At 34.7% G+C, this 72,089-nt stretch overlaps 1 protein-coding gene across 1 annotated transcript; it reads left to right on the forward strand.

The window, feature by feature from the left end:
• The first annotated feature begins 2,110 nt into the window (after positions 1-2,110).
• Positions 2,111-32,378, forward strand: LOC143861405 (uncharacterized). Its single transcript, XM_077372330.1, has 7 exons — positions 2,111-2,267; positions 22,035-23,126; positions 23,234-23,340; positions 23,480-25,189; positions 25,280-26,721; positions 26,815-27,257; positions 32,113-32,378. The coding sequence occupies exons 1-7, from the start codon at positions 2,111-2,113 to the stop codon at positions 32,376-32,378; spliced, it is 5,217 nt and encodes a 1,738-aa protein (XP_077228445.1).
• Positions 32,379-72,089: the final 39,711 nt, after the last annotated feature.

Here is a 72,089-nt window from a genome sequence, read left to right on the forward strand (position 1 = left end):
TTTAGTTGATGAAGGATGGAGATTGAAATTTTAGAAACTTTATAATCTTTTAGACATAGGCGACCTTAGAGACGGTGTCAAAGGGCTTTTAGCCATGTTTTGGGATGATGATGAGATAATATTGAATCTTAGATTTAGTTGAGGAAGGATGGAGATTGAAAATATAGAAAATTTCTTATTTTAGAAACTTCATAGAATATCAATTTTTAGACATATGAAACCCTAGAAATGATGTCAACGAGCTTTTAACCAAGTTTTGTGATGAAAATGAGAGGGAATTGAATCTTAGATTTAGTTGATGAAGGATGGAGATTGAAAAAATAGAAAGTTTGTTATTTTAGTAACTTTATAAAATATCCATCTTTATTAAAACATTTATCCCAAAACTTGGCTAAAAGCTCCTTGACAGCATCTCTAGGGTTTCCTACTTCTAAAAGATGTATGTTTTATAATGTTTCTAAAATCGGAAACTTTCTATTTTTTCAATTCTCATCTTCATCCTAAAACTTGGCAAAAGGCTCCTTGACACCATCTACAAGGTTTCTTATATCTAAAAGATTGATGTTTTATAAAGTTTCAAAAATAAGAAACTTTTTATTTTTTCTCCATCCTTCATCAACTAAATCTAAAACTCAATACCATCGCTAACTCATCCCAAAACTTGGCTCAGTGGTCCTTGACACCATTTTTAGGGTTTACTAAGTGTAAAAGATTGATGTTTTACAAAGTTTCTAATATAAGAAACTTTCAATTTTTTCAATATCCATCATTCAACAAATAAATCTAAGATTGAATACCGTCTCATTCTTAACCTAAAACTTTGCTAAAAGATTCAAAACTTTGCTAAAAGGTGCGTCCCGAACCGGAAGAAGAGGTGTTCCCCAACAAACATTTCTTCAGTAAACAAGGCAAGGAACGTTATGAAGCCTTCATAGATCGAGTTGTCATCTCAGGACGAAAGGTTATTTTTCAAGATTTTAACAAATTTGATCTTCTATCACTTTTTGAATTCCAAGGTTGGTCATTCTTTCTAGTCTATAGCGCTGCAGTCTATCTTGAAATATGTATTTTTATGCCAATTTGAAAATTTCCTATGAAGGAGTAGTGATGAATACCCATCTTCAAGAAGACAAATTTGGGTTAAATTTGAAAATTTTCTGTGCTTGGCTTGACATACTTAATGCAGGAAATAAGATCTTCTTTTGGGGGAAAGACAAAATAGAAAATCACTTTTCAAGAGAAGACGTATATGCGACATTAGGTGTTGCTCCTCCAAAGGATAAGTTAAACATCAAGGCTAGCACAATGAATGATGCAGCTAGAGTGGTTCATAAGGTTGTAGCATACAATATCACCCCTAGAGCACGAAATTTTGATGCAGTGAAGGCCTTTGAAGCCCTCATAATCCATTGCATTATGAAAAAGATCCAATTACATTTAGGCTTCATCATGTTGGGGTATATGGATGAGGCAGTCAAAAGAGGACAGGGTGGCCTACCGTATGGGATGCAAATTACTAAACTCCTAAGGCTTCATAAGATGAATCTAGAAAAAGTCTTCTAAACAAACCCTGATCCTCCACTCAACCACTCCACCATTACCCTTATGAGAAGTCCTATACCTGGAGCAAGTGGACCTAGTGTGGTTGGACAGGATGATATTGATGAGGCCGTGGATGAAGCTGAATGAGTGACCCTGACGCTGCGGCAGAGTAGAACACATGCGCAAGTACAGGCTCAGCAGCGCCAAGCTCCCACCACTAGCTCATATGAAGCTCTAGCTAGAGACATTGCATCCTTGAGGACCGGCAAGGACACTCTCACAACTGGTTTTGATACACTCTCCATTGCTTTTACGACTGCAGAGAGCCAGAGAGCCTCTGATCATGAGAGTCTTATGCAGTTTATGGCGAGGCAGCATAGGGAGATAATGCAGGCGTATCAGAGGAGTCAGTCCACCAGATACTACACCTCCCGGTCTCCACCCCATGACCATCATCCTCCTCCTCCTCAGGATTGACAGATGACCAGCACCTTCTCGACAGTAGCTGCAGGTGATCTCATCTTTTAGCTACTTGATCATATTTGTTGATTCCTTCTTCTCGCTCAGTATGGGCTTTCAGACATTATGTTTATTTTCTTCATGGATGATGGTTATGCCTGATGTGGCCTTTTGTTTTGGTTTGCACATGCCCAGTATGGGCTTTATGATATGTGGATGGGTATGCCTTGTGAGGCATGATTATGGATGTATAGGATATCTGCCCAGTAAGGGGCTTTTTATATTTTTATTTTTTGTTCATGATGTGAAGAGGGTGTGTCTCTTCCATCATTCATTCATGTATATGGGATCTATTCCTGTCTCATCTTTATATATACATGAGTTCTTTTGGTTGCCATAGATATGTACTCATTTTATTGTTTACTCTTTTGGTATCCATGTTTTTATTAGACTGTAGTTGTTTCAACTTTATAATCCTATGTCTAATAATCATCCATTCTAATTCAAAGTGTACTTCTCATTTAAATAGAGTAAAAATTGAAATGGGTAAGGTGATTAAAAATCATGGGCTTATGTACTAGAGACAATTACATTTAGATTAATCGCACATAATCAGGGGGAGCTTTTCACTTACAAATGTATAATCATTTAGTGTCAAACAAACTTAAACTCAAAAGTTATGTTATAGTTCTGAGCATGTTGATGCTCAGGAAGAGACTTCTCTGCCCTTTGACAAGAAATCCCCATTAAAATACAACTTGTAAACTTAAATGATTAAGTCATAGATCTGAGCATATCTTTGCTTAGGTAGATACTTATCTACCTTCAAAAGTTGGAAATGAAGTCCAAGTGTTTAAAATCATTCACCTTGCATCATTGTACCTTGTCATGCCCTCTAACACAGGTTTCACCTAGGGCCTATGACAAATTCATAGGGGAAGAACTCCATGGTTATATATTCATGATTATATATACCAATGTGATGTGCTCACATGGTTTACTGCCCCTATTGTTATGCTTAACTTGCAAATCATTTGATCACAAAAACAAAACAAAAATAAAAAAAATGGCTTATCATGCATTTCACTTTTATTTTCTCTTTGATAACCATTCTTAGTGCTTCAATGACATATCATATACAAGGTACATAGCTTAGAAAGCTATTATTCATCTTGACACCCCACTTGTACTTTCACTTGTTTATTCCTACCTTTTTCCTGTTGCCAAAAGGGGGAGAATTTTAGGAATTGATTAGTTAGTCCAATTGTATTTGCACCATATGTTTTACAGTTATTAATTATATTTGTGTATATAGTGAGAAGGAGCTATGCTCCATTGTGTATATCATATTCATGTTTAATATCCATTATCATGATATCTCCTACCTCCCTAATCAATTTGTTTGTCATCATAAAAAAGGGGGTGAATGTAAGCCCAAGTGTGCGCATGGGTTCAATCATTCACCTTACCTTCTGGTTTTGATACTAGCAAACACATATTGATTCGCATTGTCAGATTAATGTGTTGCTTTGAGATGTTGTGCTCTACACAGGAATTTGATATGCTATATCGCCATTACACAACTCAACACAACACAAGACTTGTGGATCAAGGATCAAAGGAACCAAGAGCTTGCACCTACTTCGGAGTCATCCTCATTTGAAGATGCTCAAGTAAAGAAACTCATCATGAAGATCCCACAAGTTCCTAAGCAAGTGTCCAGAAGAAGCTTGGAGTTGAACAAGTCATTGGTGACACCTCATGCACCTCACAACATGCAGTAAAGATTGGACGATGTCACAAGAGCCAAGACAAGGTTAAAATGTTCACTCAAGCCGAATAAGTCCAAGAAAGTGCAAAGGAGCGAAGACATTCTAAGAAGACTCAAGGTTCTTATTTTTAGAATGTATTTGGAGTCCTCTTGATTTTATATAAAATGCACTTTCAAAAGGTTTTCAAAATGGTTTTTATACATAACATTTTACTTCTTTGAAAACCATCAACACACTCAAAAATAAGTTTGAAAATCTTGGACTAAAGCCAAAAGACCATAGCCCAAAAGCCCATGGATTTTAAAGTTAAAATGGAATTTCACTCAAGGCCGGTCGACCGGGCTATGCCAGGCGACCGCGGGATGGAACCAGGAAATCCAGGTTATCTCTAAATTTATCGGGCCGGTCGACCGCAGATACATTTTTGTTCAAAACAAAAACAATCCAATATGGTGTGGGCGGTCGACCTCCATGGGTCCGGTCGACCGCGATAGTGTTTTGAGCAAAAATTAAATTCAAACAGTAAGCCCTCGCCGGGCGACCGCCATTGGGCCGGTCGACCGCGTCGGTATGAATTTTGAATTTCAAATTAAGAGCCCGATAAGGGCGGGCTACCGCCGTGCCTCGGTTGACCACCGCGACTGGGAAATAGATCCGTTGGGGCTTTCGCAGGTTGACTTTTTCAACCCTGTAAATTACAGTTTTACCCCCAAACGGTCATATTTCCTTGTAGGCTATATATACACTATCCAAACCTTTCTACATAACCTTTGTCAAGATAAAATCCCATCTTCTTGAGCCAAAACTTTTATATGAAAGGTTAAACCTCTTGGAATTTGTATTTTCACATTCTATCAAGAGGATCTCCATAGGCTTTACATTTGTATGTATTCTTTGGAGAGTTTGTGAGCTTACAACTTTATAATCCACCTATCAAGAGGCATTGAGAATTTCTTTCTTTTTATTTCTTCATTCTATGTTTGAGGGTCTCCGATTTGGCCCGTAAAGAAAGGTAAATCAAGTGTACGAGGAAGGTGTCCTTGGAAAGGCTTCGTGCAGAAAAGGGTGTAATCCCTTTGAAGAAAGAGTTGGTGTAAGGCTTTGAGATTTGCCCTTTGAAGAATCTTAGCGGTTAGTGAAGAATCCTAAGGAAGAAAACTTGGAAGAGTGGCTTAGGTCAAGTTGTGATCGAACCACTATAAATCTTGTACCTTGTGGATGCTTTCTTCTTCTCCTTCTCATTTGCACATTGTGGTGATTGGTAATCTCTAACCCAACTTGTATCTATGTTTTAATCAAACAAGGGTTAGTGAATGCATGCTTAAAGTAACACCCAAACCCTAACTCTTAATATTTCTATTAACTGATCAAGGGTTAAACATGTTAAGGCTTAATTGGTAAATTGATTTTAGGAATCCAATTAATTAAGCCCCAAATTTTTAATTAGCCAATTCACCCCCCTCTTGGGTTGTCACCTTGTATTTCAGGAACTTTCTATTTTTCAATCTCCTTCCCTCACCAACTTAATCTACTATTCAATACCATCTCATCGTTATCCCGAAACTTGGCTAAAAGTACCTTAACACCATCTCTAGGGTTTCTTATGTCTAAAAGATTTAGGTTTTTAAAAGTTTTGAAAATAAGAAACTTTCTAATTTTTCAATCACCATCCTTCATCAACTAAATCTAAGATTCAGTACCTCTACTTCTCATCCAAAAACTTGGCTTAAAGCTCGTTGACATCATTTCTAGGATTTCCTATGTCTAAAAGATGGATGTTTTACAAAGTTTCTAAAATAAGAAACTTTCTATTCTTTCAATCTCCGTCCTTAATCAACTAAATCTAAGATTCAATATCATCTCATCCTCATCCCAAAACACGGCTAAAAGCTCATTGACACCGTCTCTAGGTTCTCCTATGTCTAAAAGAAGGATGTTTATAAAGTTTCTAAAATAAGAAACTTTCTATTTTTTCAATTCCCATACTTTATCAACTAAATCTAAGATTTAATACCCTCTCATTCTCATCCCAAAACTTGGCTAAAAGCTCGTTGACAACATCTCTAAAGTTTCATAAGTCTAAAAGATGGATGTTTTATAAAGTTTCTATAATAAGAAACTTTCTATTTTTTCCATCTCTATCCTTTATCAACTACATCTAAAATTTCATACAATCTCATCCTCATCTCAAAATATGGGTAAAAGCCACCATCTCTAGGGTTTCCTATGTCTAAAAGATGGATTTTTATAAATTTTCTAAAATAAGAAACTTTCTATTTTTTCAATCTCCATACTTAATCAACTAAATCGACGATTCAATGTCTTCTCATTCTTATCCCAAAACTTGGCTAAAAGCTCATTGACATAATCTCTAGAGTTTTCTATGTCTAAAAGATTGATGTTTTATAAAGTGTCTAAAAGTAGAAACTTTCTATTTTTTCAATTCACATCCTTCATCAACTAAATCTAAGATTCAGTATCATCTCATCGTTATCCAAAACAGGGTTAAAAGCTCATTGACACCGTGTCTAGGGTCTCCTATCTCTAAAAGATGGATGTTTTATAAAGTTTCTAAAATAAGAAACTTTCTATTTTTTCAATCTTCATCATTAATCAACTAAATATAAGATTCAATACCATCTCATCCTCATCTCAAAACTTAGCTAAAAGCTCCTTCACACCATCTGTAGGGTTTCCTCTGTCTAAAAGATTGATGTCTTATACAACTTCTAAAATAAGAAACTTTTTTTTTTCATTCTCACCCCTTAATCAATTAAATCTAATATTCAATATCATCTCATTCGCATCTCAAAACTTAGCTAAAACCTCACTGACACCATCTCTACGGTTTCCTAAGTACAAAATATGGTGTTTTCTAAAGTTCCTAAAATATGAAACTTTCTATTTTTCAATATCCATCATTCACCAACTAAATCTACGATTCAATAACATCTCATCCTCACCCCAAAACTTGGCTAAAAGCTAATCGACCCCATCTTTAGGGTTTCTTATGTCTAAAAGATAAATGTCTTATAAAGTTTCTAAAATAAGAAACTTTCTATTTTTTCCATCTCTAAACTTTATCAACTAAATCTAAGATTCAATGCCATCTCATCCTCATCTCAAAACTTGGGTAAAAGCATCTTGTCACAATCTCTAGGATTTTCTATGTCTAAAAGATGGATTTTTATAAAGTTTCTAAAATAAGAAACTTTCTATTTTTCATTCTCTATAGTTAATCAACTAAATTTATGATTCAGTACCCTCTCATTCTTATCCCAAAACTTGGATAAAAGCTCATTGACATAATCTCAAGGGTTTCCTATCTCTAAATGATGGTTGTTTTATAAAGTTTCTAAAATAAGAAACTTTCTATTTTTCAATATCCTTCCGTCATCAAGTAAATCTGAGATTCAATACTCTCCCATTCTCATCCCAAAACTTGGCTAAAATCCCCTTGACACCGTCTTTAGGGTCACATATGTCTAAAAGATGGATGTTTTATAAGGTTCTAAAATATTAAAAACTTTCTATTTTTTCAATCTCCACCCTTCATCAACTAAATCAAAGATTCACTATCATCTCATCCGCATCTCAAAACTTAGCTAAAAGCTCTTTGACCCCATCTGTAGGGTTTCCAATGTCTAAAAGATGGATGTTTTACAAAGTTTCTAAAATAAGAAACTTTCTATTTTTACCTCTCCATCCCATCATCATCCCAAAACTTGGCTAAAAGCACCTTGACACCATCTCTAGGGTTTCATTTGTCTAAAAGATGGATGTTTTATAAGTTTATAAAATAAGAAACTTTCTATTATTTCAATCTCCATCCTTCATCAACTAAATCAAAGATTCAATATCATCTCATCCTCGTCTCAAAACATAGCTAAAAGCTAATTGACACCATCTCTGAGATTTAGTTGATATGGGGTTTCCTATGTCTAAAAGATTGTCGTTTTATAAAGTTTCTAAAATAAGAAACTTTCTATTTTTTCAATCTCCATCCATCGTCAACTAAATCTAAGATTCATTACCATCTCATCGTCATCCCAAAACTTGGTTAATAGCTCATTGACACTATCTCTAGGGTTTCCTATGTCTAAAAGATGGATTTTTATAAATTTTCTAAAATAAGAAACTTTCTATTTTTTCAATCTCCAAACTTAATCAACTAAATCTATGATTCAGTATCTTCTCATTCTTATCCCAAAACTTGGTTAAAAGCTCGTTGACATCATCACTAGGGTTTCATATGTCTAAAAGCTGATGTTTTATAAAGTTTCTAAAAGAAGAAACTTTCTATTTTTTCAATTCTCATCTTTCATCAACGAAATCTAAGACTCTGTATGATCTCATCATTTTTCCAAAACATGGTTAAAAGCTTCTTCACACCGAGTCTAGGGTCTCCTATCTTTAAAAGTGGGAAGATTTATAAAGTTTCTAAATTAGGAAACTTTCTATTTTTTCTATCTTCATCATTTGTCAACTAAATATAAGATTCAATACCAACTCATCAACATCTCAAAACTTAGTTAAAAGCTCCCTCACACCATCTGTAGGGTTTCATATGTCTAAAAGATTGATGTCTTATACAGTTTTTAAAATAAGAAACTTTTTTTTTCAATCTCACTCCTTAATCAACTAAATCTAAGATTCAATATCATCACACTCACATCTCAAAACATAGCTAAAACCTCCTTCACACCATCTCTAAGATTTCTTATGTCTAAAAGATGGATGTTTTTTAAAGTTTCTAAAATATGAAACCTTCTATTTTTCAATATCCATCATTCACCAACTAAATCTACGATTAAATACCATCTCATCCTCATCCCAAAACTTGGCTAAAAGCCACTTGACATCATCTCTATGGTTTCATGTCTAAAAGATTGATGTTTTATAAAGTTTCTAAAAAATAAACTTTCTATTTTTCAATCCCCTTCCATCACCAACTAAATCAACGATTCAATACCATCTCATCCCATCCCAAAACTTCGCTAAAAGCACCTTGACTCCATCTCTAGGATTTTTATGTCTAAAAGATTGATATTTTATGAAGTTTCTAAAATAAGAAACTTTCTATTTTTTCAATCTTCATCATTTATCAACTAAATCTAAGATTCAATACCATCTCATCCTCATCTCAAAACTGAGCTAAAAGCCCCTTGACCCAATCTAATGGGTTTCCTATGTCTAAAAGATGGATGTCTTATAAAGTTTCTAAAATAAGAGACTTTCTATTTTTTCCATCATCATCCTTTATCAACTAAATCTAAGATTAAATACCACTTCATCCTTATCTGAAAACTTGGGTAAAAGCTCCTTGTCACCATCTCTAGGATTTCCTATGTCTAAAAGATGAATTTTTATAAAGTTTCTAAAATAAGAAACTTTCTATTTTTCAATCTCTATACTTAATCAACTAAATCTTTGATTCAGTACTCTGTCATTCTAATCCCAAAACTTGGCTAAAACCTCGTTGACATCATCTCTAGGGTTTCCTATGTCTAAAAGAATGATGTTTTATAAAGTTTCTAAAATAAGAAACTTTCGATTTTTCAATCGCTATCCGTCATCAACTAAATCTGAAATTCAATACTCTCTCATTCTCATCCCAAAATTTGGCTAAAATCTCCTTGACACCATCTATACTTTTTCTAAAAGATGGATGTTTTATAAGCTTCTAAAATAAGAAACTTTCTATTTTTTCAATCTCTATCCTTCATCAACTAAATCAAAGATTCAATATCATCTCATCCTCATCTCAAAACTTAGCTAAAAGCACTTTCACACCATCGCTACGGTTTTCTTTGTCTAAAAGATGGATGTTTTATAAAGTTTGTAAGATAAGAAACTTTCTATTTTTCAATCTCCATCCTTCACCAACTAAATCTACGATTGAGTACCATCTCATCCTCATCCCAAAACTTGGTTAAGAGCACCTTGACACCTTCTCTAGGGTTTCGTATGTCTAAAAGATGGATATTTTATAAGTTTCTGAAATAAAATTTTTTCTATTATTTCAATCACCTTCATCAACTAAATCAAAGATTCAATATCATCACATCCTCATATCAAAACATAGCTAAAAGCTCCTTGACACCATCTCTAAGATTTAGTTTATATGGGATTTCCTATGTCTAAAAGAGTGTTGTTTTATAAAGTTTCTAATATAAGAAACATTCTATTTTCTCAATCGCAATCATTGATCAACTAAATCTAAAATACAAAACCATCTAATCCCCATCTCAAAACTTAGCTAAAAGCACATTGACACCATCTATAGGGTTTTCTAGGTCTATAAGATAGATCTTTTAGAAAGTTTCTAAAATAAGAAACTTTATATTTTTCAATCTCCATCTGTCGTAAACTAAATCTAAGATTCAATACCATCTCTTCCTCATCCCAAAACTTGGTTAAAAGCTCCTTCATCACACCATCTCTAGGGTTTCTTATATCTAAAAGTTGGATTTTTTATAAAGTTTCTATAATAAGAAACTTTCTATTTTTTCAATCTCTATCATTCATCAGCTAAATCTAAGATTCAATATCATCTTATCCTCATCCCAAAATATGGCTAAAAGCTCTTTCACACCATCTCTAGGGTCTCTTATGTCTAAAAGATGGATGTTTTACAAGGTTTTTAAAATCAGAGACTTTCTAATTTTTCAATCTCTATCCTTCATCAACTAAATCTAAGATTCAATCCCCTCTCATCCTCATCTTAAAACATAGCTAAAAGCTCATTAACGCCATCTCTACGATTTACTAAGTCTAAAAGATTGATGTTTTATAAAATTTCTAAAATAAGAAACTTTCTATTTTTTCATTCTCCATCCTTCATCAACTAAATCTAAGATTTAATATCATTTCATCCTCATCTCAAAACTCGCTAAGAGCTCCTTAATTCCATCTCTAGGGTTTCTTATGTCTAAAAGATGGATGTTTTATAAAGTTTTTAATGTAAGAAACATTTTTTTTCAATCTTTATCTTTAACCGACTAAATCTAAGCCCTCTCATTATCATCTTAAAACTTGGCTAAAAGCTCTTTTACACCATCACTATGGTTTCCTATGTCTAAAAGATGGATGTTTTATAAAGTTTATATAATAAGAAACTTTTTATTTTTTCGATCTCCTTCATTCGTCAACTAAATCTAAGATTCAATATCATCTTATCCTCATTCCAAAACATGGTTAAAAGCTCATTTACACCATATCTAAGGTGTCTTATGCTTAAAAGATGGATGTTTTATAAAGTTTCTAAAATGAGAATTTTTTTTTTACAATCTCCGTCATTCAGTAATTAAATCCAAGATTCAATACCATCGCATCCTCATATCAAAACTTGGCTAAAAGCTCCGTCACACTATCTCTAGGGTTTTATATGTCATAAAGATAGATATTCTAAATAATTTCCAAAATAAGAAACTTTTTATTTTTTCAATCTCCATCCCTCATCAACTAAATCTAAGATTCAATATTATCTCATCCTCATCTTAAAACTTGGATAAAGCTCCTTCACACCATCTCTAAGGTTTATTAAGTCTAAAAGATTGATGTTTTATAATGTTTCTAAAATAAGAAACTTTCTATGTTTTCAATCTCCATCATCCATCAACTAAATCTACGATTCAATACCATCTCATCCCCATCTCAAAACTTGGCTAAAAGCTCCTTGACAACATCTCTAGGATTTTTTATGTCTAAAAGATGGATGTTTCATAAAGCTTCTAAAAACAGAAACTTTCTATTTTTAATATCTCCATCCTTTATCAACTAAATCTAAGATTCAATACCATCTCACCCTAGTCTCAAAACTTGGCTAAAAGTTCATTGACATGATCTCTAGGGTTTCTTATGTCTAAAAGATTGATGTTTTAAAAAGTTTCTAAAATAAGAAACTTTCTATTTTTTCAATCTCCATCCTTCATCAACTAAATCTAAGATTCAAAACCAACTCATCATCATCCCAAACTTGCCTAAGAGCTCCATGACACCATCTCTAGGGTCTCCTATGTAAAAAAGGTGGATGTTTTATAAACTTTCTAAAATAAGAAACTTTTTATTTTTTTAATCTCCATCATTCATCAACTAAACCTAAGATTTGAAACCATCTCATCGTCATCCCAAAACTTGGCTAAAAGCTCCTTGACACCATCTCTAGGGTCTCCTGTGTTTAAAAGATGGATGTTTTTACAATCTCCATCCTTCATCAACTTAATCTAAGATTCAATACCATTGCATCCTCATCTCAAAACTTGGGTAAAAGCTCCTTGACACTATCACTAGGTTTTTATATGTCTAAAAGATAGACATTTTATAAAAAATTTAAAATAAGAAACTTCTTATTTTTTCAATCTCCATCCTTCATCAACTAAATCTAAGATGCAATATCATCTCATCCTCATCTTAAAACTTGGATAAAAGCTCCCTTACACCTTCTCTAGGGTTTAATAAGTCTAAAAGAATGATATTTTATAAAATTTCTAAAATAAGAAACTTTCTATTGTTTCAATCTCAATCCTTCATCAACTAAATCTAAGATTTAATACCATCTCATCATCATCTCAAAACTTAACTAAAAGCTCCTTGACACCATCTCTAGGGTTTCCTATGTCTAAAAGATGGATGTTTTATAAAGTTTGTAAAATAACAAATTTTCTATTTTTTCAATCTCCATCCTTTATCAACTAAATCTAAGATTTAATATCATCTCATCGGCATTTCAAAACCTGGGTAATAACAACTTTACACCATATCTAGGGTTTATAAAGTCTACAAAATTATTGTTTTATAAAGTTTCTAAAATAACGAACTTTCTATTTTTTCAATCTTTATCCGTCATCAACTAAATGTAAGATTCAATACTCTCTCATTCTCATCCCAAAACATGGTTAAAAGATCCTTGACACCATCTCTAGGGTTTCCTATGTCTGAAGGATGTATGTTTTATAAAGTTCCTAAAATAAGAAACTTTATATTTTTTCAATCTCCACCTTCCTCAACTGAATATAAGATTCATTACCTTCTCATCATCACCCCAAAACTTGACTAAAAGCTCATTGACACCATCTCTAGGGTCTCCTTTGTCTAAAAGTTTGATGTTTCATAAACTTTTTAATATAAACTTCTATTCTTTCCATGTCCATCCTTCATCAACTAAATCTAAGATTAAATATCATCTCATCCTAATCCCAAAACATGGTTAAAAGCTCCTTAACACCATCTCTAGGTTCTCCTATGTTTAAAAGATGGATGTTTTATATAGTTTTTAAAATAAGAAACTTTCTATTTTTTCAATCTTCATCCTTTATCAACTAAATTTAAGATTCCATACCATCTCATCATTTTATCAAAACTTGGCTAAAAGCTCATTCGCACATTCTCTAGGGTTTCCTATGTCTAAATGGTTGATATTTTATAAAGTTTATAAACTAACTGACTTTATATTTTTTCAATCTCCATCCTTCATCAACTAAATCTAAGATTCAATTTCATCTCATCCTTATCCCAAAATTTGGCTAAAAGCTCTTAGACACAATCTCTAGGGTTTCTTTTGTCTAAAAGATGGATGTCTTATAAAGTTTCTAAAATAAGAAACTTTCTATTTTTTTCAATCTCTATCCTTAATCAACTAAATCTAAGATTTAATATCATCTCATCCTCATCTCAAAATTTGGCTGAAAGCTCCTTGACACCATCTCAAGGGATTCCTATGTCTAAAAGATTACTGTTTTATAAAGTTTCTAAAATAGGAAACTTTCTATTTTTTCAATCTCCATCCTTTATAAACTAAATCTAAGATTCAATATCAACTTATCCTCTTCCTAAACCATGGCTAAACACACAATGACGCATTATCAGGGTCTCTTATGTCTAAAAGATGGATATTTTATAAAGTTTCTAAAATCTAAAATAAGAAACTTTCTATTTCTCAATTTCCATCCTTTATCAACAAATTCTAAAATTCAATATCATCTCATCCTCATCTCAAAACATTGTAAAAACCTCCTCGATACCATCACTAGGGTTCCCTATGTCTTAAAGATTGATGTTTTAGAAAGTTACTAAAATAAGAAATTTTCTATTTTTTAAATCTCCAAGTTTAATCAACTAAATCTAAGATACAATATCCTCTCATCATCATCTAAAAAATCAACTAAATCTAAGATACAATACCCTCTCATCATCATCTCAAAACTTGGCTCAAAGCTCATTCACACCATATCTAGGGTTTACTAAGTCTAAAAGATTGATTTTTTATAAATATTCTAAAATCAGAAACTTTCTATTTTTTCAATCACTATCCTTAATCAACTAAATCTAAGATTCAATACCATCTAATCCTCATCTCAAAACATGGCTAAAAGCTCGTTGACATCATCTCTAGGGTTTTCTATGTTTAAAAGATGGATGTTTTATATAGTTTCTAAATTCAGAAACTTTCTTCTTTTACAATCCCCATCATTCATCAACTAAATCTATTATTTAATACCATCGCATCCTCATCTCAAAACTTAGCTAAAAGCTCCTTCACACTAACTCTACGATTTTTATTGTCAAAAAGATAGATATTTTAAAAAAATTCTACAAGAAGAAACTTTCTATTTTTTCAATCTCCATCCTTCATACACTAAATCTAAGATTCAACACCATCTCATCATCATCTTAAAACTTGGCTAAAAGCTCCTTCACACCATCTCTTGGGTTTACTAAGTCTAAAAGATTGATAATTTATAAAGTTTTTAAAAAAAGAAACTTTATATTTTTTCAATCTCCATCCCTCATCAACTATATCTAAGATTCAATACCAACACGTTCACATCCCAAAAGTTAGCTAAAGGCTTGTTGACATCATCTCTAGGGTTTCCTATGTCTAAAAGATGGATGTTTTATAAAGTTTCTAAAATATGAAACTTTTAATTTTTTCAATCTCCATCCTTAATCAACTAAATCTAAGATTCAATTTCATCTCATCCCCATCCCAAAACTTGGCAAAAACCTCCTAGACACTATCTCTAAGATTTTCTATGTCTAAAAGATGGGTGTCTTATAAAGTTTCAAAATTAAGAAACTTTTTATTTTCTCAATTTCCATCATGCGTCAACTATATCTAAGATTCAATATCATCTCATACTCATTTCAAAACTTGGTTAAAAGCTCCTTGACAGCATCTCTAGGGTTTTCTATGTTTAAAAGATGAATCTTTTGTAAAGTTTCTAAAATAAGAAGCTTTCTATTTCTTCAATCTCCATCTTTCATCAACTAAATCTAAGATTAAATTTCATCTTATCCTCATCCCAAAACTTGCCTAAAAGCTCTTTGACACTATCTTTAGGGTATCCTATGTCTAAAAGATGGATGTCTGAAAAAGTTTATAAATTAAGAAACTTTTTATTTTTTTAATCTCCATCATGCGTCAACTAAATCTAAGTTTCAAATTCATCTCATCCTCATCTCAAAACTTGGCTAAAAGCTACTTGAAAGCATCTGTAGGGTTTTCTATATCTAATAGATTTATGTTTTATAAAGTTTCTAAAATCAGAAACTTTCTATTTTTTCAATTCTCATCCTCAACCTAAAACTTGGCTAAAAGCTCATTGACACCATCTACAGGGTTTCCTATGTCTAAAAGATGAAGGTTTTATAAAGTTTCTAAAATCAGAAACTTTCTGTTTTTTCTTTCTCCATCCTTCATCAACTAAATTTAAGATTCATTACCATCGCATCCTCATCTCAAAACATGCCAAAAAGCTCATTCACACAATCTTTAGGGCTTCATCAACTAAATCAAAGATTCAATACCATTGCTAACTCATCCCAAAACTTGGCTCAAAGCATCTTGACACCATTTCTTGGGTTTACTAAGTGTAAAAGATTGATATTTTACAAAGTTTCTAAAATAAGAAACTTTCTATTTTCAATCTCCATCATTTAACAAGTAAATCTAAGATTCATTATTCTCTCATTCTCATCCCAAAACTTTGCTAAAAGCTCGTTGGCATCATCTCTAGGGTTTCCTATGTCTAAAAGATTGATGTTTTATAAAGTTTCTAAAATGAGAAACTTTCATTCTTTTCAATCTCCATCCTTCATCCACTAAATATAAGATTTAATACCCTATCATTCTCATCCCAAAACATGGCTCGCTTGTTGACATCATCTCTATGGTTTCAATACCATACAAGATGGTTGTTTTATAAAGTTTCTAAAATAAGAAACTTTTTATTTTATCAATCTCTATCTTTCATCAATTAAATCTAAGATTCAATACCATCTCATCATCATCCCAAAACTTAGCAAAAAGAACATTGACACTATCTCTAGGGTCTCCTATGTCTAAAAGATGAATGTTTCATAAAGTAAAGAAACTTTCTATTTTTCAACCTCCATCCTTCATCAATAAAATCTAAGATTCAATACCATCTCATCATCATCCCAAAAGTTGGCTAAAAGCTCATTGACACCATCTCCTAGGGTTTCATGTGTCTAAAAGATAGATTTTTTTATAAAGTTTCAAAAATAAGAAACATTTTATTTTTTTGCCATCCTTCATCAACTAAATTTAAGATTCAATACCATCGCTAACTCATCCCAAAACTTGGCTCAAAGCTCCTTGACACCATCTCTAGGGTTTCCTATGTCTAAAATAAGAAACTTTCTATTTTTTCAATCTCTATTTTTCATCAACTAAATTTAAGATTCAAAATCATCTTATTTTCATCCCAAAACATGGCTTAAAGCTCCTTGACACCATCTTTGGGGTCTCATATGTCTAAAAGATGTATGTTTTATAAAGTTTCTAAAATAAGAAACTTTCTATTTTTTCAATTCTAATCCTTAACCTAAAACTTGGCTAAAAGCACCTTGACACAATCTATAGGGTTTCCTATGTCTAAAAGATTAATATTTTATAAAGTTTCTAAAATAAAAAACTTTCTGTTTTTTCTTTCTCCATCATTCTTCAACTAAATTTAAGATTTATTACCATCGCATCCTCTTCTCAAAACATAGCAAAAAGCTCTTTGACACAATCTCTAGGGTTTCATATGTCTAAAAGATAGATGTTTTACAAAGTTCCTAAAATAAGAAACTTTTTTTTCTCCACATCCTTCTTCAACTAAATCTAAGATTCAATACCATCGCTAACTCATCCCAAAATTTGGCTCAGAGCTCCTTGTCACCATTTCTAGGGTTTACTAAGTGTAAATGATTGATGTTTTACGAAGTTTCTAAAATAAGAAACTTTCTATTTTTTCAATCTCCATCATTCATCAAGTAAATCTAAGATTCAAAATCCCCTCATTCTCATCCCAAAACTTGGATAAAAGCTAGTTGACATCATCTCTAGGGTTTCCTATGTCTAAAAGATTGATATTTTATAAAGTTTCAAAAATCAGATACTTTCTGTCTTTTCAATCTCCATCCATCATCCACTAAATCTAAGATTCAATAATACCCTCTCATTCCCATCCCAAAACATGGCTAAAAGCTGGTTGACATCGTCTCTAGGGTTTCAATACCATAAAAGATGGATGTTTCATAAAGTTTCAAAAATAAGAAACTTTCTATTTTGTGAATCTCTATCCTTCATCAACTAAATCTAAGATTCAATTTGATTTCATCATCATCCTAAAACTTGGCCAAAAGCACATTAACACCATCTCTAGGGTCTTCTATGTCTAAAAGATGGATGTTTTATAAAGTTTTTTCAATCTTAATCCTTTATCAACTAATTCTAAGATTCAATACCAGCTCATCCTAATCTCAAAACTTGGCTAAAAGCACCTTAACACCATTTCTAGGGTTTCCTATGTCTAAAAAATTGATGTTTTACAAAGTTTCTAAAATAAGTAACTTTTTATTTTTCAATCTTCATCCTTAATCAACAAAATCTAAGATGTTAAACCATCTCATCATCATCCCAAAACTAGGCTAAAAGCTCTTTGACACCATCTTTAGGGTCTCATATGTCTAAAAGATGGATATTTTATAAAGTTTCTAATATAAGAAACTTACTATTTTTTCATTCTCCTCCTCCAACAACTAAACCTAAGATTCAATACCATCTCATCATATTCTCAAAACTTGGCAAAAAGCTCATTCACACCATCTCTAGGGTTTCATATGACTAAAAGATGGATGTTTTATAAAGTTTCTATGATTAGAAATTTTCTGTTTTTTAATCTCCATCCTTCATCAACAAAATTTAAGATTCAATACATTCTCATCCTAGGATCAAAACTTGGCTAAAAGCTCCTTCACACTATCTCCTAGGGTTTCATATGTCTAAAAGATAGATTTTTTATAAAGTTTCTAAAATTAGTAACTTTTTATTTTTTCGCCATCCTTCATCAACTAAATTTAAGATTCAATACCATCGCTAACTCATCCCAAAACTTGGCTCAAAGTTCCTTTACAACATCTCTAGGATTTCCTATGTCTAAAAGGTGGATGTTTTATAAAGTTTCTAAAATAAGAAACTTTATATTTTTTCAATCTCCATTTTTCATCACCTAAATCTAAGAACCAAAATCTTCTTATCATCATCCCATACATGGCTAAAAGCTCATTGACACCATCTATAGGGTTTCATATGTTTAAAAGGTGGATGTTTTATAAAGTTTCTAAAACAAAAAAACTTTCTATTTTTTTAATCTCCCTCTTTTATCAACTAAATCTAAGATTCATTGCCCCCTCATTCTCATCTCAGAACGTGGCTAAAAGCTCGTTGACGTCATCTGTAGAGTTTCAATACTATAAAAGATAAATCTAAAAGCCCCTTGACAACATCTCTAGGGTTTAGTAAGTCTAAAAGATTGATGTTTTATAAAGTTTCTACAATACGAAACTTTCTATTTTTTCAATCTTCATTCTTTATCAACTAAATCTAAGATTCAATACCCTCTCATTCTCAACTCAAAACTTAGCTAAAATCTCCTTGACTTCATCTCTAGGGTTTCCTATGTCTAAAAGATGGATGTTTTGTAAAGTTTCAAAAATAAGAAACTTTCTATTTTTCAATCTCCGTCATTAATCAACTAAATCTAAGATTCAATTTCATCTCATCCTCATCTCAAAACTTGGCTAAAAGCTCTTTGACACCATCTCTAGGGTTTCGTACGTCTAAAAGATGGATGTCTTCGAAAGTTTCTAAATTAAGAAACTTTCTATTTTTTCAATCTCCTTCCTCCGTTACCTAAATCTAAGTGTCAATATCATCTCATTTTGATCTCAAAACTTGGTTAAAAGCTCCTTGACACCATCTTCTTAGGTTTTCTATGTCCAAAAGATGAATGTTTTGTAAAGTTTCTAAAATAAGAAACTTTCTATTTCTTCAATCTCAATCTTTCATCAAGTAAATCTAAGACTAAATTTCATCTTATTCTCATCCCAAAACTTGGCTAAACGCTCCTTGACACTATATCCAGGATTTCCCATGTCTAAACGATGGATATGTTATAAACTTTCAAAATTAAGAAACTTTCTATTTTTTCAATCTCCATCATGCGTCAACTAAATCTAAGATTCAATATCATCTCAAAACTTGGCTAAAAGCTCATTGACAGTATCACTAGGGTTTTCTATTTCTAAAAGATGTATGTTTTCTAATGTTTCTAAAATAGAAACTTTCTGTTTTTTCAATTCACATTCTCATCCTAAAACTTGGCTAAAAGCTCCTTAACACCATCTATAAGGTTTCCTATGTCTAAAAAATTGATATTTTTTAAAGTTTCTAAAATCAGAAACATTTTATTTTTTCATTCTCTATCCTTCATCAACTAAAATTAAGATTCATTACAACCGCATCCTCATCTCAAAACTTGGCTAAAGCTCCTTGACACAATCTCTAGGGTTTCATATCTCTAAAAGATAGATGTTTTATAAAGTTTCTAAAATAAGAAACTTTTTATTTTTTCTCCATCCTTCATCAACTAAATCTAAGACTCAATACCATCGCTAACTCATCCCAAAACTTGGCTCAGCGCTCCTTAACACCATTTCTAAGGTTTACTAAGTGTAAAAGATTGATGTTTTACAAAGTTTCTAAAATAAGAAACTTTCATCTCAAAACTTGGATAAATGCTCCTTGACAGCATCTGTAGGGTTTTCTATGTCTAAAAGATGTATGTTTTTTAAAGTTTCCAAAATAAAAGACTTTCTGTTTGTTCAATTCTCATCCTCAACCTAAAACTTGTCTAAAAACTCCTTGACATCATTTATAGGGTTTCCTATGTCTAAAAGATGAATGTTTTATAAAGTTTCTAAAATCACAAACTTTATATGTTTTCATTCTTCATCGTTCATCAACTAAATTTAAGATTCATTACCATCACATCCTCAACTCAAAACTTGGTTAAAATCTCCTTGACTCAATTTCTAGGGTTTCATATGTATAAAAGATAGTTATTTTTTTAAAGTTCTTAAAGTAAGAAACATTTAATTTTCTCCCCATCCGTCATCAATTAAATCTAAGATTCAATACCATCACTAACTCATTCCAAAACTTGGCTCAGTTCTCCTTGACACCATTTGTAGGGTTTACTAAGTGTAATAGATTGATGTTTACAAAGTTTCTAAAATAAGAAACTTTCTATTTTGTCAATCTCCATCATTCAACAAGTAAATCTAAGATTCAATACCGTCTCATTCTTATCCCACAACATGGCTAAAAGCTCTTTGACACCATCTCTATGGTTTACTATGTCTAAAATATTGATGATTTATGAACTTTCTAAAATAAGAAACTTTTTATTTTTTCATTCTCCATCCTTCATCAACTAAATCTAAGATTCAATACCATCTAATTCTCATCTCAAAACATGGCTAAAAGCCATTTGACATCATCTCTAGGGTTTACTAAGTGTTCAAAATTGTTGTTTTATAAAGTTTCTAAAATAAGAAACTTTTTATTGTTTCAATCTTCATCATTCAGCAATTAAATCTAAGATTCAGTACCCTCTCACTCTCATCTCAAAACTTTGCTCAAAGCTCATTGACAACATCTCTAGGGTTTCATTTGTCTAAAAGATGGATATTTTATAAAGTTTCTAAAATAATAAACTTTCTATTTTTTATTCTCTCAATCATTTATCAACTAAATCTAAGATTCAATACTCTCTCATTCTCTTCCCAAAACTTGGCTAAAAGCAACTTGACATCATCTCTAGGGTTTCAATAGCATAAAAATTGGTCCTTCATCAACTAAATCTATGATTAAATACCATCTCATCCTCATCCCAAAACTTGTCTAAAAGCGCCTTGACACTATCTAAGGGTCTCTTTTGCCTAAAAGATGGATGTTTTATAAAGGTTCTAAAATAAGAAATTTCCTATTTTTTCAATATCCATCCTTCATCAACTAATTCTAAGATTCAATCGCATCCCCTCCTCATCACAAAACTTGGCTAAAAGCTCCATAACACAATCTCAAGCGTTTCCTATATCTAAAAGATGGATATTTTATAAAGTTTGAAAAATAAAAAACTTTTTTTATTTTTTGAATTTCCATCATTCATCAACTAAATGAAAGATTCAATATCATCTAATCCTCATCTCAAAACTTGTGTAAAAGCACATTGACACAATCTCTATGGTTTACTAAGTGCAAAAGATTGATGTTTTATAAAGTTTCTAAAAGAAGAAACTTTTTTATTTTTTCAATCTCCATCCTTCAGCAACTAAATCTAAGATTCAGTACTCTCTCATTCTCATCACAAAACTTGGTTAAAAGCTCTTTGACACCATCTATAGAGTTTCCTATGTCTAAAAGATGGATGTTTTATAAAGTTACTAAAATCAGAAACTTTCTATTTTTTCAATCTCCATCCTTGATCAACTAAATCTAAGATTCAATACCATCTAATCCTCATCTCAAAACTTGGCTAAAAGCTCATTGACACCATCTAGAGGGTTTCCTATGTCTAAAAGATGGATCTTTTACAAAGTTTCTAAAATAAGAAATTTTCTATTTTTTTAATCTCCTTCCTTTATCAACTAAATGTAAGGTTCAATACAAACTCATCCTCATCTCAAAACTTCGCTAAAAGTTCCTGAACAACATCTCGAGGATTTCCTATGTCTAAAAGATGGATGTTTCATAAAGTTTCTAAAATAAGAAACTTTCTATTTTTTCAATCTCCATCCTTAATCAACAAAATCTAAGATTCAATATCCTCTAATCCTCATCTCAAAACTTGGCTAAAAGCTCTTCCACAACATCTCTAGGGTGGCCAGTGTTTCATGCCCTGGCCACAGTGCAGTCAACTTCAGATGCAGAGAACAAGAGGCTTTCTTGTCCTCAAAGTAGCTCCCGTCAAAATGTAGCTGGTAAGGGTTTGATTGATTCAGTGTTTCCTGCCTTGGCCACAGTGCAGTCAACATCAGATGCAGAGATCACAAGGCTGCCTTGTCCTCCAAGCAACTTTCCCATCCAAGCTGAAAATTCAAAATTTGAATTTGAAAGTTCCCGCCCAAAACGTTTGGATGCTTGGAGTTCTCTATTTCAGAGAAAAGATATTCAGAGCATCTCCAATCTAAAGTTTTTCAACAAGGAAGAAGCTACTGAAAAATCTGGGTTTGATTTTGAGGACGAAGAACTTGAGGAAAACAATCGTAAATGGCAGAATTGTCTGGTAGGTTACCTGTTAGGAAGAAGGCCTTATTTTGTTTCCTTAAAAGAACATCTACACAACATTTGGAAGATGAAAGGAGAATTTCAGATGTTCAATCTCCATAGCGGTTTCTTCTTATTTCAGTTCAACAATTCGGAGGATTGTGAAACAATCATGGAAGGAGGTAACTACAGCTTCGGCGGTCGCCCTTTGGTTCTAAGGAGATGGACTCCTGATCTAGCGCTTGAAAAGTTATCTCTATCTACTGTCCCCGTTTGGATCAGATTCCCTGGTCTGAATCTTCGTTTTTGGTCTGCTCATTGCTTGGGCAAAATTGGACGCAAAATTGGTAACCCATTGTACATGGACTCCCAGACCACCGGGTCCACTCGTTTGAGCTACGCCAGAATATGTGTTGAGGTTGAAGCGGGAATGGAGCTCCCTGACCAGATAGAAATTACAACCTCTCTTGGCACCACCTATCAGAAAGTTGAGTATGAATGGCGTCCTCCTTCATGCAAAGAATGTGTAACCTTCAATCACTCGAGCTCCTCTTGCCCAAAAAAAGTGGCTGTAAAGCCCCAAAAACAGGAGTGGAGGCAGGTCTCTAAGATCATTACCCATGCTGCTAACTCTCAGGTTACTTCTGCTGATCCTTCACCGGAAGTTTCCCCAATGAACCCAAACAAAGACGCTGGGATCCCTCATGAACCAGAAAAGAAAGCCCTAGTCAATGGTAAGGAAGCCCCCTGCAGACAGTTACCTCTTCTCCAGCAAATCTTCAAGATAAAAATCTACATATCTATTGTCCTCCCTCATCTATTCCTATAAATAACATTGAAGTCTCTAATCCTTATGAACTCCTCCAAGACGTGGATGTTGAGTCCATTTTAGAATCTGCAGACCCCTCATCCACTGCAATGCACCCATCCCCCTCCTCGCTTTCTTATGTCAAACCTAGCAGCGTGGAACATTAGGGGGATTGGCTCCCATACCAAAAGGGGGGATATCCAAAAGTTAATTCAAACTCATAATCTTCCCATTTTTTGTCTTCTGGAAACTAAAGTTTTTGAACCTATGCTTACTCAGTGTATTCAAGACCTCAATGAAAACTGGAATGTTCATACGAACTACCATCATTCTGCTAGAGGTAGAATTTGGATCATCTGGGACCCTCTCCAACTTCATGTAAATATTCTTGCAGACTCTGCCCAATTTGTTCATGTTGATGTCCACAACCTCCAATCTCAAGATCATTTTCTCCTCACTGTCGTTTACGCTAGAAACAAAGGCCATGAAAGGCATTCCCTGTGGGAGGACCTTGTCGAGCTCTCTCAAAATATTGACACTCCTTGGATTGTGATCGGGGACTTCAACACAACAAGATTCACTGAAGAAAGACTCGGAGGAGCTGGTCCGGTCCACTCTGATTTGAATGACTTCAATCAATGCATTGATGAGTGCTCCCTTGCTGATCTAAAATCGGTGGGGCAACTCCTTTCCTGGCACAACAATGTTCAAGACAGTGAAATTAAATGGAGGCGCTTGGATCGGGCCCTTGTTAATATTGAATGGTTATGTGAATTTCCCTCCTCTTTTGCGGATTATAAAGCTCCCTGGTTATCCGATCATTCCCCAATCGTTGTCCAGCTCAAGCCTCATACCGGTGAAGGTAAAAAGTCTTTTAAATTCATAAATGCCTGGCTCGATGAACCCTCTTTATTTGAAATTGTGGAAAGAGCTTGGAGTAAGAAAGTCCATGGAAATCCCATGTTCATCCTGGTTCAGAAGCTTAGAGAGGCTAAATTTAACATAAAAGAGTGGAATGCAAATGTTTTTGGCCGCATTGACATTGAGGCCCCTATTCTCAGACAAAATCTAGAGACAACCCAAATTGCTCTGGCGACAAATCCCGCGAATACAAATCTCAGAATGGAGGCTAATCTAGCCAAGCTGAACTACTCTGCAATAGCCCAAAAGGAGGAGGCTCTATACAGACAAAAATCGAGAATCCAGTGGTTAAATCTGGGTGATTCCAACACTAAATTCTTTCATTCTGCTCTCAAATCAAGGCGAAATCAGAATTCTATTCAAGGGCTGCAAGATGTTGATGGGGAGATCACTACTGACCAAAGCAAAATTTTTGATATATTGGTGGAATTCTTCCAGTCTCTGCTGAACTCCCAAACCAATAGTGTCACTCCAAATGACCAAATTCCCAATCCAAGATACAAGTTAAGCTCAGAAGAGTCCTCTCATCTCTCTAAACCATTTTCCTCCGAAGAAATTAAGGCTGCTGTCTTCTCTCAGAATGGTAACAAGGCTCCGGGCCCCGATGGTTTCAATGGTGAGTTCTTCAAAAAAATTTGGTACCTTATAGGCAAAGACACTGAAAGAGCTATACAGCATTTTTTCAAATCAGGAAAGCTTCTCCCTGAGGTAAACACCACTTTCATTGCCTTGATCCCCAAAAGCCCTGATGCCTCCTCCCATGAAAAGTTTCGTCCCATCTCTTTATGTAATTTCCTCTATAAAACAATCACAAAGCTGTTAGCTAACCGATTAAAACCTTTAATGGACAGAATCATTAGCCCAACCCAATCTGCTTTCGTCAAAGGAAGACTCATTCAAGACAATATCCTCCTTTCTCATGACCTTTGCCATAACTTTCACAAGAAATCAAACCTCAAAGCCATGTGTGTTAAGATGGACCTTAGAAAGGCCTTCGATAGTGTAAGATGGGATTCCCTCATTGAATTCATGGCCCGAATTGGTTTCAACGACATTTGGTGCCGATGGGTATATCAGTGTATATCTACGCCTTCCTTCTCTGTCCTCTTAAACGGCTCCCCTAGAGGCTTTTTCTGATCCTCTAATGGTCTCCGGCAGGGAGACCCCCTATCTCCCCTGCTATTCTGTTTCGTTATGGAGATGCTCTCCTGCATCATTTTTACTGAAGTTGCTGAAGGAAACCTCCCCACTCCTTTTAAAAAAGTAGATATCTCTATTACTCACCTATTTTTTGCAGATGATGTAATGTTCTTTGTCGAGGCCTCAGCCGCCGCTGCCAGAGGTTTACTCTCTTGTACCAAAAAATTCAAATCCTGCTCGGGCCTGGACGTAAACCTTTCTAAATTAGAATGTTTCTTCACTGGTATTTCTGATGAGCAAAAAAGGGAGATTACCAGAATTTTAAATATGGAGGAAGGGTCTCTTCCAATTAGATACTTGGGTCTTCCTCTTGTTACATCAAGACTTACTTCTGCGGATTGCAAGCCCCTCACTGAGAGAGTCAGGAAAAAGATTAACTCTTGGTCCAACAAATTTCTATCTCGGGCTGGCAGGGTTGAACTGGTGAACTCAGTGCTCAACTCCTTCCAGCTTTACTGGTCCTCGGCCTTCCACATTCCTGCTGAAACTTTGAATTATGTGGAGAAGATTTTAAGAGATTTTATATGGTCTGGTTGCCGTCTCCAGCGCAGATATCACCCTATTGCTTGGCGCTCACTTTGTCTCCCTAAGATTGAAGGAGGTATTGGTATCCGGAGACTTGCGGATGTCAATCGCACCTTCCAAATGAAGCATGTGTGGAACCTTCTGCAAAACAGAGATACTCCCTGGAACCACTGGTTTCACGGAAAATATGTAAGAAACAGAAACTTCTGGTTAATAAAAATGCCAAGCAGGCCTTCGTGGGCAGTGAGAAGTGTATTCAAAGCTCGTGAATCTCTTAAAAAATCCATTTGCTATTCTATTGGAGATGGAGCTCATGTTAATTTCTGGCATCAACCATGGCTCCCTTCGGGAATCATAAGCTCTCTATCTTCCCTTGGGACCATCATAAACCATATCCCAAATAATGCTACTGTTATGGAAGTGTTCCAAAGAGGTTACTGGCCAGATATTCAAAATGAACCTCATCTAAAAGAGTTGAAGAACATTATCTCAACTGCAATTCTCACCCCCAATAGCTCTGATAAGCTGATCTGGAAAGAAACAAATGATGGGACTTTTACAGTGAAAAGTGCCTGGAACTCTCTTCGCCCTCACCTCCCAAAGGTAGACTGGTTTTCTTCAATTTGGTTCCAGGGCAGCATTCCTAGACACAGATTCATTTCTTGGCAAGCGATCCAAAACAAGCTGTCAACAAAGGACAGACTCCATTTCCTCTCTTCCTCCACTGATTCCCGCTGTCCTCTATGTAAATCTGAACGGGAAACGAGAGATCATCTATTCTTCTTTTGTTCCTACTCGGCCTGGGTCTGGCGCTGCATTCTTTGGAAGATCTCTGACAGAAAGAAACAACTCCCCTCCCTTGTTGCAGAAGAGAAGTGAATTCGGCAGAAATTTAAAGGAAACTCGCAAGCTTCTCTCACTGCAAAGATTGCTTTCTCTGCTTCCATCTACTTCATTTGGCTTGAAAGAAACCAAAGACTGTTTGAAGGTAAGTCTTCTCACAAACAAGATATACTCAGTAGCATTCTTCTGTCCACACGCATCAGAGTTTTGCACCTCAAGCCTCAAGATAATTTGAGCGATCTTGCGATCAAGATCGCCTCGAATTTTAATCTCCCTCTATTTCAGAAAGACAAGCCCACCAAATTTTGTAGATGGATACCGCCGTATGGATCCCATCAGAAGCTGAATTGTGATGCGTCCCTTTCCTCTGATGGAGGATCTGTTGGGGGCCTTATCCGAAACAGTGTTGGTGATTCCCTTGGATGTTACTCTCTTTGCGTCTCGCCTGCTGCCATTCATGAGCTAGAAATTGAGGCCGTTCTTCATGGAGTAATCCTTGCCAAGAAGCTCAAATCTAAACACATTTGGATCGAATCTGACTCTGTTCATGCTGTGCGTGTCATCAAAGGTATTCAAAATGTAAGCCCAATGGTTTTCACCTTGGCATTCCCATCTTGTTTTGATGATTCCAATACACAAGTGATCTTTTATCACTAATGTGTTTGAATGTCTAAGTTGTAGATTATGATAAAGTAAGATCAAGGATGCTTGGATTGAAGGCCAAGAAGCTCACATTGGACCACCAATTGGAAGGCCAAAGTCATCAAGCAAGAAGTCATGAAGACTTGAAGACATGAAGAAATTCATATTGAAGACCATTTTTTGTCTTTTAGAATGTATTTGATCCAAACCTAGATTAGGCTTTTAGAGGCATAATTAAGTTAATCTCACACACCCTAAATAAACAAGTGATTGTATTTGTGGAGTTCCAACACCTTGGAACCCTTATAGCAATCCCATCATGGTTGAGAATTGGAAGCCCAAAACAGAATTGAAAATCTGCTCTGCATAGGCTTCTCGGAACTCCGAGAGTTTTTCTCGGAACTCCGAGAATTATTCTCGGAACTCCGAGAAATGGTCCAGTAGATCATTTTCCAACTTCTGTGTGTATTCTCGGAACTCCGACATTTATTCTCGGAACTCCGAGAATTCTCGGAACTCCGAGAACACTCCAACGGTCTGAAAAAGAGCCGTTTGGAATTTTGCTGGAATTACCTCAATGCCATTGAACGGTCATATTTTGGTTTTCCTATAAATATGGGTTTTCTAAACATACAAACCATCAATCCTAACACTCTAAAACTTCATTTGAATATCCAAGAGTGAATCAAACTTCAATTGTGCCTCTCATCACCATCTTTAGGATTTGGATCATAGGCTCAAATTTGTACATCCATTTTGTAACCCTTGTGAGGGATTTTTCATTTCTTTCTTTCAACCTTCGAGTGTTGTATTCGGGCGAGTATTTGGAGAAGCGAAGCCCATTCTCCGTGGTGAGGATAGCCACCAAGGTTAAAGCTATTGGGGTGAGGATAGCCACCAAAGTTAAAGCTATTGTAATTGGCATTCGATCTTCGCCAAGGTTAAGAAGATCAAATAGTGAAGCCATCAACGGGTTTGGTTGGTGGAGTGGAGTAAGCCTCAGATTTGAGGACCGAACCACTTTAAATCTCGGGTGCACTCTTTCTATCTCTTTGCTCTTTTATTTGCATTGCACCATTAGATTTAACTTGTATGCTTGAATATTGATTCTTGATCTCTTAATCTTAAAATCGGTTTAAAAGTTTAAAATTGGTAGATTCTATTTCTTAAACAACCATATTCTCCCTCCTCATTGAGTTGCCAATCTAGTATAACTTGGGACCCCCCAACATCGGATTTTCACAAAATTGCCCGTGGAGGAAGTTAGGGACACTCGACTCAATCATCACGGTCCTAAAGCATTTTGACTCTTGGAATATGTCTCACTCATGGAGAGAAGCAAACAAAGCTGCTGATATACTCTCCAAATTTGATTACCATTGTAAGGGTGTCTCGATTCTCCCCAATTTCAGGTCCCCCTCCTTAAATGATGTAATTCTCTCCGATGCGTCTGGAGAAGAATATGCTCGTATGTAATCTTTTTCTTTATCAATATATCTGGTCGGGGTCCGCCTCAACCCCAGCTTACCTACCAAAAAAAAAAAAGGACTGATGTTTTATAAAGTTTCTATAATAAGAAACTTTTTATTTTTCAATCTTCATCATTCAGCAACTAAATCTAAGATTTAATACCCTCTCATTCTCAACTCAAAACTTAGCCGAAAGCTCATTAACACCATCTCTAGGGTTTCCTATGTCTAAAAGAAGGATGTTTTATAAAGTTTCTAAAGTAAGAAACTTTCTATTTTTTTCAATCTCCATCTTTCATCAACTAAATCTAAGATTCAATACCCTCTCATTCTCATCCCAAAACTTGGCAAAAAGCTGGTTGACATCATCTTTAGGCTTTCTATACCATAAAAGATGGTCTTTCATCAACTAAATCAAAGATTCAATACCATCTCATCCTAATCTCAAAACAAGGCTAAAAGCTCATTCACACCGTCTCTACGGTCTCCTTTGTCTAAAAGATTGATGTTATATAAAGTTTTTAAAATAGAAAACCTTTTATTTCTTCAATCTTCATCCTTTATCAACTAAATCTAAGATTCAATACTATCTCATCCCCATCTGAAAATTTGGCTAAAAGCTCCTTAACACAATCTTGAGGGTTTCTTATGTCTAAAAGATGGTTCTTTTAAAAGTTTCTAAAATAAGAAACTTTCTATTTCTTCAATCTCCATCATTCATCAACTAAATCAAAGATTCATTACCATCTAATCCAAATCTCAATACTTGGCTAAAAGCTCTTTGTCACCATCTCTAAGGTTTCCTAAGTGTAAAAGATTGATGTTTTTTACAGTTTCTAAAATAAGAAACTTTTTATTTTGCAATCTACATCCTTCAGCAACTGAATCTAAGATTTAATACTGATTTTCCAGGGGTGATGGCAACCCAAGAGGGGGGGGGGAATTGGGTTTTTTTAAAAAAAAACTTTGCCAAAAATATTGTGGAAATGAAAAACTAAATGGCAATTTAAAACATTAAACACAAATGAAAATAAACCACAAATGCACAATCACAAAATAAAGAGAGTGAGAGAAATAGAGAGTGTGCACCCGAGATTTATAGTGGTTCGGTCACTCGAGGACCTACACCACTCCACCATCTCTTGGTGCTTTCACTATGGATTCCCTTAATGGCGGGGAATCAACCAAATTACAATGGTTCGGCTCCACCTCGCAAGACTCAGCATGAACCGGAGAAAGCTCTGCGTCTCCAACACTCGCTCTTGAGATGGCTACGCATCTCTTCGCCCTCGCCAAAAATACAATGTTCTTCAAAGAAACAAAACTAAAAATCCCTTTACAAGGGTGACAAAGGATGGATGTAGATATACAAATTTAAGCCTAATCTACTTCCTTGGTTAGAGATAAGAGAGGCACTAAGAACACTTTGGTTTGTTCTTTAGAATGTTCAAAATAATGTTCAAAGATGGTTTAGAAAGGTTTAGATAGTGTATATATAGCACATTTGAAAATATGACCGTTTGGGGGTAAAACTGTAAAAAACGGAGTTAAAAAGTTAACGAGAAAAAGCCCCAACGGCTCTTTTGCCAGGCCGCGGCGGTCGATCGGGCCACAGCGGTCGCTCGCCCTTATCGGGCGCCTTTTTAATTTTCAAATTCTCTATCGTCGCGGTCGAACGACCCAGTGGCGGTCGTCCGGCGAGGACTACTTGTTCGCTCAAAAAATTCAGCTCAAAACCTTTACGCAGTCGACCGACCCTTTGCGGTCGTCCGCCCTAACCATGCTGGATTGTTTCTGTATGAAACCGTAACACATCCGCGGTCGGCCTGGACTACCTCGGTCGACCGGCCCGATAAGTTTCGAGATGCCTAGAATTTCAGGTTCCATCTCGCGGTCGCCCGGTCGACCGGCCCTGTATGAAATTCCTATTTTACTTTAAAAACTTTTGGGCCATGGACTTTGGGACTTAATCCTACATTTTCAAATACAATTTTAAATACATTTTTTCCTATGTTTAATGCCTTTGACATCTCTAAAAACAAGGAGAGGAGTACAAACTCTATTGACTTGAAAAGCACTACAATCTTCTCTTGGTCTTCAAGGCTTCAAGTCCACGAAGCTTCTTGGATCATCCTAGCTTTGGCACTCCAAATGCATTCCAATTTAGTTTCAATGCCTTGATCCAAGCTTCCTTGATTGTACACTAATGAGATCTACAACTTAGACAATCAAAAGCACATTAGTGATATAAAATCACTTGTGTATGGAATCATCAAAACAAGAAGGTAATGCCAAGGATGGAACCATTGGGTTTACATTCAACCCCTTTTTTATTGTGACATTCACAAGAGATTTGCTAATAAGCACATACATTTCTCTCCTCCTATGGCATCAACAAAAAGATGGGGCAAGAGACAATAACAAGGGAAAAGATATGCAATATGGAAACTCCCCCTAAATCAAGGAAAACATGCGCACATATAACTCGCCCTATTTAATTGACAAATATAATAAATGAGGGATTGAAAAAAATATACAAACTAAGTTTAAATCTCTCCCTTTTTATGAAAATAACTCTTCCTATCAAAGACAAACACTCAAAACAAGAGAGATTTTTTTTTTATAAAATAAAACCTGCCAAGGTAAGCAAATAACCAAGAATACATTTGAACCTTTGGGCTTTATATCATTAAATGCAATGGATATTCAAGATTTAGCACAAGCCCCTAATACTAAACTAATTTCAAAATGAAATTAAGTTGGGGGCTTTGGGAACCCAAGAAATTTTGGTCCCATTGCTATCCCTACTCAATTTTGATGCACATTGGAATTGATAATGCCCATGAAGGCCGCAATAATAGCATCGAATTGAGGGGTTAGCTAGGCAAGTTACATTATGATATACACTTCTAGATCTTACACTAGCCTTTCTAAGGATTATGTCTATAATTTTGTCTCCATTCATAAAACCATATAGACACATCCTTAGCCTCTCATTTTCATTTTGAAGATGATTTAAATAGTTTGAAAACTCAAATCTTTCATCTTCAAAAGACTTGGATGAACTTGCCATGTTTTGAAAGCTCAAAACATGAGTCTCAAGTTCACTCAAGTGACCCTTAAGGTTCTCATTTTTAAACTTTAAATGTCCTTCCATTTTGGCTTGGGCTTGAAACTTAGAAGAAAAGTTTTGATTTAAAGATTCAACTTCTTTTTTAACATGAGAAAGATTTTTCTTTAAAGATTTATTTTTTGACATTTGCAAATCCAAGGTTTCACAAACTTCATTATAAGTCATTTCATTATCATTAGAACTTGAACTAGAAGATGGATGGGAGCATACCTCATTTTTATCTGCTTCGATGTTGGCCATTGGACATACGGTAGGTTCAACATGGGCCGAGATACAGAAGTTTGATTTTTCTTCCTTAGAGCTCTTACTTGATGATGAACTAGTGCTATCACTAAGCCAATCCCAATTTGCCACGTGTGCTCTAAACTTCTTCCCATATTTCTTCTTCTTGTTCTTGAGGAGAGGGCATTCCGGTTTTATGTGTCCAGATTTGCCACATTCATAGCATTTTTTTGGGTCCTCCTCCTTCTTTTCCTCCTTTTTCTTCTTATCTTTTCTTCCATTCTTCTTCCAAATCTTCTTAAACTTCTTGAAAGCTTCCAATTCATCGCTATCGGAACTTGAGGAAGAAGATGATGATTTGGCGGTGAAGGCAATGTATTTTCCTTTGTCTTTCTCCTTGAGTTTTGAAGCCTCGGCTTGTTGGTTTTCCTTAACAAAATCTCGAGAGTTTCTACAGTAGAAAACTTTTTGTTTTTTCATCTTCATCTTTTATCAACTAAATCTAAGATTCAATACTGTCTCATCCTCATCTCAAAATTTGGCTAAAAGCTCCTTAACACAATCTCGAGAGTTTCCTATGTCTAAAAGATTGATGTTTTATAAAGTTTCTAAAATATGAAACTTTCTATTTATTCAATCTCCATCATTCATCAACTAAATCTAAGATTCAATACCATCTAATCCTCATCTCAAAACTTGGATAAAAGCTCCTTGACATCAGCTCTAGGGTTTAGTAAGTCTAAAAGATGGATGTTTTATAAAGTTTCTAAAATAAGAAACTTTCTATTTTTTCAATCTCCATCTTTTATCAACTAAATCTAAGATTCAATACCCTCTCATTCTTATCCCAAAACATGGCTAAAAGCTCGTTGACATCATCTCTAGGGTTTCTATGTCTAAAAGTTGTATGTTTTATATTATTTGTAAAATAAGAAACTTTCTATTTTTTCAATATCCATAATTCATCAACTAAATCTACGATTCAATATCATCTCATCATCATCTCAAAATTGGGCTAAAAGCTCCTTGACACCATTTATAGGGTTTCCTATGTCTAAAAGATGGAGGTTTTTTAAACTTTCTAAAATAAGAAACTTTTGATTTTTTCAATCTCCATCCTTGATCAACTAAATCTAAGATTCAATACCATCTTAGATTTCGTTGATGAAGGATGATGATGATTGAAAAAATAGAAAGTTTCTAATTTTAGAAGCTTTATAAAACATCAATCTTTTAGACATAGGAGACCCTTGAGACGGTGTCAAGGAACTTTTAGCCATGTTTTGGGATGAGGATGAGATGATATTGAATCTTAGATGTAGTTGATGAAGGATGGAGTTTGAAAAAATAGAAAGTTTCTTATTTGAAAAACTTTATGAAAATCCACCTTTTAGACATAGGAAACCCTACAGATGAGCCCAACGAGCTTTTAACCAAGTTTTGGGATGAGAATAAGTGGGTATAGAATCTTAGATTTCATTGATGAAGGATCCAGATTGAAAAAATAGAAAGTTTCTTATATTAGAAACTTTATTAAATATCAATCTTTTAGACTTAGTAAACCCTAGAGATGGTGTCAAGGTGCTTTTAGCCATGTTTTGGGATAAGGATGAGATGATATTGAATTTTAGATTTAGTTGAGGAAGGATGGAGATTGAAAAACAGAAAGTTTCTGATCTAAAGAAACTTTATAAAACATCAATCTTTTAGACATATAAAACCATCTATATGGTGTGAAGGAGCTTTCAGTCAAGTTTTGAGATGAGGTTTAGATGGTATTGAATATTACATTTTGTAGAAGAAGGATGGAGATTGAAAAAAAAATAAAAGTTTCTTATTTCAGAAACTTTATAAAAATATCCATCTTTTAGACATAGGAAATCCTAGAAATGGTGTTAAGGAGCTTTTAACCAAGTTTTGGGATGAGGATGAGATGGTGTCAACAAGCTTTTAGCCAAGTTTTGGGATGAGAATGAGAGGGTATTGAATCATAGATTTAGTTGATGAAGGATGGAGATTGAGAAAATAGAAAGTTTCATATTTTAGAAACTTTATAAAACATAAATCTTTTACACTTCGTAAACCTAGAGATGGTGTCATGGAGCTTTGAGCCAAGTTTTGGGATGAGTTAGCGATGGTATTGAATCTTAGATTTAGTTGATGAAGGATGGAGAAAAAATAAAAAGTTTCTTATTTTAGAAACTTTGTAAAACATCTATGTTTAAGACATATAACACCGTAGAGATGATGTCAAGGAGCTTTTAGTCATACTTTAAGATGACAATGCGGTGGCATTGAATCTTAGATTTAGTTGATGAAGGATGGAGAATGAAAAAATAGAAAGCTTCTTATTTTAGAAACGTTAAAATATCCATCTTTTAGACTTACTAAATCTTAGAGATAGTGTCAATGAGCTTTTAGCCATGTTTTGAGATGAGGATGAGATGATATTGAATCTTAGATTTAGTTGGAGAATGATGGAGATTGAGAAAATAGAAAGTTTCTTATTTTAGAAACTTTATAAAACACCAATCTTTTAGAATTAGTAAACTCTAGAGATGATGTCAACAAGCATTTTGCCAAGTTTTGGGATGAGAATGAGAGTGTATTGAATCTTAGAATTAGTTGATGAAAGATGGAGATTGAAAAAATAGAAAGTTTCTGATTTTAGAAACTTTATAAAACATTCATCTTTTAAACATAGGAAACCCTAGAGATGGTGTTAAGGAGCATTTAGCCAAGTTTTGGGATTAGGATGAGATGATGTCAACGAGCCTTTAGCCAAGTTTTTGGATAAGAATGAGACGGTATTGAATAAATACTTCATGAAGGATGGAGATTGAAGAAATATAAAATTTCTTATTCTTAAAACTTTAGAAAACAATAATATTTTACACTTAGTAAACCTTAGAGATGGTGTCAGGTAGCTTTGAGCCAAATGTTGTGATGAGTTAGGGATGGTATTGAATAATAGATTTAGTTGATGAAAGATGAGGAAGAAATAAAAAATTTCTTATTTTAGAAACTTTGTAATACATCTATGTTTTAGACATGAAACCCTAGAAATGGTGTAAAGGATCTTTTAGCCAAGGTTTTAGATGAGGATGCGATGGTAATGAATCTTAGATTTAGTTGATGAAGTATGGAGACTAAAAAAATAGAAACTTTGTGATTTTAGAAAATTTCTAAAACATCAATCGTTTAGTCATAAGAAACCCTATAGATGGTGTAAATGAGCTTTTAGCTAATTTTTAGGATGATGATGAGAATAGAAAAAACAGAAAGTTTCTGATTTTAGAAACTTTATAAAACTAACATCTTTTAGACATAGGAAACCCTAAAGATGGTGTCATGGAGCTTTTAGCCAAGTTTTGAGATAATGATGAAATGATATTGAATCTTAGATTTAGTTGATTAAGGATGGAGATTGAAAAAATAGAAAGTTTCTTATTTTAGAAACTTTACATAACATTCATCTTTTAGACATAAGAAATCGTAGAGATGATGTCTAGGAGCTTTTAGCCAAGTTTCGAGATGAGAATGTGAGGGTATTGAATCTTAGATCTAGTTGATGAAGAATGGAGATTGAAAAAATAGAAAGTTTCTTATTTTAGAAACTTTATAAAACATCAATATTTTAGACTTAGTAAACTATAAAGATGGTGTCAAGGAGCTTCTAGATTCATCTTTTAGAGTATCTAAACCCTAGAGATCATGTCAATGAGTTTTTAGTAAAGTTTTGAGATGAGAATGAGAGGGCATTGAACCTTAGATTTAGTTGATAAATGATGGACATTGAAAAAATAGAAAATTTCTTATTTTAGAAACTTTATGAAGCATCCATCTCTTAGACATATGAGACCCTACATCCATCTTTGAGCCATGTTTTTGGATGAGTTAGCAATGATATTGATTCTTAAATTTAGTTGATGAAGGATGGAGAAAAAATAAAAAGTTTCTTATTTGAAAAACTTTATAAAATATCTATCTTTTAGACATAAGAAACCCTAGGGATGGTGTCAATGAGCTTTTAGACAAGTTTTCATATGAGGATGAGATGGTATTGAATTTTAGATTTATTTGAGGAATGATGGAGATTAAAAAACAGGAAGTTTCTGAAGTAAAGAAACTTTATAAAACATCAATCTTTTAGACATAGGAAACCATCTATATGATGTCAATGAGCTTTTAGTTAAGTTTTGAGAAAAGGTTTATATGGTATTGAATCTTAGATTTAGTTGATCAAGGATGGAGATTGAAAAAATAGAAAGTTTCTGATTTCTGAAAATTTATACAACATCCATCTTTTAGACATAGGAAACCTTACAGATGGTGTCAATGAGGTTTTAGCCAAATTTTGAGATAAGGATGAGATAGCATTGAATCTTAGATTTAGTTGATGAAGGATTGAGATTGAAAAAATAGAATGTTTCTGATTGTAGAAACTTTGTAAAACATCCACCTTTTAAACATAGGAGACCTTAAAGATGGTGTCAATGAGCCTTTGGCCAAGTTTTGGGATGGAGATGAAATGTTATTGAATCTTAGATTTAGTTGATGATGGATGGATATTGACAAAATATAAAGTTTCTTATTTTTTAAACTTTATATAACATCCATTTTTTATGGTAATAAAACCCTAGAGATGATGTCGACGAGCTTTTAGCTAAGTTTTGGGATTAGAATGAGAGGGTATTGAATCTTAGATTTAGTTGATGAAGGATGAATTTTGAAAAAACAGAAAGTTTCAGATTTTATAAACTTTATAAAACATCTATCTTTTAGACATTAGAAACCCTAGAGATGGTGTCAATGAGCTTTTATCCATCTCATCCTCATCCCAGAACTTGGAAAAGTTCTTTGACACCATCTCTAGGGTTTACTAAGTGTAAAAGATTGATGTTTTATAAGGTGTCTAAAATATGAAACTTTATATTTTTTCTTTCTCTATCATTCATTAACTAAATCTAAGATTAAATATCATCTCATCCTCATCTCAAAACTTGCCCAAAAGCTCATTCACACCATCTCTAGGGTTTCCTATGTCTAAAAGATAGATGTTTTATAAAGTTTCTAAAATAAGAAACTTTCTATTTTTTCAATCTCCAAACTTCATCACCTAAATCTACGATTTAATACCATCTTATTATCATCCCAAAACTTAGGTAAAAGCCCATTCACACCATCTCTAGGGTCTCCTGTGTCTAAAATATGGATGTTTTATAAGCTTTCTAAAATAAGAAACTTTCTATTTTTTCAATCTCCATCCTTTATCAACTAAATTTAAGATTCAATACCATATCATCCTCATCTCAAAACTTGGCTAAAAGCTCTTTGACACCACCTCTAAGGTTTCCTACGTCGAAAAGATGGATGTTTTATAAAGTTTCTACAATAAGAAACTTTCTATTTTCTCAATCTCCATACTTTATCAACTAAATCTATGATTCAATACCATCTCATCCTCATCTCAAACCTTACCTAAAAGCTCCTTGACACCAACTTTAGGGTTTATTAAGTCTAAAAAATTGATGTTTTATAAAGTTTCTAAAATAACAAACTTTCTATTTTTCCAATATACATCATTCATCAACTAAATCTAAAATTCAATACTTTCTCATTCTTATCTAAAAACTTTGCTAAAAGCTCGTTGACATCATCTCTAGGGGTTCATATGTCTAAAAGATTGATGTTTTATAAAGTTTCTATAATAAGAAACTTTTTATTTTTTCAATCTCCATCCTTCATCAACTAAATCTAAGATTTAATATCATCTCATCTTCAGCTCAAAACAAGGCTAAAAGCTCATCGACACCTTCTCTAGGGTCTTCTATGTCTAAAATATAGATGTTTTATGAAGTTTCTAAAATAAGAAACTTTCTATTTTTTCATTCTCCATCCTTTTTCAACTTAATCTAAGATTTAATACCATCCCATCCTCATCTTAAAACTTAGGTAAAAGCCATTTGACACCATCTCTAGGGTTTCGTATGTCTAAAAGATGGATGTCTTATAAAGTTTCAAAAATTAGAAACTTTCTATTTTTCAGTCTCTATCCTTAATCAATTAAATCTAAGATTCAATACCCTTTCATTCTAATCCTAAAACCTGGCTAAAAGATCATTGACATCATCTCTAGGGTTTCCAATGTCTAAAAGATGGATGTTTTATAAAGTTTCTAAAATAAGAAAGTTTCAATTTTTCAATCGTCATCCGTAATAAACTAAATCTAAGATTCACTACCATCTCATCCTCATCCCAAAACTTGGCTAAAAGCTTCATAGCTTATTATCTTCTTTAGGATCACAGCCCAATGCACATTGGATGTAGGGCCCACCTATATTAGTTTAGGGCTAACTAGCATTAGTTAGGACATATAGGGAGTCTTAAAACTCACAAACAAGTGGAACCTAACTAAGCATATCAATAAGCTATTAACAATTAGTCAAGTCTAGTTGATTGAGTCTAGGATAACAGTCTTAGATTTGTTAGGCATTGTAGTTTAGAATAGGTGCGAGAACTATGTGGCCTTAATTCCTATAGAGGCGAGGATGTGTAGGCTGCTTCAGATCAAAATCAGACTATCCAAGATTCAGGCAAAAAAATAATTAGAGTCTTAGGGTTTGTTGTTAGTGCTATAGGGTTTGTGTTTGTAGTTATCATTGTTTGTTGCATAAGACCAGGACAGTATGTCTTTTTCTGACTAGGATTATTTCCTTATTTGATTACTCACATGTTTAGCTGTAGCTCTCACATGCTTAGCTGTAGCTCTTTACTATTGCTGATTAATACTTTTGCTATCATCTACTGACATTTGCTCACTGTACAGGTTTGTTTCTTTAGCTATAGCTAGGCATGCGTTTGTTTACCGCTTTCTTAGAAGTGATGAGTTAGGACTAGATGTGATATGTGGAGTTAGGTAGCAGGATTATTTCCCATTGGATTGGCTCCAGTCTTCTCCGCCTCCCTGAGAGACGGTAGATTCTAGTGCTCATTCTGATGACAGATGATACTGATACCAACTCTTTTTAGGCATAGATGTTAGATGTGATGTGTGCACACCATCTCTAGGAATGTCTAAAACATAGATGCTTTATAAAGTTTCTAAAATAAAAAACTTTCTATTTTTTCAATCTCCATCCTTCATCAACTAAATCTAAGATTCAATACCATCTCATCATTATCTCAAAACTTGGCTAAAAGCTCATTCGCACCATCTTTAGGGTTTACAAAATCTAAAAGATTGATGTTTTATAAAGTTTCAAAAGTAAGAAACTTTCTATTTTTTCAATCTCCATCCTTCATCAACCAAATCTAAGATTCAATACCATCACATCATCATCCCAAAACTAGGCTGAAAGCCCCTTGACACCATATCTAGGGTCTCCTATGTCTAAAAGATGGATATTTTTTTAAGTTTCTAAAATAAGAAACTTTCTATTTTTTTCAATCTCTATTCTCTATCAACTAAATCTAAGATTGAATACCATATCATCCTCACCTAAAAACTTGGCAAAAAACTTGATTACACCATCTCTAGGGTTTCCAATTTCTAAAATATGGATGCTTTATAAAGTTTCTAAAATAAGAAACTTTCTATTTTTAAATCTCCATCCACCATCAACTAAATATAAGAATGAAAACAAATACTTCCTCATCTCAAAACTTGGCAAAAACCTTCTTTACACCATTTCTAGGGTTTACTAAGTCTAAAATATTGATGTTTTATAAAGTTTCAAAAATAAAAAACATTCTATTTTTTCAATCTTCATCTTCATCAACAAAATCTAAGATTCAATACCCTCTCATTCTGATCCCAAAACTTGGTTAAAAAATTGTTGATATCATCTCTAGGGTTTCATATGTCTAAAAGATGGAGGTTTTATAAAGTTTCTAATATAAGAAACTTTCAATTTTTCAAACTCCATTCGTCGTAAACTAAATCTAAGATTCAATATCATATCATACTCATCTCAAAACTTGGAAAAAAGCTCTATGACACCATCTCTAGGGTTTATTAAGCCTAAAAGATTAATATTTTGTAAAGTTTCTAAAATAAGAAACCTTCTATTTTTTCAATCTCCATCCTCCATCAACTAAATCTAAATTCAATATCCTCTCATTCTCATCCCAAAACTTGGCTAAAAGCTCGTTGATTGATTCATCTCTAGGGCTTCTTATGTCTAAAAGATAGATGTTTTATAAAGTTTATAAAATAAGAAATTTCTATTTTTTCAATCTCCATCATTCATCAACTACATCTAAGATTCAATATCATCTCATCCTCATCCCAAAACATGGCTAAAAGCTCCTTGACACCGTGTCTAAGGTCTCCTACCTTTAAAAGATTGATGTTTTGTAAAGTTTCTATAATAAGAAACTTTCTATTTTTTTAATTTTCATCCTCTATAAACTAAATCTAAGATTCAATATCATGTCATCCTCATCTCAAAACTTGTCTAAAACCTCATCGACACCAACTTTTGGGTTTCCTATGTCTAAAAGATTGATTTCTTACAAATTTGAATAATAAGAAACTTTCTATTTTTTCAATCTCCATCCTTCATCAACTAAATTTAAGATTTAATATCATCTCATCCTCATCTCAAAACTTAGCTAAAAGCTCCTTTACACCATCTCTAGGGTTTCTAATGTCTAAAAGTTAGATGTTTTATAAAGTTACTAAAATTAGAAACTTTCTATTTTTTCAATCTCCATCCTTGTTCAAATAAATCAAAGATTCGATACCATCTAATCCTCATCTCGAATCTTGGCTAAAAGTTCATTGACACCATTTATGAGGTTTCCTACGTCTAAAAGATTGATGTTTTATAAAGTTTCTAAAATAAGAATCTATCTAATTTACAATCTCCATCATTGATCAACTAAATTTGAGATTCAATACCATCTAATCCTAATCTCAAAACTTGGCTAAAAGCTCGTTGACATCATCTATAGGGTTTCCAATGTCTTTTTTTTTATGGGCAAGCAGGGGTTAGGCAGGACCCCAATCAGATATATAAAATCAGAATAAAGGGGGATGTTTTATAAGGTTTTTAAAATAAGAATCTTTCAATTTTTCAATCTCTATCCTTCTCCAATTAAATCTACGATTCAATACCATCTCATCCTCATCCCAAAACTTGGCTAAAAGCACCGTGACACCATCTCTAGGGTTTCTTATGTCTAAAAGATGAAAGTTTTATAAAGTTTCTAAAATAAGAAACTTTCAATTTTTTTCATCTCTATCCTTCATCAACTAAATCTAAGATTCAATACCATCTCCTTCTCATCTCAAAACTTAACTAAAAGCTCCTTGACACCATCTTTACGGTTTACTAAGTCTAAAAGATTGATATTTTATAAAGTTTCTAAAATAAGAAACTTTCTATTTTTTCAATCTTCAACCTTGATCAACTAAATCTCAAATTCAATACCCTCTCATTCTCATCCCAAAACTTGGCTAAATGCTCGATGATATCATCTCTAGGGCTTCCTAAGTCAAAAAGATGGATGTTTGATAAAGTTTCAAATAAGAAACTTTCTATTTTTCAATCTCCATCTTTCATCAACTAAATCTAAGATTTTATACCCTCTCATTCCCATCCCAAAACTTACCTATAAGCTCGTTCACATCCACTCTAAGGATTCCAATGTCCAAAAGATGGATATTTTATAAAGTTTCTAAAAGAAGAAACTTTCTCTTTTTTCAATCTCAATCATTCATCAACTAAATCTAAGATTCAGTATCATCTCATCGTAATCCCTAAACATGGTTAAAAGCTCTTTGACACCGTGTCTAGGGTCCCCTATATCTAAAGATGGATGTTTTATAAAGTTTCTAAAATAAGAAACTATCTATTTTTTCAATCTTCATCCTTTATCAATTAAATATAAGATTTAATTCCATCTCATCGCCATCCCTAAACTTGGGCAACCTTCATCAACTAAATGTAAGATTCAATATCATCTCATCTTCATCTCAAAACTTGGGTAAAAGCTCCTTGACACCATCTGTGGATCCCTTCCCGAGGGGGGTGGTCCCACTAGGGTGTGTGTTTTTATGATGATAGCGCCTTTGTCCATTGGATTTGAATATGATTGCTTTTTTCATAAATTTAAGATAAAAGTCCTAACTTCACGAAAGAAGCAACTGACCAGAGTCGCCACCTAGATTAGGGATCTAGGACCCATGATTAACTCTGTTAATTTGGTCTACGTTTTGAGTTCTGGGTAAGTTACCTGGTTACGAAGTCGGAAGGTGTACCGCACGAGGTGTACAGCACCGACCTTGCCTAACTTTTGAAAGCTTTAATTATTCAGGTTTAACTAAGGGGGTGAATGTGAATTTTATTTTAGAAATCTAAACATTACTAATGATTTAGCCGTTCACAGTTTAGACTCATGCGGGCCAGGAGTGCATCCTACATGCAACTACATGCCTATGTGCCTATGTGATTGTTTTGAGATTGATAAGATTTGACTTGAGTTGATTTTGATTAATTGATTTGAAGTGAAGTGACCTACGCTATATGAACCTAGATCTAATGCAATGGACCTAAGTTGCATCTTAGCATTTCTGTGAGAACTTGGATTCAAAAGTTCCATTGGGGAACCTAGAGTGCCACTTCTAAGTTTTCCAATCCTAGAACCTAAAACTTAAGAATTTGGAGGTTTAGATTTTGAATTGAAGTTTTCCAATTTGATGTAAGTTCTTAGATTCTTTAAGGTTTTTTTTTTTTTTTATTCCAAAGAGTTCCAAGTTTAACAAAGTAACTAAGCATGCAAAAACCAAAGCAACACAACTAGCAAGATGGCTAAACATGTGATTTCTAAGCATATGATGAGGACAAATAATAAATAAAGAAATCTAAATATGCAATTAATCATGCGACTAAACACAATGAAACATCTAACATGCAAAAATGGTTTAAGGAAAAGGAAAGGGTAAAAAGGGAATGGAAGAGATGAAGAAGGGTGTCGAAAAATGGAAGAGACAAAAGAAAGGAGCGGAAAGGTGTGGAAAGGTGCGGAAAGGTGCGGGTTTAGGGTGCGGGTTAGGATGCGGATTCAGGGTGTGGGTTACGGCTAGGCTGCGTGGGCTTCAATGGTTTATTGGGGCAGATGGGTTGGGCTGGTTGGGTTGAGTTCGGTTGTGAACCCAAGTGGGATTGGGGTTCGGGTGTGGGGTTGGGTAAAGTTGGGTTGGGTTTGGGTTTGGGTGGAGTGTGTGAGATGTGATGGGTTGGGCGTGGGTTGAGTCAAGTAGGATTGGGCATGAGATGAGTCGGGTCAGGTTGGGTTGGGTGTAGAATGCGGGTTTTGGGGTGCGGCTTTGAGTTGGCTGAAAGCCCTTGGCTGTGGGTTAGGCCGAATGAGCCATGGGTTAAGCTAGGTTGAGTGACCTCAGGTTTGATCCACAATGATCATACCTGAGTTGACATGCATGTATAGTGCAAATGAAGCATGTCTGGAATCCAGAAGTTTTACATTTTAAACTATTCCCATGCATGCATATTATACACTACACATGCATTCATATTTGTCTAGAGTAAGCCTTCACTAATGCATTCAAACTCATCATTTCAGAAAAGCTTGCTCTCGGTTACACCAGGTGGTTTTAGTCAAGGCTTACACTAAACTGGGCCTGTGTTGAGTCAGGGTGCAACTCAGGGTAGGATGAGTTAGGATCAATTCAAAGTGCGACTCGGGTGAATTCAGGGTGCGACTCGGGTCAGTTTGGGGTGCGACTCGGGTTGGGTTGGGTGGGGTGGGGTGTGGGGTTGGGTTAAGTCGGGTTGGGGTATGGGGTTGGGCTGGGTTTGGTCGAGTTGGGTTAGATTGGGTCAAGGGGTTGGGTGTGGGTTTGGGTGTGGGTTAGGGTGCTGTTTGGGGGTTTGGGTTTGGGGTTGGGCATGGGTTGGGTTTGGGGTGGGGCATGGGTTGGGTTTGGGGTGTGGGGTTGGGTCGGGCATGGGTCCATGGGTTAGGTTTGGGCGTGGGTTGGGGTGGAGTGTGGGGTTGGGTTAAGTCGGGTTGGGGTATGGGGTTGGGCTGGGTTTGGTCGAGTTGGGTTAGATTGGGTCAAGGGGTTGGGTGTGGGTTTGGGTGTGGGTTAGGGTGCTGTTTGGGGGGTTGGGTTTGGGTTTGGGGTTGGGCATGGGTTGGGTTTGGGGTGGGGCATGGGTTGGGGTGTGGGGTTGGGTCGGGCATGGGTCTATGGGTTAGGTTTGGGCGTGGGTTGGGGTGGATTTGGGGTATGGGGTTGGGTCGGGCATGGGTCCATGGGTTAGGTTTGGGCGTGGGTTGGGGTGGACCCAAGTGAGTTGGGTAGGATGGCTCGGCCATGTAAATCGGATTAGGAGGTTTGACCAAGCCATTTAGATGTGAGTTCGGTTGAGGTAGATGGAATTTAGATGGGATGGGTATGGACATGATTTATGGCATTGTGGGGACATGGTATATGTATTTGGAATTATGGGGATGTGATGAGTTATTGGCTGCTGGGGAAGAATGTAATGGGAGTGCATGGGTGATGTGTGATATGAGATCTGGCTTATGATGGTATGGGGAGGAGGGCTATGGAGATGGAAATACATGGTTCGGTTAGTTTTGGACCACAGGATATAGCTATGGGGATATGGCTCATGGCTATTGACATGGCATGTAAATCTGATGAATATGGAAATGGAATACATGCAAGTCTGATGGTTGTGGACATAGGTGATGGACGATAAGTCCGACACTTATGGACATGAGGTTTGGCTAGCAAAGCCGAATGGGTTGGATGTGAGTTGGGACTTGGGTCAAGACCGAGTGGGCCACTAAAATTCAGGTTGGGTTTACGTGGCCGCGCGGGTTAGGGGTGTCGGTTAGGCCAGGTTGGGGCTGAGTCAGTTGGGTTTGGCCAAAGCCGGATATGCCATGGTTCGGCCATGGGTTTGGGTTGAGGCCGAATGGGCTGGGGGGTTTGGGCTAAGGCCAAGTTGGCTGTGGGTTTTGTTTGGTCGAGCTAGATTGGGGTTTGTGCGAAGGGATTTGGGATTTGTGCTAAACAAAAGCCATTGGATTGGATTGGGTCTTGATGGACCTTACGTGCTTAGCATAGAGTTCAGGAATTCGAGTTCTTTTGGTTTTAAAACATGGGCTTCTCAACACAAAGGAATCAGGTTCATGGGTCATGTGCAAAACAACAACAAAAAATGAAAAGAGAGGATGCAAATATGGATCAAATTCAAATTGTAAATTACTTTCAATCAAAAGTTAAAGATTTATTCTATTTGAAAGTTCTAGTTTAATTTCTTGAATTCTTATTGGATGAAGAACTCTTTGCTCTAGGCTTCTCGAATCTGGGAGTCTTCTTAACTCAAGAAAACTCTTAAATCCAAAAATTCTAGAGAACCAATGAAATTTGCATACTTTCGCTTCTGTAAAATAAAATTCCAATATGGCCTACCTTTCCCAACGTTTGGTGTCGATCCTCGCACCTTCCTTTGACGGTGAATTTGATGAAGATCGATTCCCAATTCGAGCACCTCGGCTCTCCCAAGGCTTGATGGCGTTCCTTGCTCCAGGTGATGAAGACAATTCCTTGGTGATGACTCGATTCCTTAGCGTTTCCACCACCACCGAGGGAGGGTAAGAAGAAATGAGAGAGGGGGAAGGGGAAATTTGGGGTGGAATTTAGGGGGGAGAGAGGGCTGAAAATAATGTGTGCAATGAAGAGGGGGAGAGGGGGTATTTATAGGGAAGAGAATGCTTGGATTGCTAAAGATGGAGTTAAGGAAAAACAAGGGTCATGATTGAAAGATTGGAAATTAGCAATAGTGCAATGGTGGGGATCCAAAGAACCGTAATATTCTCTTTCCAATCTTGGGAGTGTTTTTCAAGGCAAGAGAAAAACGTCCAAAATCTTCTCTTTGTGACCAATGGAATGTCTTTCAATGGTAGAGATGAATTGCCAAAATTTAGAAACAACTCCAATGAATGAGATTGTGCCACATTTTCCTTTTTTTTTTTTATAAATTGAGAAAGAAAAAGAGATCAATTGGAAACTCCCATATTGGACGTGCATGTGAGTGGAATGGAAAGAGCTTTGAATGAATGGGATTTCTTTGCAAAACTAGGAAAGCAATTAGGATAATGACAAGTGTTTCAACAAAATTTTGCAAATCAAGAATAATTGGGAACGTCCAAATGAGGAGTGAAAGTTGGAATTTTAGCAAGATTTGTACTCAATTGGAAAAAGACAAATGCCCCTTTTTAGCTTTAGGCAATTCTTTTGGCCAATATGCTTGAACCACACATCTCCTCTCAATATACAAAATCTTTTAAAATATCAACCCAAAGCCTTCAAAATAGGAACGTGGACATCATGGAACGTTTTCCCAAGCATGGGAAAACGTGTGGGAGGGGAGAGAGAAAGTGCGGAAAGAAACTTAAAAAAAAAGTCATTTTCTGAAGATTTCGGCGTCCGATTTCGATAATTTTTTCGTCTTTGGAATCCTTGATTTCTCCTCTTTCATTTAAGCCCAATATTGCCATACAAATTACAAATTTAAAATTTTCATCCAATGAGAGCCGTCGGTTTTTAACGGCGGATCATTTTTCCACCGTTTGATCAAATTGTCGATTCGATTGGACCAACCAACTCGATCAGCTTTGGATCGATGATCCCAGCCGTTAAACCACCAATTAATGAGTTTAAAATCTATTGTTGATCATAGGATTGAATAATTTCTACGGCTCTCATTTTTTCGTATTGATCCGTGGGTTTTCGTATGTTGTTCTTCAATTGAGCTACTTAATGTCCGATCGGGATTGGGGCTGACCCCGAATAATTTAATTTTGACCAAATGATCTTAATTTATTGAGAAAACACCCAAATTAATCTCAACCCTTGATTTGATGACTCGATAAAAATCGGATCTCGGAGCAGAATTAGGGTTCGGCCTGTGAAGCGACCATACCTAATTTAACCCCGATTGACGATCCATTGGGTTGGATTAGGGTTTCGGCAACTTCAAGTATATAAATACATAAGAGAGGGTCTCTTACAATATTCACTATACTCGGGCCACTAAACAAGGTATTTTCCAATTTTTCGGGCCACATTTTGGACATTTCGGACATTTCAAACATTAGGAGGGAGATTGAGAGATTTAGAGAGAAAATTCCACGGATCAATATTTTAGACTATTGTTGGTTAATGTGTAGCAAAATGAGGGTGTCTACACTAGGGTCCCCTATATCTAAAGATTGATGTTTTATAAAGTTTCTAAAATAAGAAACTATCTATTTTTTCAATCTTCATCCTTTATCAATTAAATATAAGATTTAATTCCATCTCATCGTCATCCCTAAACTTGGGTAAAAGCTCCTTCACACCATCTCTAGGGTTTCCTATGTCTAAAAGATTGATGTCTTATATAGTTTCTAACACAAGAAACTTTCTTTTTTTTAATCTCCAACCTTCATCAACTAAATGTAAGATTCAATATCATCTCATCTTCATCTCAAAACTTAGCTAAAAGCTCCTTGACACCATCTCTAGGATTACCTATGTCTAAAAGATGGAAGTTTTTTAAAGTATTTAAAATATGAAACTTTCTATTTTTTCAATCTTCCTTCTTTATCAACTAAATTTAAGATTCAATACATCTCATACTCACCTCAAAACTTGGCTAAAAGCTCCTTGACCCCATCTCTAGGGTTTCCTATGTCTCAAAACTTAGCTAAAACCTTCTTTAAACCATCTCTAAGGTTTACTAAGTTTAAAAGATTGATGTTTTACAAATTTTCTAAAATAAGAAACTTTCTATTTTTTCAAGCTCCATCCTTCATCAACGAAATCTTAGAATCAATACCCACTCATTCTGATCCCAAAACTTGGCTAAAAGCTCGTTGACATCAACTCTAGGGTTTCATATTTCTAAAAGATGGATGTTATAAAAGGTTTCTAAAATAAGAAACTTTATATTTTTCAATCTCCATCCATCGTAAACTAAATCAAAAATTCAATATCATATCATCCTCATCTCAAAACTTAGCTAAAAGCTCCTTGAGACCATATCTAGGGTTTATTAAGTCTAAAAGATTGACACTTTGTAAAGTTTCTAAAATAAGAAGCCTTCTATTTTTTCAATCTCCATCATTAATCAACTAAATCTAAGATTCAATACCCTCTCATTATCAACCTAAGACTTGGCTAAATGCTTGTTGATATCATCTCTAGGGCTTCCTATGTTTAAAAGATTGATGTTTTATAAAGTTTCTAAAACAAGAAACCTTCTATTTTTTCAATCTCCATCCTTAATCAACTAAATCTAAGATTCAATATCAGCTCATCCTCATCCCAAAATATGGCGAAAAGCTCCTTGACACCGTGTCTAGAGTCTCCTACATCTAAAAGATTGATGTTCTCTAAAGTTTCTAAAATATGAAACTTTCTATTTTTTCAATCTTCATCCTTTATTAACTAATTCTAAGATTCAATCCCATCTCATCCACATATCAAAATTTGGCTAAAAGGTCCTCGACACCATCTTTTGGGTTTCCTATGTCTAAAAAATTGATGTCTTATAAAGTTTCAAAAATAAGAAACTTTCTATTTTTTCAATCTCCATCATTCATCAACTAAATCTAAGATTCAATATCATCTCATCCCCACCTCAAAACTTTGCAAAAAAGCTCCTTGACACCATCTATTGGGTTTCCTATGTCTAAAAGATTGATATTTTATAAAGTTACTAAAATATGAAACTTTCTATTTTATAATCTCCATCCTTGATCAACTAAATCTAATATTCAATACCATCTAATCATATCTCAAAACTTGGCTAAAAGCTCATCGACACCATCTATAGGGTTTGTTATGTCTATAAGGTGGATGTTTTATAAAGTTTCTAATATAAGAAACTTTCTGTTTTTGAATCCCTATCCTTCTCCAACTAAATCTACGATTCAATATCATCTCAACCTCATCCCAAAACTTAGCTGAAAGCACCTTGACAGCATATCTTGGTTTTCTTAGGTCTAAAAGATGTTTGTTTTATAAAGTTTCTAAAATAAGAAACTTTCTATTTTTTCAATCTCTATCTATCATCAACTAAATCTAAGATTCAATACCATCTCATCCTCATCTCAAAACTTGGCTAAAAGCTCCTTGACACCATCTTTACGGTTTACTAAGTTTAAAAGATTGATATTTTATAAAGTTTCTAAAATAAGAAACTTTCTATTTTTTCAATATCCATCCTTCATCACCTAAATCTAAGATTTAATATCGTCTCATTCTGATCCCAAAACTTGGCTAAATGCTCGTTGAAATCATCTCTAGGGCTTCTTATGTTTAAAAGATGGATGTTTGATAAAGTTTCTTAAATAAGAAACTTTCTATTTTTTATAATCTCCATCATTAATCAACTAAATCTAAGATTCAATACCCTCTCATCATCATCCCAAAACATGGCTACAAGCATATTGACACCGTCTCTAGGGTCTCATATCTGTAAAAGATGGATATTTTTTAAACTTTCTACAATAACAAACTTTCTATTTTTTCGATCTCTATCCTTTATCAACTAAATTTAAGATTAAATACCATCTCATCCTCATCTCAAAACATGGCTAAAAGCTCCTTCACACCATCCCTAAGGTTTCCTTTGCTAAATGATAGATATCTTACAAAGTTTCTAAAATAAGAAACTATCTATTTTTTAAATATCTACTCTTCATCAACTAAATCTATGATTCAATATCATCTCATCCTCATCTCAAAACTGGGCAAAAAGTTCCTTGACACCATATATAGGGTTTCCTATGTCTAAAAGATGGATGTTTTATAAAGTTTCTAAAATAAGAAACTTTCTATTTTTTCAATCTCCATCCTTTACCAACTAAATCTAAGATTCAATACCATCTCATCCTCATCTCAAAACTTAGCTAAAAGTCCCATGACACCATCTCTACGGTTTCTTATGTCTAAAAGATGGATGTCTTAGAAAGTTTCTAAAATAAAAAACTTTCTATTTTTTCAATTTCCATACTTAATCAACAAAATATAAGATTCAATACCCTCTCATTCTCATCTCAAAAGTTGACTAATAGCTCATTAATATCATCTCTACGGTTTCATATGTCTAAAAGATTGATGTTTTATATAGTTCCTAAATTATGAAACTTCCAATTTTTCAATCTCCATCCGTCGTAAACTATATCTAAGATTCAAAACTATATCATCCTGATCTCAAAAGTTGCCTAAAAGCTCATTAATACCATCTCTAAGGTTTATTAAGTCTAAAAGATTGATATTTTGTAAAGTTTCTAAAATAAGAAACCTTTTACTTTCTCAATCTCCATCATTAATCAACTAAATCTAAGATTCAATACCCACCCTCTCATTCTCATCCCAAAACTTGGCTAAAAGCTCGTTGGTATTATCTCTAGGGCTTCCTATGTCTAAAAGACAGATGTTTTATAAAGTTTCTAAAATAAGAAACTTTCTATTTTTTCAATCTCCATCCTTCATCAACTAAATCTAAGATTCAATACCATCTCATCCTCATCTCAAAACTTGGCTAAAATCTACTTGACAACATCTCTAGGGTTTCGTATGTCTAAAAGATGGATGTCTTACAAAGTTTCGAAAATAAGAAACTTTCTATTTTTTCAATCTCCATCCATAATCAACTAAATCTAAGATTCAATCCACTCTCATTCTCATCTCAAAAGTTGGCTAAAAGCTCGTTAACATCATCTCTAGGGTTTCTATCTCTAAAAGATAGATGTTTTATAAAGTTTCTAAAATAAAAACCTTTCTATTTTTTTAATCTCCATCCCTTATCAACTAAATCTAAGATTCAATACCATCTCATCATCATCTCCAAACTTGGCTAAAAGCTCATTTACACCATCTCTAATGTTTACTAAGTCTAAAAGATTAATAGTTAATAAAGTTTCTAAAATAAGAAACTTTCTATTTTTTCAACCTCCATCCTTCATCAACTAAATCTAAGATTCAATACCCTCACATTCTCATCCCAAAACTTGGTTAAAACCTCGTTGACATTATCTTAGGATTTCTTATGTCTAAAAGATAGATGCTTTATAACGTTTCTATAATAAGAAACATTCTATTTATTCAATCTCCATCCATGATCAACTAAATCTAAGATACAAAACCATCTTATCATCATCCCAAAACTAGGCTAAAAGCTCCTTCACACAATCTCTAAGATCTCTTATATCTAAAAGATGGTTATTTTATAAAGTTTATAAAATAAGAAACTTTTTATTTTTTGAATCTCCATCCTTTATCAACTAAATCTAAGAGTTTTATAAAGTTTCTAAAATAAGAAACTTTATATTTTTTCAACCTCCATCCTTTATAAACTAAATCTAAGATTTAATACCATCTCCCCATAATCTCAAAACTTTGCTAAAAGCTCCTTGACACTCTACGAGTTCCTATGTCTAAAAGATGGATGTCTTATAAAGTTTCTAAAATAAGAAACTTTTTTATTTTTTAGTCCGCATCCTTCATAAACTAACTCTAAGATTCAATATCATCTAATCCTCATCTCAAAACTCAGCTAAAAGCTCCTTGACACTATCTCTAGGGTTTCCTATGTTTAAAAGATGGATGTTTTATAAAGTTTCTAAAGTAAGAAACTTTTCTATTTTTTCGATCTCCATCCTTCATCAACTAAATCTAAGATTTAATACCAACTCATCCTCATCTTGAAACTTGGTTAAAAGCCCCTTGACACCATCTCTAGAGTTTACTAAGTCTAAAAGATAGTTTTATAAAGTTCTAAAATTAGAAACTTTCTATTTTTTCAATCTCCATCATTCTTCAACTAAATCTAAGATTCATTACCCTCTCATTCTCATCCCAAAACTTGGTTAAAACCTTGTTGACATCATCTCTAGAGTTTCATATGTCTAAAAGATAGTTGCTTCATAAAGTTTCTAAAATAAGAACATTTCTATTTTTTCAATCTCCATCCATGATCAACTAAATCTAAGATTCAAAACCATCTTATCATAATCCCAAAACTACGCTAGAAGCTCCTTCACACAATCTCTAGGGTCTCCTATGTCTAAAAGATTGTTGTTCTATAAAGTTTTTAAAATAAGAAACTTTATATATTTTCAATCTCCATCATTTATCAACTAAATCTAAGATTCAATACTATCTAATCCTAATCTCAAAACTTGGCTCAAAGCTCAATGACACCATTTCTAGAATTTCTTATGTTTAAAATATTGATGTTTTATAAAGTTTCTAAAATAAGAAACTTTCTATTTTTTCAATATCCATCCTTTACAACCTAAAATCCTAGATTTAATACCGTCTCACCCTAATCTCAAAACTTGGCTAAAAGCTCATTGACACCTTTTCTAGGGTTCACTAAGTCAAAAAATTAATGTTTCATATAGTTTCTAAAATAAGAAACTTTCTATTTTTTCAATCTCCATTCTTCATCATCTAAATCTAAGATTCAATATCATCTCATCTATATCTAAAAACATGGCTAGAAGCTCATTGACACCATCGCTATGGTCTCTTACGTCTAAAAGATGGATGTTTTATAAAGTTTCTAAAATAAGAAACTTTCAATTTTTTTAATTTTCATCCTTTATAAAGTAGATCTAAGATAAATACCATCACATCCTTATCTCAAAACTTATACTAACTCCTTCACCCCATCTCTATGGTTTCCTATGTCTAAAATATGGATGTCTTTTAAAGTTTCTAAAATAAGAAACTTTCGATTTTTTCAATCTCCATCCGTCATCAACTAAATAAAAGATTCAATATCATCTCATCATCATCTCAAAACTTAGCTAAAAGCACTTTAACACCATCTCTAGGGTTTTATATGTCTAAAAGATGGATGGTTTACAAAGTTCCAAAAATAAGAAACTTTCTATTCTTCAATCTCCATCCTTCACCAACTAAATCTACGATTCAATACCAACTCATCATGATCCCAAAACTTGGCTAAAAGCACCTTGACACCATCTATAGGGTTTCCTACGTCTAAAAGATGGATGTTTTATAAAGTTTCTAAAATATAAAACTTTCTAATTTTTCAATCTCCATCCTTCATCAACTAAATCTAAGATTCAATACCCTCTTATTCTCATCCAAAAACTTAGCTTAAAATTCTTTTTTTTATAGGTAAGCTGGGGTTAGGCAGGACCCCGACCAGATATATTAATAAAAACAACAAAAGAGATTACATGAAGCTTGAGAACAAACCCCTGAACATATAGGGGAAAACAAAGGAAAATACACGCCAAAACAAACATAAGGCCCCACTAGAAAACAGACCCAAAGATAAGGGAAAACAGAAACTACAACACCATACAACTGAACTTATGAAAAGAAATCAGCGCTCTAATCACAGAGAGATTGATCAGCCTAATCAGAAGCTCCTCCCAAGGGATAGTTTGGAGAGGGAAGGAATGCCACAGGTTGGAGGGGAGAGGAAGGCAAGGAAGGGCGCCTTGCCTTTCTTCCTACGAACATTTTGCCATGGTCCCTGATCTGAATTTGGAGAGCTTTCATAATGAACAACTTGATGCTGAAAGCCATCAATAGAGGGTGGCGGATCAGAGTCAGGGACATCGAGAGCAGCAAACCGATTGCCATGAACCGGGAGAAATCAACGCTCAATTGGGAAGCCCATTGGCCCCAAGCTTAAAACTCATTGACATCATCACTAGGGTTTCTTATGTCTAAAAGATGGAAGTTTTACGAAGTTTCTAAAATAATAAACTTTCCATATTTTCAATCTCCATCCTTAATCAACTAAATATTAGATTCAATATATCCCTTCCTCATCCCAAAACACGGCTAAAAGCTCCTTGACACCATCTCTAGGTTCTCCTATGTCTAAAAGAATGATGTTTTATAAAGTTTCTAAAATAAGAAACTTTCTATTTCAATCACCATCCTTCATCAACTAAATATAAGATTTAATACTCTCTCATTCTCATCCCAAAACTTGGCTAAAAGCACGTTGATATCATCTCTAGGATTTCCTATGTCTAAAAGATTGATGTTTTATAAAGTTTATATAATACAAAACTTTTTATTTTTTCAATCTCCATCCTTGTTCAAATAAATCAAAGATTGAATACCATCTAATCCTCATCTCAAAACTTAGCTAAAAGTTCTTTCACATCATTTATGAGGTTTCCTGTGTCTAAAAGATTGATGTTTTATAAAGTTTTTACTAAATCTAAAATTCAAAACCATCTAATCCTCATCTCAAAACATAGCTAAAAGTTCGTTGGCACTATCTATTGGGTTTCGTATGTCTAAAAGCTAGATGTTTTATAAAGTTTATAAAGTAAGAAACTTTCTATTTTTTAGTCTCAATCCTTCACCAACAAAATCTACGATTCAATACCATCTCATCCTCATCCCAAAACATGGCTAAAAGCACCTTGACATCATCTTTAGGGTCTCTTATGTGTAAAAGATGGATGTTTTATAAAGTATCTAAAATAAGAAACTTTCTATTTTTTCAATCTCCATCCTTTATCAACTAAATCTAAGATCCAATACGCTCTCATCCTAATTTCAACACTTGGCTAAAACCGCCTCGACACCATCACTAGAGGGTTCTTATGTCTAAAAGATGGATGTCTTACAAAGTTTCTAAAATAAGAAACTTTATATTTTTACTCTATATCCTTCATCAACTAAATCAAAGATTCAGTATCATCTAATCCTCATATCAAAAATTAGCTAAAATCTCCTTGACACCATCTCCAGGGTTTCTTATGTCTAAAAGATGGATGTTTTATAAAGTTTCTAAAATAGGAAACTTTCTATTTTTTCAATCTTAATCATTTATCAACTAAATCTAAGATTCAATACAATCTCATCATCATCTCAAAACTGAGCAAAAAGCTCCTTAACCCCATCTCTAGAGTTTCCTATGTCTAAAAGATGGATGTCTTATAAAGTTTGTAAAATAAGAAACTTTCGATTTTTTCAATCTCCATCATTTCTCAAGTAAATCAAAGATTCAATATCATCTCATCCTCATCTCAAAACTTAGTTAAAAGCTCATTGACGACATCTCTAGGATTTCCTATGTCTAAAAGATAGATGTTTTATAAAGTTTCTAAAATAAGAAACTTTCTATTTTTTAATCACCATCCTTCACCAGGTAAATCTACGATTCAATACCATCTCATCCTCATCCTAAAACTTGGCTAAAAGCACATTGACACCATCTCTAGGATTTCTTATGTCTAAAAGATTGATGTTTTAGAAAGTTTTTAAAATAAGAAACTTTCTAATTTTTCAATCTCCATCATTCATCAACTAAATCTATGATTCAGTACCCTCTACTTCTCATCTAAAAACTTGGCTTAAAGCTCGTTGACATCATCTCTAGGGTTTCCTATTTCTAAAAGATGTATGTTTTATAAAGTTTCTAAAATAAGAAACTTTCTATTATTTCAATATCTATCCTAAATCAACTAAATCTAAGATTCAATATCTTCTCATCCTCATCCTAAAACACGGCTAAAAGCTCCTTGACACCGTCTCTCGGTTCTCCTATATCTAAAAGAATGATGCTTTATAATGTTTGTAAAGTAAGAAACTTTCTATTTTTTCAATCTCCATCCTTTATAAACTAAATCTATTATTTAATATCCTCTCATTCTCATCCCAAAACTTAGCTAAAAGCATGTTGACAACATCTATAGGATTTCCTATGTCTAAAAGATGGATGTTTTATAAAGTTTCAATAATAAGAAACTTTCTATTTTTTCCATCTCCATCCTTTATCAACTAAATCTAAGATCTAATACCATCTCATCGTCATCTCAAAACTTGGCTAAAAGCTCCTTCACACCATCTCTAGGGTTTTCTATGTCTAAAAGATTGATGTCTTATAAAGTTTCTAAAATAAGAAACTTTCAAGTTCTTTAGTCTCCATCCTTCATCAACTAAATCTAAGATTCAATATCATCTCATCCTCATCTCAAAACTTAGCTAAAAGCTCATTGACACCATCTCTAGGGTTTCATATGTCTAAAAAATTGATGTTTTATAAAGTTTCTAAAATAAGAAACATTCTATTTTTTCAATCTGCATCCTTCATCAACCAAATCTAAGATTCAATACATTCTCATCCTCATCTCAAAACTAGGCTAAAAGCTCATTGACACCATCTATAGGGTTTACTAAGTCTAAAAGATTGATGTCTTATAAAGTTTCTAGAATAAGAAACTTTCTATTTTTTCAGTCTCCATCCTTCATCAACTAAATCTAAGATTCAAAACCCTGTCATTCTCTTCCCAAAACTTGGTTAAAACCTTGTTGACATCATCTTTAAGGTTTCCTTTGTCTAAAAAATAGATGTTCTATAAAATTAGTTATATAAGAAACTTTCTATTTTTTCAGTCTTCATCAATGATCAATTAAATCTATGATTCAAAACTATCTTATCATCATCTTAAAACTAGGCTAAAAGCTCATTCACACCATCTCTAGGGTCACCTATCTCTAAAAGATGGTTATTTTTTAAAGTTTATAAAATAAGAAACTTTCTATTTTTCCAATCTCCATCCTTTATCATCTAAATCTAAAATTCAATAACATCTCATCCTCATCTCAAAACTTGGCTAAAAGCTCATTGACATCAGTTCTAAGATTTCATATGTTTAAAAGATGGATATTTTATAAAGTTTCTGAAATAAGAAACTTTCTAGTTTTTCAATCTCCATCATTTATAACCTAAATCTAAGATTTAATACCATCTCACCCTAATCTCAAAAGTTGGCTAAAAGCACCTTGACACCATCTCTAGGGTTAATAAGTCTAAAAAAATAATATTTTATAAAGTTTTTAAAATAAGAAACTTCTATTTTTTCAATCTCCATCCTTTATCAACTAAATCTACGAGTCAATATCACCTCATCCTTGTGGACCCCGATCCGAGGACGAGTGCCGAGGGACGCGAGATCCCTCCTGCAATCCTCAAAGATCTCCACAACGTGAAGGAGAGCTCTGCCAGGGAACTCTCAAAACGGGTGCTTGATGGGACAAGTGGCGTCTCAGAAATAGGGTGAATGAGAGATGCAGGATCCAAGATTGGTCCTTCAGTAGAAATGACATTTATCGAAGCCGGTGGCGAGACAGCATGAGCATCGAAAGGCTCTTCAATAGTGAGCTTGTCTCCATCGATCATATCTTGTACTTTATGCTTCAGAGTATAACATTTATCAGTCGTATGGCCCGAACCACGATGATATGCACAAAATAAATCCTTTCTCCAATTCTTAGGCAGAGGATTAGGTAGGACTCTTTGTTCAGGCAATTCAATCTTGTTGTCCTTGATCAATCTCCTGAGAATGTAGGATAACGAGCAAGGAAGCGGAGTAAATTTTCTTGTTTTCTTTTCTGCTGATTCTTCCCCTTCCAATACTGTTTTGACTGGAGTCCTAACAGAATTGACATTATGTACCTCCTTTGGCTCGACCATAGGTCTTTTCCCTTCTGTGATATCAGATAAAGTCTTGGACCTCAGGCCTTTTACCAAAGCATCTTCAGTTTGAGTTCCCGTCTTTATCAGATGATCAAAACTTGTGTAGTGCTGAGGTGCTATGAAATGAAAATATTCGGAGGATAGGCTCTTTACTACTAGCTTGATTTGATCTGCCTCTGAGAGTGTCTGACTCAATTGCGCTAACATTCTTTTCCATCGCCGGATAAAAGAGGTAAAGGTCTCCTGCGGCCCTTGTTTCAACTGCTTCAAATCCCTCTTCGTAACCTCTATTCCGTCCTCCATCGAAAATTGTTCGACTAGTTTGTTTGCTATGGCCTCCATAGTTCTGACTTCTTCGGGTTTCAACCGCAAGAACCATTGTTTTGCAATTCCCACCAGGGACACAGGGAATAGTTGTGCCATCTGCTCGGGGTTGAGTCCATGCTGTTGGGAAAGCTTTATGAACCATCCTACATGACCCCGAGGACACCCAGTCCCATCATATTTATCATAGTCAGGGGTTTTGAATTTGGGTGGCAGAATAGCCTCAGGAGGTATCATAAACTCAGAAATGTCGAACTTCTTTGGCCCCTGAAATTTCATATTCTCTACATCTTGAGCCAACCTTCTGAACTTGTCGTACATCTCCTTCTCTAACTTGTCATACATCTCTTTTTCTTTATTGACCATAGGTACACAATATTCCTCAGCATACTGCCCATCCTCTAAATTGATTTCAAATGGTGAAAAGGTTGGTCTGTTCGAATCTGGAGACGCAACTTGAGGAAATTGGGGGATTGGCTCCCTAGAACTGGGGGCCTTGTCAGTACTTTGAACTTTCATATGGGTAATCTCCTCCTTCATGCTCGCCATGTCACGAGTGAGATTTTTCAGCATCTCCTGAATGGCTATCATAGGATCAACTGGGTCAGCCATTGAATGAACCTCTGGTAATTCAGACAGCTCAGACAAAGAGAGTAAAGGTATTCTCGATGTAATGAGAGGATCAACTGAGTCTAGATATCGAAGATGATCTAGACCAAGCAGGTTTCAATTGGTTATCTCTTTTGAGGGTGATAACGATAGTTGCTCACCTTAAGAATCACTGAAATGGAAGTTAAAACACTAGGTTAAATGGATGATAACGGAGATAAAATATCCTCTACAAATAGAGACAAAAATAATCCTGAACATGTTTGAATTACAAAACAGGTAAATCAATCTATGAAGGTCAAAGAAAGGTAGGCATTGATAATATGACCTACACCAACAAGATCTTAAGGGATCTTCAATTTGTCCCTTTAAGTCTTTTTGAGATATGGCTGCTCTCTTTTGAGGTATGAAAAAGTTAAGAATGATAAACACCCCTAATTCTAAATGAGTTTAGACCTCAGCAATAATCATGCACTTGCGACAGATAGGCAAGATTTAGCTAATCCATCAACGATCATGGTATAAGAAGGGTAAATCCATGACGGAAAATATGAATCAATTATATGCACAAAAGATAAAAAAAAAAATAGAATATGACAAAAGTCAAGAATCTGATGATAATCCACAAATGGATAAATAGGAATAAACAAAAAGATCACGATACAACAAACTCATGGTCTATCCCTGACTTTGAAGAATAGCAGTTATGCTCAAAATGCTCCAGTTAAAATCCGGCAGCATAACGGCTATACAAGAAGATCGAGGTAAGGCAAACTCATGGTATAACTAACTATAAAGGATAGCGGTCATGCCAAAAATATTCTGGATAAAATCCGGCAGCATAACGACTAGACAAGAAAGTCCAAGTAAGGTAAGCTCATGGTTTAACTAACTCTAAAGGATAGCCGTCATGCTCAAAATATTCTGCGAAAAATTCGGCAGCATAACAACTAGACAAGAAAGCCAAGGTAAGGTAAACTCATGGTTTAACTAACTCTAAAGGATAGCCGTCATGCTCAAAATATTCTGCGAAAAATTCGGCAGCATAACGACTAGAAAGGATTCCCACAACTCAACCAAATGTATATGAATAATGGTGGTAAGACAAGCTCAAAATATGGTTACCAGAGAAAGGTGACCAAATAAAGGACTGACCAAAGGTGAGAACAAGTATGACCACGGGTCAAATCCTATAATCAACAGATCAAAGGACAAAACCCAGCCAAGGAAATGGCAAGCAAAGCCACTGACTAGATCTAGATCCGAACAGAAAATGGATATAACCAATTGAAATGAATAAGGAACTCTAACTAAGAGGAGAACCCTAATATACATAATCAATAAAAAGGCATATATACATATATGTACAACCTAACCAGGGGCACCAGCCCTAAATATAGTCTAGCGGAGTCAAGGAGATCTCGACTCAAGACTGACTGATGAGTGTACTAGGACCGTGTTGTAGCCACGCAAGGTGAGCTACCCTAATCTACAAATGGGACAAGGCTCCTAACTCTAGGCTTCACATGTGTGAGCAACACATGTTCAACCCCATATGAATGCAATATACTTATATAAACACGGGTACTTCCTAATTGGATTTCACTAAGTCAGTAAGTATATACATAATATATATAAAAACAAAGTAGGGCTCCGGACTCAATCTAATGGGTACTATGCATATGACCATACCCTTGATGTATAATGCCAGCACACCCAGCATTATACAGAGTATGTTCACCGCTCATCGGCCGCTGTAGAACACCAGCACACCCAGTGTCTACGGCTGCAGCTCCGGCGCATAGCTTGGAAATAGATACAACGGTTCCCTCAAGGTCATAATTACCCGTCTGGTACGCGTCATATCTATTCCCTGAGGCCAATAATGAAAACAATGAAAGAAATAAAGAATATGCCAATGTATGATGTGCAGTGTGTGGATCCCTTGTTTTAATTACGCACCTATCTGGTGCCTCTGGATTCTAACGATAGAATTCCCATTTAAAATGATTTTAGCTCAAATTTCTCCAAAGTTAGTAAAGATGGCATTTTTAAAGAGTTAGGCAATATTTCAATAACTCCCCAGCAGAGTCGTCAGCCTGTGGACCCCGATCCGAGGACGAGTGCCGAGGGACGCGAGATCCCTCCTGCAATCCTCAAAGATCTCCACAACGTGAAGGAGAGCTCTGCCAGGGAACTCTCGAAACGGGTGCCACTCTCACAGCATAGCATGAGTGGCGATACAAAAAGAATGAGACACATCCTGATCCGGAGCCAGGGCTCGAAACCAAGATATATCTAAAAATAACTCAGAGTCGCCATCCATGGATGCGCCATGGAACCAAAACAAATGCTCTGTTTGCAATGGATAACCAGAGATACAAAAGGTTCGTGCCTGATGACGAATGGAGAAGGTCCGAAGAGCGCCCCCAATTCGCCCGAGTGCGAACACTTGGTCTCTTATGCCATTTTTCATTAACTTCGAAGAAGTTTGGGTAAAAATCATGTGAAATGGGAACAAATATCCCCGAGTGAACGTCTACCTAATCATGCATGACTCGGGGATGAAATAATAAATACACATAAAGTAAGATAAAAGATGTGTCGCCTAATCACAACTAGGTTATGAGTGATATACCTAACTGGTGTCTAAATTCTGGTGGACAAACACATGCATGCTACAGCTAAAGGTATCGGTCTGCACAAGGAAGTAAGAGAACACATCAAAACATATAATAACAACACAATAAAACCTAAGACTCTAAAACATTAGCCCGAGTCCTCGGATGGTCCGGTATTCATCCAAAGAAGCCTACGTATCCCCGCCTCCACGAGAATCAAGGCAACGTAGTTCTTCTGGTGTATTCTAAACTAGGATGCCTAAGACACCTAGACCTCTATCTTAGACTCGATCTAAAAGACCGGACTAGTTCTTAAAGCTTCTTGCGCGATTATTTAAATTCCAAATGGATTGTGAATTTTAGGACACCCTATATGACCTAGCTATATGCAGGTTAGCCCTAAGCTAGTGCAGGTGGTTCCTACGACCTATGTGTAACTAGGCTGTGTGTCCTAAGAAAAACAATGGGATCACTAACGCATCTTAGACCTAGTCATCAGTCGGCGATGTGAATCGCCAACTGACCGGACGGAGGCGCTCCTAGCTAGGACAAACTCCTAACTCTAACACAGACACACAACAAGCACACAACAAAAGACAAACTCCTAACTCTAAACACAACACAAACAAGCACACAACAAATGAAAGAAAAACTCCTAACTCTAAAACTCTCTATCTAGGACAAACTCCTAACTCTAGAGGAAGATCTTGTTGAAAACAAGGTTTTGAAGAAAAAGGGTTAAAGCATTTATTTACAAAGTTTGGCTGGACTTGAGATAAGAATCTCAAGCTGCACTACGTACCTCGTGGAAGAGGATCAAGCCAACGTAGTTCGAAACGAACTCTCAAACTACGCTTATAAAAGAAAACACTCAACACTTTAGATTTTTTAAAGGTTTTTTATGTTTTTCAAATGTTTTTGATATTTTTAAAGTTTTTAAATGTTTTTGAGCTTTAAATTTCTAATGTTTTTGGATTTTAAAGCTTTTCCAATGCACAGGACCTTTAGATGAATTCACTCTTACAGAGAACAAACAAGCATAACCATAAACTAGGGCAAAGCCCTAAAGCAAAAAGGGGAAACCCCAAACAAGCAACTAACGCCTCAAAGAGACGAACCACAAAAAGAAAGATAGCGCCCCAAGAAGAGAGAAAACGATCCAAGATCCCAAGCAAGCAAAGCTCTAACAAGACTGAGTTAGTCTCTAATCAAAGTGAAGAAAAAGGTTATCAAATAAACTCAGATTTCCGTTCAATTATTATAAAAATAAATCAAGTGTTAAGCAAAGAAGAATTTTCAATTAAAAAATACACAACCTATAGCAATCATAAAATGATAAACAACATAAATTAGTCCAGACCAGCCGCTGGATAGCCTAATAAAGCAAAGACAATATCAAACACTTCTATGCCCAACCACAAACACCACCCCAATATGGGGATGAAATCAGATGATGCTAAAGTAATCATCTGATATCATAATACACATGATATTATTTCTAATCCCGCCTTGAAATCAGACAGTACTCATGTCGATAATATCGAATAGAGTAGTCATCTGATCTCCTTCTTTCCTAAAATAATTTATTTAAATAAAATTAAACAAATATCATAAGCCTCAAGATAGTCTCACCTGAACAGTCCATTCATTATTGTCTTCAGAACCTAACTCAATGCTTAAGATAAGAAGAGTATTAGAAATATCAAAAGATTATGATAATCCCAATTAGTAAAAATTTCAGTGCATACAGGGGACATCAACTTGTGCAGATCCAAGTGCGAAGCGGTGAGCCACAAAACATAAAGACGGGCTCCAAGTAACCTTATCATTGCCCCTCGCGATGATAGAATAGGGTTCTAATACCTAAAAGGCGTCTAAAAAGACTAGGCAAGTCTACTATACAAAGGAGGGGGGATGCTACTTGGACTGAGCAAGTCCCCTAAGGATGGCTTGGTATATTTATCAAAATAAGGTAAAGCCAACAGGACTTGCTACGCTCACTAAAACAAGATACACCCCCTATTCACTTGACTATGAACCCTTATACATAGAAGAATAGTCCTTGAGATATCCATAAACACAGATTCGGATAACCAACAAAAGCTTTTGGACATTATCCAACCACATGACAGCTATCACTATCATTTCTTTCCATTTTATCATTAACCCATCACAAACAATTCAAATCTACAAAACCATAAGGAAAAATGATAAACCCTGCCTAGCTTGTTAAATGTAACCACGGCGACATCATATGCTAACTTTTTAGATTAAGTCCCAATCATCACAACATGATATTTGAGAGCGTAACAAGCTCAACTGACACACGAAAGCCCAACTGCAATACAATTCAAGACCTAGAAAGTAAGAGGGTCACATGTCCGCGATTACAAGGAAAATTCTCACATGGTATAATGATTTGGTGAGTAAAATGAACAAGCTAGAGAGGGAGACCATAACAATTGGCATTAAATGGGACAGAAATTATAATCTTCTATAGACGAAAGGACATTCTAAATGATCGAGAGTAGGGGTAGAAGATAGTCATAATCTTATAAACAAAAGGAGCCTGAACATCAAACTATACAATGCATTTTACTCATTCCAAGACGATAGACAGCACCACTATACATTCACAAACTAGGTGCGGCATAGATGGGCAATTTGATAGCCTAGCACTCACAATCAACCTGCTTCTTAGAAGACCTTTGCTGGACAAATTATTTTGCTGAAGGCACACATACCTTCAACTTATGACAAAGCCAATAAATGAGCAAATTTTTCCCTGTGCATGCCTAAACAAAAGCATGACGGGCTGCTACTATCTAATGAAGTGAGGCCTGCTACTACAAAAATACATGAGGGCTGCCATTATGCTTAATCGACAAAACAACATTTTGCTCATCTGCTGTACATCAACACTAATAGAGTTACAATAACTCTCCAAACAAAGAAAGGTACTTCTCTTGACATACATCCACATACAGGATAGAACTTGGTCCCTTGGCTCCAGCCAGCCTAACAAGAGCAGCTTTGTCTTTCATTATTTAAACAGCTGTTAAAAGGTTCACAAAAAGCTCTTCGAAACCCATTAGAAAAGAGAAGACAAGTTACCAAAGCATGGTAGTGGCAATATCAGTAGGCTAAATCAAATAGGTAACGGTAATTTTAGAGTAGTGGGAAGAATGAATAAAGAACTCAATAGCAACCCATTAGAACAGAGAAAATGCAAAACAATCCATAACCTCAAGTACCCTAACCAGTTGTTATACCACTTCAAATATACCTATAGTTGATGCAGATTACTCCAAAATAACAAGAAACAGAAATGCAAGAGAGAGAGAGAGATTTACCGCTTTTTGCAGAGACAGAGAGGCTCTTAGTTTGGAGGAAGAACCAAAGGGAGAAGGATGTGAGTTGGAGCTTGGGAGGCCGGAGTTGGAGCTCCAACAATGGCCGACTCCCTCTTTCTGCTTTTCTAAAAAAAATGGGAAGACCTCCTTCTGCTACCGCTCCTCTCTGCTGAATTTTCTCAACATGCGAAAATAGGTTCAGGGTCTTAACAATGGTGGCTGAGAAATGGTTGGGGGATGGTGGTGGTTGTAGGGGAAAGAAAGAGAAAATAATGGTGAAATGGGTTTGGGGTAATGGGAATATGGGATGGGTGGTGATGGTGATGTGGGTGTGTCGGATTCCGGTAGGAGCCACCGGAATCAATGGATTTGGGTTTTGGGTAAATGAAAAAAAAAAGGTTTGTAGAAATGGGAGATGGGGTTTAGGTTGGGTTTAAGGTTAATGAAATGGGTGGAAATGGGTTTTGGGGTGTAGAAATGGGTGGAAAGGAAATGGGTTTAGGTAAAAAAATGAGAGGGGTTTGGTGGTGGTTGTGACGAAGATGTAGGAGGTGGGTGGTCGAGATGGGCTAAGGAGGATGGAGGAGGAGCATGGAGATGATGAAGCTAACAGCCGGAGGAGAGGGTGGGGATGGAGCCGGATTCCGGTGAAGAATCCACCGGAGAAGATGGGTAGATGGAAATGGGTTTTAAGGGTTTGAAAGGGGTTTTGGGTGCGGTGGTGATGTGGTTGGGGACGGGTTCTGGTCGGAGAAGTTTCCCTCTCTGCAATCTCTTCTCCTCCTCTCTCTGTTTCTCTCTGCTTCGTGCTGCCTCCCTCTCCTTTTCTCTCTGTTTTCTCACCCTCCCTTTGAACGAAAATGAGGCCCCCCTCTAAACCCTAATGCGTTAGTTCATATAGGGAGATGATAAATTCAGGCCCTCTTTTCCCCTGGGACAACCACCCTCTATGCATATTTATGACTACTCCTTTCTCAACAGGGGGGGGGCCAGGAAAGAAATGGTCCAGAAAAAGATGATATATTCTGCCCCCTTCCTCTCCTTTGGACAGCCCATTCTAGTGTACTTGACCATTCTTTTTGTACCAACAGGGGGTTGTCCAAGCAGAAAATAGGGGTAAAGATTCTCCTCTCTCTACATGATCCTAACCCTCTAATCTAATCTAAAGGCCCTCACTCATTGCTTGTAGAGGAAGCAATAGAAATTTCCAAGAATGCCCTCTTGTACGGGAAATGACATATTTCACCTCCGCCCTTCTAAACTTGCACCGCGACACTATCGAGGCTTGCCCACTAGGCGAATCAGCTCAGATCTTGACGGAATTTCACAGGGACCTTGGTGGGACCCTAAGCCAGCCCAGGTGCAATTTGGGGTTTTAATACACCGATTTGAAGGGGTTAAGCACAGAACAAGGAGGTGCAGGGCACGGTCAAAATGGGGTGTCTACAATCCTCATCCCAAAATATGGCTAAAAGCTCATTCACACCGTCTCTAGGGTCTCCTATGCCTAAAAGATGGATGTTTTATAAAGTTTTTAGAATAAGAAACTTTCGATTTTTCAATTTTCATCATTTATCAACTTAATCTAAGATTCAATACCATCTCATCCTAATCTCAAAACTTAGTTAAAAGCTCCTTGACCCCATCTCTAGGGTCTCAGATGTCTAAAATCTGGATGTCTTATAAAGTTTCTAAAATAAGAAACTTTCTATTTTTTCAATCTCCATCCTTCATCAACTAAATCAAAAATTCAATATCATCTCATCTTCATCTCAAAACTTAGCTAAAAGCTCGTTCACACTATCTTTAGGGTTTCATATGTCTAAAAGATGAATGTTTTATAAAGTTTCTAAAATAAGAGATTTTATGTTTTTGAATCTTCATCCTTCACCAACCAAATCTACGATTTAATACCATCTCATCCTCATCCTAAAACTTGGCTAAAAGTACCTTGACTCCATCTCTAAGGTTTCCTATGTCTAACAGATGGATGTATTATAAAGTTCATAAAGTAAGAAGCTTTCTAATTTTTCAATATCCCTCCTTCATCAACTAAATCTAAGATTCAATACCTTCATATGCTCATTCCAAAATATCGCTTAAAGCTCGTTGGCATCATCACTATGGTTTCTTATTTCTAATTGATGGAGGTTTTACAAAGTTCTTAAAATAAGAAACTTTCTATTTTTTCAATCTCCATCATTTATCAACTAAATCTAAGATTTAATACCATCTCATCTTTATCCCAAAACTTGGCTAAAAGCACCTTGACTACATCTATAGGGTTTTCTATTCATAAAAGATTGATGTTTTATAAAGTTCATAAAATAAGAAGCTTTCTAATTTTTCAATCTTCATCCTTCATCAACTAAATTTAAGATTCAATACCCTCAAATGCTCATCCCAAAACATGCCTTAAAGCTCGTTGACATCATCACTAGGGTTTCTTATTTCAAAATGATGGACGTTTTACAAAGTTTCTAAAGTAAGAAACTTTCTATTTTTTCAATCTTCATCCATTATCAACTAAATCTAAGATTCAATACCATCTCATCCTCATCCCAAAACTTGGCTTAAAGCACCTTGACTCCATCTCTATGGTTTCCTATGTCTAAAAGATTGATGTTTTATAAAGTTCCTAAAATAAGAATCTTTCTAATTTTTCAATCTCCATCCTTCATCAACTAACTCTAAGATTCAATACCCTCATATGCTCATCTCAAAACATAGCTTAAAGCTCGTTGACATCATCACTAGGGTTTCTTATTTCTAAATGATGGATGTTTAACAATGTTTCTAAAATAACAAACTTTTTTTTTCAATCTCTATCCTTTATCAACTAAATCTAAGAATCAATACCATCTCAACCTAATCTCAAAACTTGGCTAAAGCTCCTTGACACCATCTCTAGGGTTTCTTATGCCTTAAAGATGGTTGTTTTATATAGTTTCTAAAGTAAGAAACTTTCTTTTTTTTTCAATCTCCATCCTTGTTCAAATAAATCAAAGATTCAATACCATCTAATCATCATCTCAAGACACAGCTAAAAGCACTTTCACACCATTTATGAGGTTTCCTATGTCTAAAAGATTGATGTTTTATAAAGTTACTAAAGTGAGAAACTTTCCATTTTACAATCTCCATCCTTGATCAACTAATTCTAAAATTCAATACCATCTAATCATCATCTCAAAACTTGGCTAAAGGCACGTTGACACCATCTACTGGGTTTCCTATGTCCAAAAGGAGGATGTTTTATAAAGTTTATAAAATAAGAAACTTTCTATTTTTCAATCTCAACCCTTCACCAACAAAATCTACGAGTCAATATCATCTCATCCTCATCCCAAAAATTGGCTAAAAGCACCTTGACACCATCTCTAAGGTTTACTAAGTCTAAAAGATTGATGTTTTACAAAGTTTTTGGAATAAGAAACTTTCTATTTTTTCAATCTTCATCCTTCATCAACTAAATTTAAGATTCAATACTCTCTCATTCTCATCCTAAAACTTGGTTAAAATCTCGTTGACATAATCTCTAGGGTTTCATATGTCTAAAATATAGATGTTTTATAAAGTTTCTAAAGTAAGAAACTTTCTATTTTTTCAATCTTCATCATTTATCAACTAAATCTACGATTCAATAGCATCTCATCTTCATCTCAAAACTAAGCTAAAAGCTCATTCACCCCAGCTCTAGAGTTTCCTATGTCTACAAGATGGATGTCTTATAAAGTTTCTAAAATAATAAACTTTCTATTTTTTCAATCTCCATCATTCATCAACTAAATCAAAGATTCAATATCATCTTATCAAAATCCCAAAGCTTAGCTAAAAGCTCCTTGACACCTTATCTAGGGTTTCATATGTCTAAAAGACGAATGTTTTATAAAGTTCCTAAAAAATAAACTTTCTATTTTTCAATCTTCATCTTTCACCAACTAAATCTACGATTCAATACCATCTCATCCTCATTCTAAAACTTGGCTAAAAGCACCTTGACACCATCTATAGGGTTTCCTATGTCTAAAAGATTGATATTTTAGAAAGTTTAAAAAATAAGAAACTTTCTAATTTTTCAATCTCCATCCTTCATAAACTAAATCTATGATTCAATATCATCTCATCCTCATCTATCAACTAAATCTAAGATTCAATACCCTCTCATCCTCATCTCAAAACTTGGCTAAAAGCTCCTTTACACCATCTGTAGGGGTTCATATGTCTAAAAGATTGATGTTTTATAAAGTTACTAAAATTATAAACTTTTTATTTTTTTAGTCTCCATCCTTAATAAACTAAATCTAAGATTGAATATCATCTCATCCTCATCTCAAAACTTTGCTAAAAGCTCATTCACACCATCTCTAGAATTTCCCATGTCTAATAGACGGATGTTTTTTAAAGTTTCTAAAATAAGAAACTTTCAATTTTTTCAATCTCCATCCTTCATCAACGAAATCTATGATTTAATACCATCCCATCCTCCTCTCAAAATTTTGCTTAAAGCTCCTTGACACCATCTCTAAGGTTTCCCATGTCTAAAAGATGGATGTTTTATAAAGTTTCTAAAATATAAAATTTCCTAATTTTTCAATCTCCATCCTTCATCAACTAAATCTAAGATTCAATACCCTCTTATGCTCATCCAAAAACTTAGCTTAAAACTCGTTGACATCATCACTAGGGTTTCTTATGTCTAAATGATGGATGTTTTACAAAGTTTCTAAAATAATAAACTTTTCATATTTTCAATCTCCATCCTTAATCAACTAAATATTAGATTCAATATTATCTCTTCCTCATCCCGAAATACGGCTAAAAGCTCATTGACACCATCTCTAGGTTCTCCTATGTCTAAAAGAAGGATGTTTTATAAAGTTTCTAAAATAAGAAACTTTTTATTTCAGTCACCATCCTTCTTCAACTAAATATAAGATTTAATACTCTCTCATTCTCATCCCAAAACTTGGCTAAAAGCTTGTTGATATCATCTCTAGGATTTCTTATGTCTAAAAGATTGATGTTTTATAAAGTTTATATAGTATGAAACTTTTTATTTATTCAATCTCCATCATTGTTCAAATAATAAAAAGATTGAGTACCATCTAATCTTAATATCAAAACTTAGCTAAATGTTCTTTCACACCATTTATGAGGTTTCATATGTCTAAATGATTGATATTTTATGAAGTTTTTAAAATAAGAAACTTTCCATTTTACAATCTCCATCCTTGATCAACTCAATCTAAAATTCAAAACCATCTAATCCTCATCTCAAAACATAGCTAAAAGCTCGTTGACAACATCTATTGGGTTTCCTATGTCTAAAAGCTGGATGTTTTATAAAGTTTATAAAGTAAGAAACTTTCTATTTTTTAATCTCAATCCTTTACCAACAAAATCTACGATTAAATACCATCTCATCCTCATCCCAAAACATGGCTAAAAGCACCTTGACATCATCTTTAGGGTCTCTTATGTGTAAAAGATGGATGTTTTCTAAAGTATCTAAAATAAGAAACTTTCTCTTTTTTCAATCTACATCCTTTATCAACTAAATCTAAGATCCAATACGCTCTCATCATAATCTCAATACTTGGCTAAAAGCTCCTCGACACCATCACTAGAGGGTTTCTATATCTAAAAGATGGATGTTTTACAAAGTTTCTAAAATAAGAAACTTTCTATTTTTTAGTCTATATTTCCTTCATCAACTAAATCAAAGATTCAGTATCATCTCATCCTCATATTAAAAATTAGCTAAAAGCTCCTTGACACCATTTCCAGGGTTTCTTATGTTCAAAAGATGGATGTTTTATAAAGTATCTAAAATTAGAAACTTTCTATTCTTTCAATCTTCATCATTTATCAACTAAATCTAAGATTCAATACAATCTCATCCTAATCTCAAAACTGAACAAAAAGCTCCTTAACCCCAACAACTAAAAACAACACTTGTCTTCAACACGTAGCATAGGGACACTAAGCTAATCTGATGAAGAGTGTGAAGGAATAACCACTCCCTCCCAACAGTGATCTGCAAGCGGCTTAAAGCAAGGCACATCCTTCTCTTCTTCACAATATTGAGACAACTACACTCTAGAATAAACCATCCCATCATAATCAAGGGACACAATGTTCTGAAGATCCGGAGGAATAGAATCCAGTTGAAAATCTAGAGATTCCTATGTCAAAAAGATGGATGTCTTATAAAGTTTCTAAAATAAGAAACTTTCAATTTTTTCAATCCTCATCCTTTCTCAACTAAATCAACGATTCAATATCATCTCATCTTCATCTCAAAACTTAGTTAAAAGCTCTTTGACACCATCTCTAGGATTTCCTATGTCTAAAAGATAGATGTTTTATAAAGTTTCTAAAATAAGCAACTTTCTATTTTTCAATCTCCATCCTTCACCAGCTAAATCTACGATTAAATACCATCTCATCCTCATCCTAAAACTTGGCTAAAAGCACATTGACACCATCTTTAAGGTTTCTTATGTCTAAAAGATTGATGTTTTAGAAAAGTTTCTAAAATAAGAAACTTTCTAATTTTTCAATCTCCATCCTAAATCAACTAAATCTAAGATTCAATATCTTCTCATCCTCATCCCAAAACACGGCTAAAAGCTCCTTGACACCGTCTCTCGGTTCTCTTATGTCTAACAGAAGGATGCTTTATAATGTTTATAAAGTAAGAAACTTTCTATTTTTTCAATCTCCATCATTTATCAACTAAATCTAAGATTTAATACTTTCTCATTCTCTTCCCAAAACTTGGCTAAAAGCTCGTTGACAACATCTCTAGGGTTTCCTATGTCTAAAAGATTTATGTTTTACAAAGTTTTTAAAATAAGAAACTTTCTATTCTTTCAATATCCATCCTAAATCAACTAAATCTAAGATTCAATATCTTCTCATCCTCATCCCAAAACACGGCTAAAAGCTCCTTGAGACCGTCTCTCGGTTCTCCTATATCTAAAAGAATGATGATTTATAATGTTTATAAAGTAAGAAACTTTCTATTTTTTCAATCTCCATCATCTATCAACTAAATCTAAGATTTAATACTTTCTCATTCTCATCCCAAAACTTGGCTAAAAGCTCGTTGACAACATCTCTAGGATTTTCTATGTCTAAAAGATTCATGTTTTATAAAGTTTCCATAATAAGAAACTTTCTACTTTTTCCATCTCCATCCTTTATCAACTAAATCTAAGATCCATCGTCAACTCAAAACTTGGCTAAAAGCTCCTTTACACCATCTCTAGGGTTTTCTATGTCTAAAAGATTGATGTCTTATAAAGTTTCTAAAATAAGAAACTTTCTAGTTTTTAATTCTCCATCCTTCATCAACTAAATCTAAGATTAAATATCATCTCATCCTCATCTCAAAACTTAGCTAAAAGCTCCTTGACACCATCTCTAGGGTTTCATATGTCTATAAGATGGATGTTTTATAAAGTTTCTAAAATAATAAACTTTCTATTTTTTCAAT

The sequence above is a fragment of the Tasmannia lanceolata genome, unplaced genomic scaffold (genome assembly GCF_043159265.1).
Source record: "Tasmannia lanceolata isolate RefF3 unplaced genomic scaffold, GAP_Taslan_0.1 ptg000037l, whole genome shotgun sequence".
NCBI lineage: Eukaryota > Viridiplantae > Streptophyta > Magnoliopsida > Canellales > Winteraceae > Tasmannia > Tasmannia lanceolata.

Excerpts from the sequence above, each read along its gene's own strand:
- LOC143861405 (XM_077372330.1), top strand. The coding sequence starts at position 2,111 with ATGGGCTTTCAGACATTATGTTTATTTTCTTCATGGATGATGGTTATG. Across the intron at positions 2,268-22,034 it reads ATGTATAGGATATCTGCCCA|TGCAGTCAACTTCAGATGCA; the intron begins GTAAGGGGCTTT and ends CCCTGGCCACAG. Across the intron at positions 27,258-32,112 it reads TGCTGTGCGTGTCATCAAAG|AACTTGAACTAGAAGATGGA; the intron begins GTATTCAAAATG and ends CATTATCATTAG.